The sequence below is a fragment of the Pseudopipra pipra genome, chromosome 13 (genome assembly GCF_036250125.1).
Source record: "Pseudopipra pipra isolate bDixPip1 chromosome 13, bDixPip1.hap1, whole genome shotgun sequence".
Classification (NCBI taxonomy): Eukaryota; Metazoa; Chordata; class Aves; order Passeriformes; family Pipridae; genus Pseudopipra; species Pseudopipra pipra.
Window position 1 is genome coordinate 11,300,464 of NC_087561.1, and position 68,499 is coordinate 11,368,962.

Here is a 68,499-nt window from a genome sequence, read left to right on the forward strand (position 1 = left end):
GCGTGTTGTCCGTCCGTCCCCACTCCAACGGCCGCGGGCGGGCGCTGCGCATGCGCAGACCCCGTTGGCGGGGGAGGGCCCGCCCGGGCTCGCGGAGAAGCGGCGGCGGCGCTGAGGCGGTTGCGCATGCGCAGAGCCGCCGCTCCCCATACACCACACCACACCCCCCCAGCTTCCGTTTCCCGGCTTGGCGGAGAAGCGGCGGGAGCGGAGCGGGAAACGGGGAGCGGAGCGGGAAACCGGGAGCGGGAAAGGCGCGCGCGTGCGCACACAGCAGGCCGATCGCAGCGCCCCGGCCGCGCTCCCGCCAATCGGGCGCCGCGCCGGCCCGCGCGCGCCGTGCGTGCGTGCGTCCGCCCGTGCGTGCCGTGCGTGCGTGCGTGCGCTCGGCGGCGGCGGCGGCGGCGCGTCCCGAGCCCCGAGCCCCGAGCCCCGAATGAAGGCGCCGGTCCCGGCGGGCGAGCGGCCCTGAGCGACCCCTCCGCGGGCACGGGCCGTGCCGAGCGGCGCCTCCGCCCGCGCCGCGCCCGCCGCACGGGTGAGTGACCGACCCACCGCCCGCCCGCCCGCCCCGCCGCCGCGCCGCGCGCCCGGGGCAGGCGCGGCGCCCCCGGCCCACCCGCAGCCCCCCGGCCCGCGGCCCTGCCCGCCCGCGGCCGCCGCTCCTCCCCGGGCCTCGGCCGGTCCCTGCGCCTCGCGGAGGGTCGCGGCGGTCGGTACTGCCTCCCCGGGGCTGCCCCCGGTGCCGCCCCCCTGCGCCACCGGTGCCGCTCGCTCCGCCCGCCCCGGCCCGGGCCCCCCCTCCCGGGGGGATCCGCCCCCCCGGGTCTCGCAGCCCCGTTTCCCGATGGTGGCATCGGGAGGGGGGTCGCCCTCCCCGCGCCCCCGGTGCTCCCCCGGCCGGGGGGTGGTCGGGCCCCGGTGGTGCCGGGTGGGCCCGCGGCGGGGTCGCCGGTGCTGCCCCGGGAGGTGCCGTCCTGTCCTGCCCCGTCCGTCCTCCGAGGAGTCGGCGGAGGTGCCGCTATCGGCCCATCTCCCGCTCCCCGTGGGAGGATGGAAACTTTCCTGGAGATCCCTCGCTGCTCCCTGCCAGATCTCCCTGACCGCGGGCTCTCTCTGTCATCTTTAGTCACCTGCTCTGCTCTCATAGTTTGGGCTTTCGAGGATTTTCCCTCGTTCCCCTGCTTTTACCCCCTCTTTGGTTTTTCTTTTTTTTTATTTTTTTAAGGAAGTCTCATGGATAAATTCCCATTCTTGCTTTTTATAGTGGCTGTAGGATGCTGTGCTAATGTAACTCTTGGATAAAGATTTTTGTGGGGCCTGTGGTTTGGGTTCTCAGCCACAGACCCCTACAGGATACCTCCCCTCTCCCTTGATTCAACCTGCCTTCTCCACAATAAACCCCTCAACAAGGAGTGATTGACCCTGGAAGTGCAAAGCACTTGGAAGTTTATGGAACAGTGACTCCAGCCAGTATCTTGAAAAAAATCAAGGCAAATATTTTCTGTAGCTTTTCCTGAGGAAACCACTTCAGTATCTTCAATGCCATTTTTTATGAAGCTTGTTTAGGTCTCATAGGTTTTCCTTATGTGTCTGAAATTTTCTTCACAGATAGAAATTCTAGTTTTTAGAAATAGTAATTTGGGAATCCTGCAGGTTACACAGCAAATCAAACTACAAGTGCAGTGTGCAGGTCACTGTCCTTTGTAGGAAATACAGGTGGGGCCTAAACTCCTGTAAACAGGCTCTTGAAACATTTTTGGGCAATAAATGGAAATTAGAGTCCAGGTTTCTTTCTGTTCCTCGGTGATGAACAAAGTCTGGAGCATTGAGGGCGTCCTGTGCCTGAGAGTCATTGAACTTGCACTTTTATGTTGGAAAATCTGTTTTCTGGAAGTCAGTAAAACAGCACAGAAGCCACAGGAGGGCTTAAAACCTGCTGCTTTAAAGATAAAATAAAGGTACTGCGAGGCGAAGCACCACACTGAACACTTCAGTGGGCATAGGAAATGTGAATGCAAATGAATCCAAATTTTTAAGTCCAGAATGGCTGAATGAATTTCTTCTTTTGTGGTTCTAGGGTAGATGTAACTTCTCTTTCTTTAAACCAAACCCATGGAAAACTGATCTATATGGAATAATCTGTGTTTTTGTAGCACGTGTGTTCCATTTTGGTGGAGACAGTGCAAAATCTCCCAGTCAGTGATTCCACAGGACATCACTCTCTGTGATCCAGTCTGTAGGACTTTCTCTGACAAAGCCAACAAGCAAGATTATGTCAACAGTAGATTTAATCACCTTTTTTTTTTTTTTTTAATTCTTACTCATTTGTTGGCCTTTTAAACGTGGAACACCGAAACACTGAGCTGTTTTTAAGTTGCATTTTTTTTCTCGTTCCAGTGAAATGTAGCTTGATACTTGGCAAACTGGATTAGTTGCTTCTGAGTGATTTAACCTGAGAGATGAACAGAATTGAGTGTTTGCATTCAGAATTTTGTGGCTGTAGCTGCGTAACTTGGTTCATCTTTCTTAGAATTCTTTTTTAAATGGGCAGGATGAGAAGTGAATTTTGACACAAAGAGATGTGATCCCAGGGTAGCGTTTTCTCACATTTATGAGAAAACAGGTATAATTTAGGGAGAGGTCTACAGGTATTTCTCATGCTCAGTTTTTTTTCTGCAGCCTTTAGAAATGTATAAATAGTGTAAATACTCAATGGTACAGAAAAAAATAAATGCAAAGAATGCAGGGTTGGAAAGAAAACTTTTAGATATCCTTGTAAAATGCTTTCAGAGTAATTTAATCTGATGGTGAAAAGAATGTGAATTTCCTTTTTGGCATACCCTGATGCTTCTTGGTGTGTTTGAGTTTTGAATGATTTTTCAAGTGTTAAATTATTTATAATTGAAAAGTATTTCCAAACGTGTATTTTTTTTTTTTTTAACATCAGCATCCATGCATCAGGTAAAGATTGGCATTATTTTTAACTTCACCATGAGCATTAAAAAAGTAAAACTATGCAGAAGTACTTGAAGAAGTCAGGTTGTGTCAGGTTCTAGTGCTGCTGCAGTGCCTGTTGGTGCACTGGGAGGTGTAGAGCAGCAGCCGTGAGAAGGTTCTTTATACTCCCTTTCTTGGAAAGTTACTATTCTTACAAATTAAGTATGATGAGAGCCACTTAATAAATTTTTGTGTGTTCTATAGATTATATTCATTTTCTAAAATACCGCTTGTTAAATTGAAGGGTAGCTTTCTTTAAGTAGTCATTCTTATTTCTGAAAGTCAGTAGACCCTGTGCACGTGTTCGAGGAAATTCCTCATCTTCCTTTTAAGAACTACTATCATTGCTGTCAATATTTTGATAATATAGTCTGAATATAAAAGGAAACAGGTAGACCCCAATGACTCTATTTGTGGATACCACACTATTTATACCAAAGCAGAACTTGTTGCATTTTACATGGTTTTCTTGGTATATTTCTAGTGCATCCCTGTGTGATTCATATTGAGCTATTGAATGTGAGCTGTAAACAAGAAGTCCTTTTGACATTATTTCCTACTTGTCTTTTGTAGGTCTTTTTCTGTTCCCAAGTATTATATAAGTTTAAAAAATTACACAAAGTTTTACTATTGTTTTTTATCTATGTATCTATCTACCTCTGTCCTTCAGGACCCATTTCTTCTTTCTCCTCAGAAGGGATTACAGAATGGTCTTGTTTTATTTTTTCTTCGGAAGAATATAGTATAGTAATTCTTTTGTGCTTAACACTTAAGGACTCTCTATTGCCACTGCAAAAGGGTGTGACTAGTTTATCCAGATTGGCACCTTTTTTGTGCAAATCAGCAAGATCTGAAATCTTTGCATTCTTCCCCCAGTGTGCGTCACTGGCCGGTGAAGGGCTCTGCAGTTGGAAACAGAAAGCAAATGAAGCTGTTGGGAAAGCAGAGGCAGTGGGGACAGGACAGGCACCTTTTGATGCAGGAGATCTGCAGTAAATATTGCGAGGCCAACAATTAAAACTCAGTGTGTGAAAATCTGTTGAAGCACAAGAGTGAGAACGTAGCAGGAGTGTCTGTCAGCAGTGGGACACGGCGGAAACTTAATGACGCTCCTCTGCTTTCAGTTAGAGGAGGAGTGAGTGATACCAGCATTATGAGCTTCTGACAGCACCGGGGAGCACCAGCTCTGCCCATGCAAATTCCAGAGACCAGTCCTGCATTTTCATGCAGATCTGTGCCATTGTAGCCCAGTCCAGATGTTTGTTCTTATGGCTGGATTTTATTTTTTTTTCCCGACAGAAATATCAAACCATACAGTGGCTTTTCTTACTTAGCTGAGTCTAATGAAGACAAAGGCTGAGGAGGATTTTATTGGAGTTGTGGCCAATTCTGATAGTAAGGCTCAAATCTCCAAAGTAAAAGTCTATTTGAAGAACACAATATTTTATTTCTTGGGAGATATAGAAGCACATGAACACAAACTTCCTAATACTGGGCCAAGAAACTTCTTAATACTGGGCCAAGCAGCTCATGCACTCGTTGGGTATTTTCACTTTTGAATGTGCAGTGTCTGCCTGATTTGGGCATTGGGACCTCAGGGTTGTATTTTAAAACATATTGTTGGTAGCACATGAAAAGTTTGTGATTCATTTTTGAGTTCAATTTTAAGTCACTTTTCTTAGCTGAGAACAGCAGCTCTCATGTGCTCACTGAAACCTGGTGTGGTACTGCCAAACTAACTGTGGGTCATGGAAAGGTTTCCATTGCAGCACCTTACTCATACAGGCTTCTAAAATTTTGTTCCTGATGCTGTTTGAGTGGCCACAACGTATCTCTGATTCTGAAAATGGTAACGTTTTATCGGCTCATCTCCACTCCTTACTCATCTGCCCTGAGACTCTGTGAGCCTTTACACCCAAAACCTGTTCTGAGGCTGTGCTGGACTTGGGGGTTTTTCTTTGCTTCTGTTTTTGAAGCAGTCCAGAGCATGAATTTCATTGCACGCAGAGAAATATATATTTTATATAGAGAGAAATATATTATATATATTTTCTACAAATTCCTTTCCTGTAATAAATAACTATAAAAATGAGTTGCAGTAGCTTTTTTCCATAATGTTTCCCTTGTTGTATTTTCGACTTATTTCTTCTCTTCCCTGTAAGTTTTGTATTGATATCCAAGGTTTTATATTAAAGCTCAAACTTTTTTTTTTTTTTGCCTAAAGAACTGTTTTTTTCTTGCTAATACAATTTCATAAAAATTTGGCAAAATACTACCTCTGAAAGTTGCATATTCATCTGGATATATTGATGTAGCATGAAGGGAAACAACAAATCACTTCCGAGCAATTTAGAAAACTAAGTTAGTTTGTTCACAAGCTGATCGCACTTCTTTTTCCTGTAGCATTGAGAGGATTGCAGTGGCATTGTAAGTGGCATTTAAAATCATGACAAGCTCAGTCGGACAGAAGAAAGTCTCCTCCAGACAAAGGAAGTGTGGGTTCTGTCGGTCGAATAAAGATAACGAATGTGGGCAGTTACTGATGTCGGAGAACCAGAAGGTGGCGGCACATCACAAGTGTATGGTGAGTGACCGGGAGAGGGATGGAGCCGGGGAAATCCGTGGAAAACCCAGCCGCATTGGGATTGGCACACACGGTTAACCACTGCAGTTTGAAATTTTTGTGGGTCTCATACCTATAAATGTTCTCTGTGACTTGCACCCTTAAAAATAGAAGTTCTGTCTTTGCCGTTTTAGCTCTTCTCGTCTGCACTGGTTTCCTCACACACTGATAATGAGAGTCTTGGTGGATTCTCTATTGAAGATATTCAGAAAGAAATAAAGAGAGGCACTAAACTGGTAAGTGTTTTTGGCCCTTGAAAATGGAAGGTAATATCTTCATACCTTCCTTAAAGTTTGCAATGAAGTTGTTAAGTGTATTAGGTCTGTGTGTTTATTTTTTAAAAGTGCTACCTTTGTGTGAGCTCTAAAACAGCTTACAGAAGATGTTGAAATGAAATTGGTCTCAGATTTACGAACAGACATGATTATCCTTACATTGAAATGAAATCTAAATGGCAGTTTACCAACCTTTCAAGTGTCTTTAGGAAAGGATAAAAAAGGACTTTGTTTATTTCGGTCAAGTTCTGCTCTCATGTAAACAGGTTGTTCTAAGAATTGTAGCTTAGTCATGTAATTATTAAAAAATACATATTTCATCCATTGCTTCTTTGATTTGAATTTTTTCCAGTGCATGGAACCTTATTTGCTGTAGTGAACTGAAGCATAGAGAAATAGCTGTTCACAAGTCATTCATGTTGTGATTAGGAATTTCCAAAGAATGTGGTAGTACAGATCATAAAGAAACTTCTTCATTCTTCAGTCTCTTAAAGGTTTTTCAAAGGTGGTTTCTTTTTCTGTCTGTGGTGGTTTCTGTCTGTTTTGCTTCTGAATCTCTTTATGTTCCTTCTCTGATGCAACAGCTGGATAGATCACTGGAGCTCGATAGCTGTATGAACCAGGCACTGTGTTCAGCTTTTTGCAGAAAACCTGGATCTAGTTAAATCTAGTACATTCACAGTCCTGAGATGTTTCCTATTTGGAGAAAACGTAAAGATAATTTTAGTTCCTAGGTACCTTATCTCTGTCTGTGGCTGTCAGAAAGCTGCAGCTCTGAATCACTCCCTGGAGGAGCTTGTCTTTATTGACATTGTGGAGGAAGCTCAAAGGTAAATATTTTTAGTAGCCCAAATGCCCCCTCTCAGGTCTACTTCTGATCTAACCTGGTCTTTTATGGGGGAACACATTTGGCAAAAATATCTTAGTGAACTGTGTTAAATAAGTATATTGATAGCTTGGACTGAATTTGTCTTCTGACAGAATTTCCATGGTCACCCTCCTTCAGGAGGTGCTGCTGGCCAGGTGTGGAAATGGAGACCTGTTCATCATCAGTGACAGTGACTGACACGTGGAGCCCTTCTGAGGGTGGTCTAGATCTGTCTGAGAAAGGGTTGTAGGTTCTATCCTTAATAAGGCAGTTATAATAACTTAGGAAGTGTGAATTTTTGGGGTTTACAAGGCACTAATATCTTCATTATTTATGGTACCTGTGCATAAGAGGATTTTTTTTTAAACAATGGACTTGTTTTGCAGCTTATTAAATTTCACACGTACCTGATACAACTTGGAAATTAATGACAGTGACCGTTTGAACAGCACAACTTGTACCAATGGAATAAATGCTTTATTACTGTCAGGAAACATAGACCAGTAAAGGACTATAAAAATTTCTGTTTTGTTCATACAGATACATCGTGGTATTCACAAAAAAAATATTTATTTTAGTCACTTCTGGCTTTCAAAAAACCGAGATACTGACTAAAACTGATTGGATGGATATAATTTCAGCCTAGGTTTTTATAAAGGACTTTGATCAGCAATTATTATGTGTTAAACCATAATGTATAACAGATTTATGCAATAAAAAACCCATACAAATTAGAGAACAACTAAGGAACAGTATATAACTGTACCATTTCAGAGCTTGCAGAGGAGTAAATGGAGATGATCCAAGGCTTTGACATTTTTACTGTTCAGTTGACTTTGTTAAAATTGAAAAGCAGGCTGGTGGTATATTTGGTAACTTTGGTGGTATTTTTTTGGGGCATATTTGAGACTAACGAGAAGAACTTGACTGAGCGAGTGCTGTGGACAGAAAATGTAACTGCAAAGATATATGTAGCAGGTATCTTACATTGCTCACTTAGGCTTTATTGGAATGAATTGTAACCTTCCGGGGGCATGTGCAACATGCAGGATACAAAGGAAAAGCTCCAGTTGTCTTGGGAGGTGAATTTAATGGAAACTTTGGACGTTTTGAGGCAATATTACCTCACTAAAAAATAATGCAGAGAAAAATACTGTGATGCTGTCAATGACTTCCTTACCTATCACAGTAGAAGAAGCATGAGCAATTGTACCAGGACCAGGATAGCTGGTGTATCCTAAGCAATGATGTGTTCTAATATGAGAAAAATTAATTATTTGGAAAGAAGAGTCAAGCATCAGACTCACTTTTAATCTTCTCTGCAATACAAATAGCAAAAATTAGGCTAATGAAAATAAATTCATTGTATTTGACAAATATTTTGCCAAATTCAGTGTTTTGGAAAGGGCTTAAGGAAATAACTATAGAAAAAAAGGGTAAAGTTAGCTGCTGATGCTGAGGTAAGTTTGCAGGTCATCAGTATTTCTGACTGCAGGATTCACTGCCAAATGGTGTCTTTTTTTTTTTTTCTCCTACCTTCGTAATGTAATTCAGAATTCAACAAGTACAGTTTATGATTTTAAATTTTCTGAAATGGTTGGTACAAACAGCTAATCCTTGGGAGGAGGATACTCAGGTGAATAGATGCGTCATGTTCATCAGGCACATTCCACAAAAACAGATTACTTATTTTCTTCATTGAATTGATAATCAGCATATGACGTATATTGTACTGCTGCATAATTGCAACAGATTTCTTGATTTTAAAATAAATTATGAGAAACACTTGAGAGCAGGAAGAGTAATGTTAAGTGGGTAAGTCCATTTGTTTTGTCACCAGGGGTGGTGATGGTATTATTTTTGAACTCCGAAGTACTAAACCAACAGTAACATGAATTGTGCTTCATTTTCTTTCCAGATGTGCTCTTTATGCCACTGTCCCGGAGCAACCATTGGCTGTGATGTGAAAACGTGTCACAAGACATATCACTACTACTGTGCTTTGCATGATAAGGCTCAGATAAGAGAGAAACCTTCACAAGGCATTTACATGTAACTATTATTTATTTGTTATGTCTGATTTTGTATTTGTAATTTTACAGTCTTTGTTTAAAAACAAACAAACAACAAAGCAAAACAACCCACTTTGGAATCTAAACAAAACTGTTGCAAAAATTTCTAATGATCGTGGCATTCAAAACAGTGATGTGCTAGAAAAGCATATTTTCACTGCAAGATTTGTATATCAGTGAGTTTTACAAGTGGGAGAAAAATGTACTGGCATTTAAATTTAAAAGATGAGTAAATAATCTGTGAATCGTGACTGACTTGACAGTTTTCAACTACTTTGTTTATAGGATTTTATGTCGAAAACACAAGAAAACTACGCATAACTCTGAAGGTAAAATTATTCAATATAAATTTTTCCCATTGTAGAAAGATATTTGGTTAAATTTAATTTTTCTGGAGAATATAAATGTTTTCAGTAAAAATTAGAACTACATTTTTTTGAGAAACAGTGAGTTTGGAAGCCCATCTGATTTCTGTATTTTCTCTAAAAACTAGTAGTTGAGGTTGGAGAAAAACCAAACCTGTAAATTTTAGGATGTTCAAAAGATATGATGGTCCATAAAAAGGAAGTTTGGGTAGAAGTTATTCATTCCTTTCTGGGAAGAAGCTGGCTTATATTTATAGTTAAATATTCACAATACTACCATCTGAAATATTTTATCAGGTAACAGCTGATTTTTGTTATTGCTAGTGTTCCTAAATATTTACTATTTTTTTAACTATTAAATAGAGTTTAACTCTTTAAATAAGAAGGACCCAATAGTAAATGAAAAGGCCTGTGATCAGTTCACTTACAGATGTATTTCGGAGTCATTTTGATAAAAAAGGTTGTATGGATGCATTCATAAAAGCTGTGGATCTTTGCAGAGAAGAGTAGTGAAATGCCACAAATGTAGATAAATGTGTGGTCTATTAAAATTCCAATCTAGTTGTGCTACTGTGTATTTATTAAGGTATTTTTCCTTTTTTCTGCTGTATGTGAGTTTGGGTAAGAGAACAGTTGGTGGTTTACTTCTTACATTGCTTTTGCTTGAAATGTCATCAGACTTAACTAATGAGGAGTACATGACTGTTTAGTGAACATGAAATTTTATGAATTACTTCAGTCTCTGTGCCAAATGTATTTTTAAGGTAATTTACTGCTTTTTATGCTATGGGTAGTAGATCTATTAATGGTAAGGTTTGGATGCTACTTCAGTGTTCAGAAAGATACTGAAAGCAGTAGAAAATCGCAAATTAAAATTAATTTCTTTTTTTTAGTCTACTTATATAATTATTATCATGTGCTTTGTATATAAACCTCTCTTGATTTTGTTATTACTAGGTTAAAACAAGAAAAATAATATATGTGTTTTATTAGTTCTCCAAAGAGATGGGACCATGTTATCTTGTAGTTTGTGACTTCGTTTCTTTGTTCTGGGGGTTGTTTTGTGTGTTAGCAGAAACAGGATATGAAAAACATATGAGTCCAAAGAGATTAATCTCTTTAACTGATATTTAAATGTAATCTTTTATACTTACTCTGTTTTTGATGTGTATTGAAAAATGCCTCCAATTCTGCATGGAGCCCAAAGCCAATGGATGAATTTTTCTGCTTGGAATTCCTTGCAGGATCTGAACTTGTGCTTTCCTTCAAGAATTTTCAGATACCATTATGTCCAGTTTTATCATGTCATTTTCTAACAGCAAAGGCTTTTAAATTTTATATGGATATTTTGTCTGGGATGACCTGGGAAAAATTACTAGAGGCATAGTGGCTTTTCTTTCTTAAATGTTGATGATGGCAGTTTATTAAAATGTTAAAATAAACTCATCCCAAGAGACTCGAATTGAAGGTAGGAGAGGAGGAATAAACAACATCACTCAGAAAAACTGAGGATGAAGAACCCAATAGTATCTTATTTAGCATTTAACTTTGCACATTTTTTTCTTTAAAATATTTAGTTCTGTTATGCTTTGCACTTTTAGAAATAAGTTTAGCTATACTTCACGTTTTTGTTTTGTTTTTTATTTAGTATTTGACTGAAATTCCAGCCAGTGCTCTTTCCCAAAGAATATGTTCTGGTTTTAGTCTATACATTTTATGATAAACTATACCCATAAAATAGTTATTATTTATGGTTATGGATTTGATAATGCCAGAAGCTGGGGCTTTTTTATGATAAACCTCCTTTAAATCAAAGAAAGTAGAAATACATATTGCATCTGCTGATACAATGCTAGAAGTTATTTCCATAGCAATGGTATTTTGGTACGTTGAAAACTAATTACCTTTAGCAGACAGAAAAATACAGAGTGGTTTTCAGAATTTCAGAAGGGACTTCAGGGATTTTGTTTCTTAATATTTAAATGCTGAAGTTTGCTCAGTGAAATGACAACTGGAAGGTGTTGGATGGTGAGATTAAGCTTTCTGTATGTATTTTGTTTGTTTCTTGATGAAAATGTGAATGTCAAGGAGGCATTTAAATGTGAAAGAATGGTGGTGTGTGAAACCAGAAAGAACTTGGCAGAGAAGAGTGACTAGAGTAGGCAGGGAAACTAGATTCTAATGTAATGGCTTTTTTTTTTAATCTTGTTTTAGTTTCGTTTTCGTTAATCTTTGCTCTTAGGACTGTTTTCATAACAGAACAGTTAAAGCTCTTCCGTGGTTCTGTCGCTCAGTGTAGGTGCACAGAGGCCCTGGAACTATCAGTCCTTTTTAATGGAAACTTACTGCTCCTGCTCTGGGGTGCAGTGTGGTTGGGGTTTTTTATTGTTATTATTTTGTTGGGGTTTCTTTTTCCTTGGTCAGTTTAGAGTGTCTCTGGGTTCTTATTCTTTGTTCTCTGTATCCAGATTGAATTGTTGCAGTCCAAGCATTTTTATTATGTCACTTATGTTAGTGGATGTTCTAAGAGTTTTTAGGAGTGTTTGGTTTGGTGCAGCCCAGAGCAGTTTATTTTCTGTAGGCAGCACTGCTGCATAGCAGGGAGATTTTTCTCTCACTTCCCCTCCCTTCCCTAGCAAATAGATGCTTTGGGTTCATACTTGTTTGAGATCTGCCTTGTGTACTAAAATCTAGTTTAAAAAGACTATCTGTTAACCATTTAATAACAGTTAAAGAAAATTCCTGGAGGCTGCATGGAAATGTAGTTGAAGGACCTATGTTGGAATTAAGTTACCCACTAAAACCTAAGAAAAAAGACCTCTTAGATGTTATTCATTGGTGTCATGAAATTCAAATGGGGTGAGGATTTATCAGACTTGGTATCTACTCATCAAGACAAAATTAATGAGTGATGGGAGTTAATTTTCCCTTAATCGAGAGGAGTTGCTGAATTACCTTCTGCTTTTGTTGAATATAAAAATGTGAAACGTGGCAGCAGAGTATTGTGCTCTTAAATTAAATTCATTGTCTTTTTCAGGAGATTGTTGGGTTTTTCTGATTTATCTGTATGGCCTGACCTTCAGGTGACATAACATAGGAAAATTGTATTTCTCTTACATTTCCTTTGTGTGTTTCAGAGTGATTCTTTTGTGCTGTGTTTCCATGAACTGGAAAAAGGACATTTAGATTTTTGCCTTGCTGTTTAGAAATCTAACAGTATAACTTTTCCTGAACTTGAGATAGTACCTTAATTCATAATTTTAGGCAAGCTATCTAAGTTTTTAGTACCTAATAGATTACACGGGTTGGTGCCAGTGCTTTCAAAAGATCACAGCTAACTATTAGTTGAATTGCTGTTCAGTTTGATACAATTGCATTTATTCTTTTTGAAGAATAGAGTATTGTTGAACGAAGGTTTTGGAACTGTTTGTTGGAATTTATTCCAATGTACTGGAAATAATTGTTGAAAAATGAAAGAACTGGTCTCTCTTATTTCCCTGCAGGTGGGGTTGCCCTGGCCCATGTGTTGAATTTAAAACAAATTCAGCTGATCAGGAATAGCTTGATATAAGCTAAGATAAGAATGTAATTTGATTCTTATGGTAAAACAAAGACTAACAAAGACAGCCATGTGACTTCTGCTCATAACATTTAAAGCAGATGCTTGAGAACTGTGGGGTCAGAAAATAAAATGTCCATAATTCCTGTTGTAGCTGTGCTCAAAGCCTCAGAGAATGATGTTTCCACAATGGAAATAAGGACATTCCCTGTCTCAGCATCCCTTTCATGTTATTCTAATGATCAAACATGGAATCTGTGCTTCTCATACTGCTCAGTAAGTTTGAGTCAGGGTAATATTTCTCTGTCAGACCTATTTAGAGGCATTGCAATCTGTAGTGAACTGAGCACTTTTTCAAAGCACTGTGTAAGCCAGAGTTTGGCAGGTAAAACATCTGAAACCTTTTGGCATTACAGTTTGGTAACATTCTGATTCATCTCTGGATTCTTAAAGCAGTGTTTGTTCCCTGTTGCATTTTCTGTAGCACTGGTCCCAGCATAAGCTTTCCTCACATTAATGCAGTCGGGTGTAACAGTTTCTGTAACGTTGCAGTTTGGAGTCATTTCATTTCTCCTGATGGATGGTGACATATCCTTCCCTGGCTCTGCTCATTGTCTGTCTTCTGGAGAATGCTCTGGATGTGGCATCAAATGTGTATTTGCTGTTCTCACAAAAACACTTGGTCCAGGCAGCAAATCAGTGGTGTCCCATGAGAGACTAACAGAGGTTTGTGCAGAAGCATCACAACTGTGTTTTCTTATGGAAAAACACACAGCTAAAGGAAAAGGAAAGGCATCATCATGTGGTGAATACTTTGTCCTGTCTGAGGAGCTGTCCTGTGGTGTTACAATTCTCCTTCCCAGGTGTTACACAAACAGAGACTTGGTCAGGTACTCACACTGAACAGGTTTATCATACCGGGGGTCAGAAGCTTTGTGATGGTGCAGAAAAGCCAAGTGTATAGTCTGTCTTCAGTCTTTGCCACCATTTGTTTGCTTGAAAAAGCATTTAGATTGTGTTGTTATGAAGGGCTATTTCATTCATTTTCTATGTCAAATGTACTTAAAGAAATAATCTCAAGTACCTCATATAACATAGATACTATTCAGTCAGAAATAATTTTGGACAAGAGTCATCAGTTCCTTGAAGTATTTGGTGCTTTTGGAAAACACCGGCAGAATGTAAGGGGTAATTTAATTTTTTTCCTCTTCACTCTTGCTTTAGTTTAGATACATTTTGTGTAACTTAGTCTTTTTCCATTGAAAAAGAAAATCCAAAAATTATATTCAGCATTTTTATTGTTAATTTCACATCACTTGCTGATAAAAACTTCTATTATTTCATGATCACTTTACTTGATTTTGTATTTGCTTGCAAGGGTTTTTATGCAAATCTCTGGTTCTTATTAATGGTTATAGATGCATTCACATTTTTGGTATTGATTACTGGGCCAATAAAGCTCTCTGGGTTTTTTTGACATTTCTTTTCAATTTAAAATAATTGTGTTGGCACATATAGTTCATTGGGTTTCAGCCATATTTTAAAGAAATCTGACTTTAACATGCTGAAGTAGTTTTTTCTTCATTATATTCCATTTCTCTTCTACAAATCTAATAAGATTGATTTTGTTCCTTGAATTTTTAGTTTCTCTTTTATCCCAAATGCACTGTAAAACTTTAACTACACATATGATTTCAGATTTACATAGCAGCATGTCTAACTAAGCCACTTCCACATTCTATGTTTTGGCTTCTTTTTATGTCCAGTCCGGCTTGCAAATTTTCCCAGTCAGTTTTGTTTATTATCTTCCTCATGTAAACTCGGCCCCCTTTGCTTCTGCCTTGCTTAGTCTGTTGTTAGGTAATGTAGGAGGTGATAGAGCAGTATTTATTGTACTCATCCTCTTTTTATTTGTTCTTTCACAACCTTTAAATCACTTAATTCTTTTATTACTTTTCTTTAACCCGGCTTTTGTAAAGGGGTGATTCCATGTGTATTTCAAGCTGATGCAATATAGATCAGTGATATCTCAAGCTCTTCTCTGCCAAGCCTTATTTTAAACAGCAAAACATCTCGATCCTTTTTCTTTCTAGTCATGATCAAAGGAGAATTTTTAGATTTCTCTCTGAAGCTGAATCTCCCTGTTAACAGTTTATGTAATACAGTGTTTTGCCAGGCTTCTTTCTTTGGTACTTTGTACTGCTCGTGGATTTCTAAAATGCAAACTGGGGGCTCGTTGCTGCTCATCTTTTTTCTCATCTTAATTTACAATATCATATTCTTAAGTGCCTTTTAAAATGTAGATTGTTTTCTCTTGTTTTCTACCCTTACCTCCCCTTCTCAGGCCATATTGTATATTAAGCTCATTTTTTCAGATCTAGCATTTAGGGACTTCAAAGGGAAGCTCATAGGAACCTCCTTTGAAGACTTTAGATAAAGCTATATTGAGAATATTGTGATGATTTTAAAAATCAATGCAGTAGTGGGATATGGGATGGGGGGCAGTTGAAGAATATCTAGGGAATCTCAGGGGATCCAGAGGATGGGTGATACCCGTGATAAAACAACGCCTGGTCAGGGAGGAGTTGAACAACTGTTTGTGTTTTCCTTAGTTCAAGCTGACATGAGAAGTTGGAAACACCCAACCATCAGATGCCAGGGACACAGGGTAAGCTGGCAGTGGGCTTGAGGGGAGGGGTAGGGCACCAACCACGTTGTATAACATAAAGACCATCCAAAGCAGGTGTGTTTGACATCTGGTTACAATCCCTTCCTGGTCTGTTGTGTGAGTGCATAGTGCTATAAAACCCGGAGAAACTGTAATGTTTTGAGGTTTCAGTCTTGTAGGATAGATGTGATAGAGCAGATCCTCCCATTTTGGTGGTGTTAATCTATAGGTCCATGTCACTTGTAGTAGGAGACACAGATCTGCAAGGAATTGTATTTTTAGTGAAGAGGTCGTGTAGCATCTGGATTTCAATGAAGTCTGAACTTTCTGGAAGTCCTAGTTTTGAGCACAGAAGGGGGTTCTCCTTTGAGGAAAGCTGTGCAATCTTGATGTTTTTTTATCTTACACTGAAACCATCTTTTAAAAATACAGCATTTTTACTTTTCAAATCTTAAATATACTAATAATTGTAGACTAAAAACATAGCACTTAAGAACTTATTCTATTTGGAGACTGTGACATTTCTTATAAAAAGGTGTGTTTTGGTTCTGTTTTTTCTGTGGTTTTTTTGTTCTGTTTTTGTAAGTGTGGCTGCTCAGGACATGCTTTAATGCTGTGTAGAAAATAAGGGTGACCTGAAAGGTTGAAAGCATTTTGGCTGACAGAATTGATAAGGAGCTTTGGAAAAATAAGGACTGTTGGTGCATGGACTGCACTTTGCTTTATCCGATACAGTAGGGAAATCCATGGATTTATTTTGGAAGGAATATTTTTAACTTCTTACTTATGTTATTTAAAGGGTGCTGAATTCAATAGTTGTATTTTTGTAAGATTTTTTTTTTCTAGAATAACCATCTATGATTTCTGTACGTGTAAAATAGCAACAGAGATTCACAAATTTAATAATTGCTGGAGAGTTCATATTATGAGGAACAAGATAAAAGAGAATTCTCTTTGAAAGAGGGTTTCAGGTTGCAATAAAATTTGCTATATGCAGTCTGAGAGGTTGATATCTAAATTGCATAATCTTGCTTGGGGAATTTAACAAGTGATTATAGATGAGAAATGTTAGTTAGGCAATTCTGAGAAGAAAATGTAAAATGTATTGTTTCATTAGAATAATCTATGTCATCATGCATTAAATTTTTTCAGAGTAAAATAAATGGTGGTTTTGACATCTAATTAGAAAAGAATCATCTATGTATACTAAACCATAGGGATGTCGTAGACAGACTGATATATTTTAGTAGCAACGTGGGCATATCTGTGTATAGGTGAATAATCTGTCAATCTAAACCAAAATAATTTGCAGTATAGCCTGTTCAGAATTATATATTTCAGTATAAATTTCAGTATAGCCTGTTGTGCTGCATTTGGATTCGTCTTCTTTCCTTCCTTAATAAGTGAGCTGAATCTGTAGCTTTCTCGGGGATTAGCAACAGATTCTAGATTAGTAGACAGAGCTGAACGGGATGTTCTTGTGTGCCAGGCTGGGGCCAGGCCTTCAGTTGTCTTCTGCTCCCAGCTGGTGGCTGTGGAATATGTTCAAGACTTTGACCTCAAACTCTTGTGTGGTTGCTTTGCTGTTACCATGAGATAGAAATGTGATCTGGTTTTTATGTGATAATAGATAAGAAAGACGAGTTCTGGCAAGGCAACATCTCAAAATAAGATGTCCTGTCTGGATACTAAAACCATATGGCAGTGTCCATAAAGTGGATGTTCCAAACCTTATGATTACTGTTTCCTTCTGTTTGGGAGCTCATACTGATATTTGTGGTTTGGATTTTGAGAAGAAAAGTCCTTCAGTGGAGTCCGTACGTGTTTCTCTATAAATAAATCTGCTAAAATATCTTTGCATTTGGAGCAGGGTGGGTGTTACATATTAAAAAAAAAAAAAAAAGAGGATGCTCCTGCAAGCAGGAAAGTGGTTAGTGACTGAATTGAGCTGGTTATTAGATATAGTTATCAGATATAACTTAACTAGATCGTATTGGAAGCAGTCTTAAGCTTCCAGAATTGATCTGTATTATCCATAGAGTCTTGAGTTCTCCAAAGGACAGTCTGCTGGAATGCTGTATTACAGCTCTGTAGCATTCACAGCTGAGCTGACATTTTCAAAGGAACTTGTCAGACCTCTTTGGTACATCTCTTTTAAAAACATACATTCTTATATTCTTAATGGTCTGTAAATTCTTAATCTGGGATGTTGTCAGTGTGGATGGTTTTCTGTAAACTGGCAGCTGCTTTTAGGTGCAGATGTAAAAATATACTGTAACAAAATGAAATTGTAGGTTTGTTTCATGAAGGCAAAATGTGTTTCCATTTTAGAACTTAATGTTATAGCCAAATGGGTGAATTTTTTTTTCTTGAGTCAGCAGGCATCAATTAATAAAGCAAGGACAGTGGTGTTTGGGTACACTGGCATAATATCAAGAGCGATTTACATTGGGGTATGGATCTTAATAAATTAAAAACTTATCTTGAGGGTGAAAACATTTTCTGGTTGCAGTCTCATTTAAACAGTCTTATTTTCAGTAGAGGTGAACATATATATCTGAGGACACATTTTGAGTCTGAAAGTAGAAACTGTAAGAAATGCTAAACCTTCATGTATTATGTTATAAAGATGCAAAACTGAGTTGTTACAAAGAAATAAATCATGTTTTCAGGATCTGCAGTTGCATGTTTGTAATGCAGAAAATACAGGTTATGTTTTTTCTTGCCTAATTTTGGTGGGTTGTGGGTTTTTTTGGTTTGGTTTGGGTTTTTTTGCCTTGATTTGTTTTGTGTAAAATTTTTAAGAATCCTATTTGATGATGTTTTCTGACTTCTAAAGCAGATTTAGAAGAAAGTATCAATGAACACGAGTTGGAGCCTTCACCTCCCAAAGGAAAAAGGAGGGGTCGTAAGGGAAAGCCAAGGAAAACAAATTTAAAAGGGCAATCAGAAGACACTAGATCTACGTCCTCACATGGCACAGATGAAATAGAAAGCAGTTCCTATGTAAGCAGTAAATATGCTAAACTTCTTAGAAGACAGAATTGCATATTTCTTCTCTGCAAATTTAATTTTTATTAAAATTTGCAATTGTCTGAGCCTCCAGCTGGTGGCCACAGGCTTTTGAAATTGCAGCCTTATTTGTAACCCAGCAGTATATTTTAGTAAAATGTTTTTCTTTCAGAGAGACAGGTCTCCCCACAGAAGCAGCCCCAGTGATACAAAACCTAAATGTGGATTCTGTCATGCAGGTGAAGAAGAAAATGAAGCTAGAGGAAAGCTTCATATATTTAATGCCAAAAAGGCTGCAGCACACTATAAGTGCATGGTGAGTAAGTGTTGTTGTTAACCAGTCTATTCTGTGAATTTTGTCTGAATTGCTATTTTAGATTTTAATACAGTACCCTCACATGTAATTATGCTCGAGTATTGTCTGTGTGCTGATGATCTCTTTAAGCACTGAAGTGTTGCAAAGTGAGCAATTCATTTATTTTCACTGCAGGCAATATGGATAAAAGTTGGCTTCATGCTAAGAGATGGAATTAGCTCAGGGAGACTCTTTAGCTTATTAAAAATGCTCCCTTAGCGTCTAAATGCATATAAGTTTTTAAAAAGGAAAACAAAAAACAGTTTTAACTAAAAGAACCCACTCCAAAAATAAAATAACTTTACTCCACAGGCATTCAGACACAATCTGGGAAGAAATTCATTAGTTTTCTGACCTGTGGATTCAGACTATGAGGCTCAAGTAGAGTGGGATATGGAGGTTCTAGAAAACCCTTGATCTTAGATGGTCATGTTTATGGAGCTGTCAGCCTGAATAGAACCTAATTTCAATGAACGTGAGCAGACAGTGCAATCTTTCTTATAACTTGTTGTATGAATGATGTAGGGCTTTGGGTAACAAACCTCAGTGGTTCCTGTTATACCTCAAAATGAATAAATAATACAGGCAATCTGTGGAGTATTAATTGTCTTCCTATCCCCAGGCTCACTAAACAGAGAGCTGGTGTGTGCCAGCAGCCTTGAGTCTTACAGGATTCTTTGCTGCTTTGTGTACCTGAACTTTAGTTTTAAGACAGTTTAGCTGAATATGCCAGGGTGATGATAGAAGGGGTGGTGCTTCTGTGCTCCATTGTCATCCCTCAGGGCTTTCTGATATTGACAGTTATGTTGTCATCAGTGTGTCATGAAGCTCAATTATAAATGTGTCACGGGGAAGGAAATGGAATATTCCTAGGAAGTTGAGTAGTGTAATTGGTAATGTTGCCCATTTATTACTTTGTGTTTTATCCTGTCATTATTGCTTGTCTACTTCTTTGTCTTTTAAAATACATTTCTCCAAGGCAAATTAAAGCAGTCAGGCGCAGATCGGAAGGAATCCTCATCACGCTAATTACTCAGCATGGGCTTTTTCCTACTTTGTTGGTAAAGCACATACTGTCTGAGATCATGGAACAGGATGTTACTCCAGCACAGAAAAAAATTTTCAGCCATGTTGGTGACCTGAAATTATTTTGACTTGCTTGTTTTACAGTTGTTCTCTTCTGGCACTGTCCAGCTGACAACAACTTCACGGGCAGAGTTTGGTGATTTTGATATCAAAACTGTACTTCAAGAAATCAAGAGAGGAAAAAGAATGGTATGTATCTGCAGAATGTGATGAACGTGTTAGTGATTCTGCTAAGGTGTGTGTAACTGTTCCACAAAAGGAAGGAGGCAGTCTTTTCCATCTTCTTATTTATAAAAATATATTTAAATATATTTTTACTTGTGGGATGAGCAACCAGATAGGAATCACCTTAAAATTAGTGGTGTTTGGGCATGTGGTATTTGGGGTTCTTTATTACAATGTACATAGTAATTATTATCATAGAATCATATGATTCATGTTAGCCTTACAGTAATTATAAGAGAGTAACGGCTTTGTACCCGTGTTAATGAAAACACGCCTTGTGAAGCTACAAATAAACTTAGAGAATATGCAGTTCTCGCAGTGAACATATTCTCTAACATACTGGAACCAAAACAGTGTTTCCAGTTGTTTGAGTGTTTTAATAGGAAAACTTATTAAGGTCTTACAGGTGGGGATGTTGGTAAAATGTCACATTGTATTTTATTAAAATTCAGGGTGTTTTTAAAGTGCTAAGAAATTTATGGGGTGTCAGGGAGAAAAACAGCAATGTTACTCCTTGAAAAAGATAATTTAAGACTCTTCATATATGAATATATTAACTTCAGTGGCAATAAAATGATCTTGGAAATGCAAAAACGTGCAATCATGTAGCAATTTTCAGTGCAATGAGCAGGTAAATCTTGCTGTTCATATTTTAATAGATTGGTATTTTATAGTTTCTGGTTTACAATGTCTTTGATTAACTTTTCATTGGAAGGATGATCTGCCAGAGGTATTACTCTGTTTCCAAATGGTAGCCATAAATATGAAGAACACTAAACTGAATACTAAGAGTCAAGGGACTGAGAGGCTGAACAGTGCTGTTCTCTTCTTTCCCCTGCACAGAAATGCACACTCTGCAGCCAGCCTGGTGCTACTATTGGGTGTGAAATCAAAGCCTGCATAAAAACATACCATTACCACTGTGGAGTAGAAGACAAAGCTAAATACATTGAGAATATGTCACGAGGAATTTATAAGTAAGGACCTGTGTAATTCTTGACTCAATGAGTAGGGTTGTAATATGAAAATTGACCTGTAGTATGTTTTCCTCCTTGATTAATCTGTAATTTGTATCAAGAAAATTTATGGCATGATTCCTCCATCTTGATATGTTTGTAGCTTACTTTTGGCCGTTTTTTGGACCCCCTAACTTCCCCTACTTTCTGAAGTGCTGAGTTGACTGCAGCTGAGTTGTCATGCTGTGCCCACGAGAGGGCATTCGTTGAGCAGTGCAGTGGCAGTTCTGGAGAACTAGGATTGATCACAGTTTTATTGGCTGGTCTTGAACCTTGTTTTTGTTCTCAGTTAACTGATGCTTGACTGAAAACCATGAATGACTTAAGACTTAGCAACTGACTTGTAGCACATCTCAAAACTAATTGAGAGGAAAGTCAGGTTTTGATGGATATTTTCAGTGAAAGTCCTCACTGTTTCTTTTATTGTGCCAGACTCTATTGTAAAAACCATAGTGGAAATGATGAAAGAGACGAAGAGGATGAAGAAAGAGAAAGCAAAAGCCGTGGCAAATCAGGCACTGACCATAATGACATTCCTCAGCAGCAGCTCAATGGAAACTAGGTATGGAAGTTACTCCTGACAGATCTGTTACCAAGACTAAAACGCAATATACATTTAATGTAGTTTATTGCAGTGAAGTATTTAAATCTAGTGTATGCAAAGAAGTACTTTTTATTGGCATACTGTAAAAGAATGGGGAGGATTTGTTGTTTTTTAAATCCAGCTGACTTTGTAACAGTGTAAGAAGGGAGGCCCTCATTTCTATTGCTAAATGTAGATGTATTGTCAGAGCTGCTAAATGCTTTTCTGTACGATTTTAAATTTACTATTGTTTTCATCATTTTTTAAACAGGTTCAAGGGACAGAGTTATAGAACTGGGAATGGCTAAGACATCATAACTACTAATTCTTTTAAATTGTTTTCTAAAATCAGAAAAGGGTTAGTAACTTTTTACTACCCGACTCTGTTAGAAATTTCATTGAACTGCCTGAAACGTTCATGTGTGTGAGCCTTCAGTAAGTGGCAGAGTTTTACATGTCAATATTATGTAGTTTGTAGTCTGCAGTGTCTGGAAAAAAAATGAAACACTATATAAATGATATGTAACATGTACAGTGTCAAAAGTTAAGGCAGACATTGAAATGAAGTAAGATCTATATTTCTGGACTGAATAAAAACCTTAAGATTTGGAGTGTGTAAGTTGTTTAGTGGATTCACGCAATGAGGGAAGGTCTTAGCTAGTTTAATTAACAACACGGACAAGTTCGTGGTGGCAACGAGCTGGTACTTTGTGATTTTGCATTTTCTTCCTGCACAAGTTACGGAGGCCGTACCTGGGAAAGCCGCGCTCTGTTTTTGCTTGCGAAGCACAGTAGGAAAGGACTCGGTGTACACGAGGCATGCTTGAACATTTCAGGTTGTTCCTGTTGGGATTGCTCATTCTGCCCGGCGTTGTTCGCGGGAGATTTACTTGAGCAGCTGTTGGTTCTGAGCTGTGAGCTTTAGAACTCATGCCAAAGGGCTGTAGTTCGTTCTTTCCCCAACGACCCACCTCTTTCTGTGTCCTGATTTACAAAGAACACTTCACCAAGTGTGATTAAAACCTTACAAATGTTTGGACTTTGCAGCCCAATCTCTACCATTTCAGAGAGTTACAACTCTTAACTCACTATGGAATTTAGCCACCATATCTGACGTCCATACCTCAGGTGTTCTCTGTTGTGTGGAACACTTCATGTTTTGTCAAGAATATGCATAAAGGTCCCATATTCTGTAAGAAGATTGAGGAAACAACCTTTTTGGCTAGATTGGTATTTATTTTTTAATCTTATGACCACTATATGAGAAACTTTGCGTATCATCCTTATTGTTTTAGTCATTATTTTTCCTTTCTCTGTCAAGTCAACAATCACATCATGGAATTCTACTTGCTAGAATTTGATGTTCCTTTAGGGAATGATCAGATCTAGGCTATACCAAACCTAACAGAACAGTCCTCTGACTGCTTTCAAAACACCTTGTCATTTCTAATGGGTACTGGCTTCTTCAATTGGTCTGGTAAAGCACATCCTCAGACTTAAATAAAACCAAAAAGCTGAATCTAGTCCACATGTTTGTCTGTTACTACCGCATCACCTTATTGTTTGTTTAGGGTTTTGACTTGTTTCACTCTGAACTCCCAACAAAACTTCTGGATTTGAAGGAAGGAAACAAGCAAAAGACACTGATTTGACTATAAACTGCTACAGTTCTTCTGTGATTGGTATTGCAAAAACAGTTTATTTGTAACATGAGTTTCTGTAGCATTTTTTACTTGTATTTTTAAAAGATTTAACGTGTGTCATTTGTCTTCTTATGCATTCCCTTAATGTCTTGAGGGACTCAATTACTGTATATTGGAATTTCTAACATTTTACCTGTTAGAATTCAATCAATTATGTTTGCTTTCCTGGAGAATAATGCCATTTGGAAAGAAATATTGCTGTGTACAGAAAATATTCAGTTACTGCTCTAAACATGATGCCATTGATCATTTTTATTTTGTATTTGTAACTTTCAAAATTAAAAGCGTGACTTGAATTGCAATGACAGATCGATTATTGAAATTGTCTATCAAAGTGTTTTGTTTCTCCTGGAATATGAACATTTTTCAGCCACTCAGAACAGTTTTAGAATGCAAAATAGCATCCTTCAATATTTAAATTACTTCAATTTGTGCCTCGGACATGGCCCTTCCATGGAAAAAAGGCACTTTGTTTGCAGCTACTGTATTTAACTAAGTTTGCATGGGGTAGATCTGCCAGCATACTGACTGTACTTGAGACTGAGCTCTAATTCATTGTGTGTCAGTGGCTTAGTATAATATTCAGTCCAATAACTCACCTGTTATGAAATAAATGACCCCATTCCATGCCTGGAAGAACCAGAACAGCACTTTACCTTCGGGTAGCAGAAAAGCGAGTGGCTGGTTTCCCTGTTACCTCTGTGTGCTGAGGTGGCCTGACTGAACTGTCATCAATTCAGAATTCATGGAAACAAAGTCAAAAGCAAAAACCTTTTCTTACAAGCCTCAATTTTGTCATAACTGACTTCAACTCATGTATGCTGGGTAAAAGTGCCTTACAATGTAAAAATTGTATTTATATGTTCCCAAGTAGCATCACCTGCTGGGGAGTAATTCTGTCGTGGTGTTAATATTTAGAAGAAATGTACCTCAGCAGTGTATTTACTGTACATCTCTTACGTCCTTAATTGTAGTTTTAAAAAGCATGACAATGTATGATAGTATACAACATTTACATCATTTTTTAAAAAGACAAAATACTGCCATTACTGTCTTTTTATGTGTATTTTAGCTTGGAATTTCAGACAGTCTGTCTGAATTTTTGGGGGTTTGGTTTTTTTTTTTTTTTGGTAAAGCAATGTAATCTTTGCAAGCATATATTGAAGATTATTCTGGAGCATCTACTGCCTTCCCAGAAATGTTAGAAGTAATGAAAGTGCTCTATAGGTGAACTAGGTATGTTTAAATTAGCTAGTTAAATTAATACAGTTAATTAATTACTGAGAATTTTTTTAATAGGCACCTTCTGCTTTCATCTCACAATCAGAGAACTCGTGAATTCAACAAAACTTGTCTTACGAAACTGGTTTCACTTTATTTAATTTTTTTTATTATTGTTATTATTATTTTTTGCCTTTGGGCATTTCTTTTGCTCACAAGAGGAGTGTGTGCTGTTTAAGATGCCTGGAACCCTCTGAGAAGGGAGGTTTCTCCCCAGCTCCCTGTATCTCTACATTAGGAGATCTCCCCAACTCACTGTGTCTCTGTTAACAGATCTGTGGTTGTGCTATTCCAGGAAAGGACTGTACCAAGGAAGGACAGGCCTCACAAGGATATTGTCCAAGTAACTTAAGGATACAGCTGGTGTAATGCCAGAGTCCCAAGGCACCCCAACCCCTGTAGCAGTGGGCTGTGCTGTCACTCCAGGGAAGGGCGAGAGGCTGGTTCGGTGTCAGTGAAATCGATCAGGTGATCAAAACATCTGCTCCTTCAGCAGCTGTTGATCCACAGGAGGTTCAGTGATAAGGTTCTAGTAGGAGTCACACCTACACTCCACAAAGTCTGATCTTGAGGCAGAAAGAGCTGTGCTGATCTACAGTGAATTGAATCTGCCAGATCTGGCCCTAAAGTATAATAGAAGAGAGTTTGCCTCTTTTTGCTGCCTTATAGGAAAAATAACTTCATGCTAAACCAGAGTGAAAAATGAAGAGGTGATAATCTATTTGAAATATCAGACTTATCTGTCAGGTGATAATCAGTGCATTCCAGAAATATTAATATGCTGAATCAGATTGACAAGAAAATTATTCCTCATTAGATGAAATTAATCTGAAGAGAACTGAAAGTACATGATAGCAATTAGTAGCTCTTCTTCCATGTCACCAGAATCAGATTCCACTGTATTAATGATGGAGGTGAAAAAACAGAACACAGCCCTTGATTTATATACTTGGTGAAGCAGTTCCTATACATGCATATGTATGCACAGCCATTAGTCAGCAGTGACATCTCAGCCCTTAATGAATCCTGGAGAGCTATTACTTGTCAGAAAGCACTCAGGTTAGGCCAACGTTTGCAGATTTTGCTGTAGCATACATTTACAGTAGGTGTAAAGACAAGGAATGTATGGAAGAGGGTAAATGCATTCCTATCTACAATGTTATGTATATTTTGTTCCTGTTATATTGGCTTTACTTCCAAAGTTGTAGTTTGCAGTATTAGTTTCTTTTTATTGGTATCCTTGCATATATATATTCAATAAATGAGTTATGAATTTCATATTTGCATATCTGTCCTTTTTCCGAAAGTACAATTTTTTAAAACTGTCACTTTAATGCATAAATGCAGCGTTTCCTGTTGAAGTTACAGGCCCAGGAAGATGTTACCAGGAGAGAGGTGAGAAGGCATCATGTTTGCAGTATGGAACTTAGAGGTAACTGCTGTTTGTGTTCCTGACTCTGTGCCCTGGGGAAGCTGCTTTGGATTTACCACTGCTTAATAATGCAAAGTGACTGACTCACTGAAGGTTCCTTTTCTCACCTTTCAAGAACTCTTTTCTTTTTTCTTTTTTTTTTCCTTTTTTTTTTCTTTTTCAAGAGTGACCTAAGGCACCAAGGGAATGCAGGGTATGTCATATGTCCTGGTTTCAGCTGGGATAGAGTTAATTTTCTTGTAGTAACTGGCACAGTGCTGTGGTTTGGATTCAGTATAAGAATACAGTCGATAACGCTGATGGTTTAGTTGTTGCTAAGTAGTGTTTAGACTAAGTCAAGGACTTTTCAGCTGGAGGATACAAGAAGCTTGGAGGGCAAGGAGCCAGGACAGCTGACCCAAAGGGATATTCCATACTATATGGCATATGCTCAGTGCATAAACTGGGGGGAGAGGTGGCTGGGGCACTGCTCGGGAACGGGCTGGGCATCCATCAGCGAGTGGTGAGAGTTGCATTGTGCATCACTTGTTTTGTGTATTGTAATTATTTTATCATTATAATCACCATCATTATTATTTTCTTCTTTTTCTGCCCCATCGAACTGTCCTTATCTCAACCCATGAGTTTGCTCACTTTAACTCTTACAGTTCTCTCCTCCATCCCACCAGGAAAAGGAGTGAGTGAGCAGCTGTGTGGGGTTGAGCTGCTGGCTGGGGTTCGACAGTGTAAATAGTCACACTGCAGACAAACAGCTGCATCCAGATGCACTTTAGAACCACAGACATGTAGCATAAGAGATTAACAAAACAAAGGATCACTTGGAAATTGCTGAATTTTTCCAAGTATGTAACTGCCTTGAGTAGACAGCAATACCTTTCAGTGATTTTAAAGTATCAAGAAATGAGCTGGGAAAACCCCAAAGGAGGAAGGGCAAAAACATTCAGTCGGCTGAGATCATTGAAGGAATATTGTGAAGGAGCCTTCTGGTTTGATGGAGTAGCTGGTCACTGAAATCTTGAAGCAATGGAGGGGGGACCCACAGGCACAAGAGCAAAAGACTTTCATTGTCCTTGCATTGTGTGACATCAAGGCAGAGCAGTGAATGCTTTGAGGGCTCTCATGTCCTCACTTAGACAAGCTCAGCTTACTCTGCTGTGTGTAAGGGGTTGCAGCACAAGCACAACAACTGTAGTTGTCCCTGTGCCTAAATGAATCACCCCATATTACTAAATTACTTCCAAACATTAGAGCCAGAGGGGGTTGCTATAACCTCTGACGGTTCAGCTTGTCCCTGCTTCCTCCCCACCTGCTCAGAACTCAGGGTCAGTAGTTTAAACCAGAAAATTAATAGAAAAGGGAAACTATTGGTGAGCTTCCAAAAGAAAGATCAAATCTTGTCAGTCTACTGCAAGGTAACAAGCTGCTTGAGCAGAGGAGAAGCAGTGGGCACAGCTTTATTTTAAGTGACTCTCTGTAAGAAAGCAGGGAAATGTGTACCAATTTAAAAGTGAGGTCATAAAGCCCATTTGGAAAACCCCACTCAGTAATTATTAGTAATTCACAGAGTGCAAGGATATATTGAGTGAGATTCTCTGCAGTCTCGCTCTGATAGGAGATTATTTGGTATTTTCATTAACAATTTAGAGATGGCCTATGGTGATTAAATTTTAGAGAGCACCAGACTTGAGCTAAGTACTGACTGAGCAGAGGACAAATACAATTCAAAGTGTACTTGACAAATTCAAGAGTTAGCATGTGATTCAGTAAATCCAGCTAAAATGGATTTGACAAATGCATATTTGTACATTTCAGCAGAAGCCACGATCACCTGAACAAATACAGGTGGGACAGGACAGGCTGCTACGGTAGCAGTTGTACAGAGGGGTTCTCCTGGGGTTACAGACACTCACCAGCTGAACATGATTCAACAGCATCCTGTTCCTGAAAAAAACCCAAATGTTGTTGTGGAATGTATGAACAGGAACGTAGTCTGTAAGATACACAGCATGGTCCTGCTTCCTTATGTGGTAGGAGAAAGAAGGCCTTTCTTGGAACATGGTATCCAACTGTATCTATTGGGCTTTGTGGAAAATGCGGAGCAGCTGAAGATAACCAGAGAAGAACAATGAGAGGGGTGACAGGCTTGTTTCAAGATAATGGTAGAGGCATTTTCAAACCAGTTAGAGATAATTGCAAGGGAGGAAATAAACATTTTCTCCCTCTGATACAGGTAGAACGAGAGAAATAGATTCTATTGCAGCAGAGAGACATTGAGCTGAGACATCATTGGGCATGATATGGGGCTAGTGCAGATGAGGGTTGGAGGTGCAGAGGGTAAGGCCAACTGCAGGTGCCTCCCAGCTCGTATCTCATACCCTGCCCTCTTACACTCTCACACAAAGGCCTGTGAGGGAGTCGCAACTGCTCTGGAGCAAACACTGCGCTGGCAAAGCTGTGCTGCCTCGAGGCTCACAGCCATGTGTTTCTTTTTCATCCCTTCTTTTAAAATAGCATTTATGGTAATAACATGTGGGCACACTGGCACGTTCTTGTGGAGTGGCCCATGTCTGCATAGTTAGTACGGACTTTCCGACACCGCCCAGCATAAGGCACTCTCCACTCTTCCATTTCAAATTTTGGGAGGACTTCAGCATTCCAGCTTTTCAAGAGAATGTGTCCCACACCTTAAATGTACATTTTTGTTGTGTAAGAATAAGCGAAGTGACAGCAGTACTTTATAGAGACAGTTCCTTGATGCTTCTTAATTGTGTGTGTATGTGCGCTGGGCTGATAGAGAGTTTGGAGTGCCTGATCTCTTACCCAATTACTGTGGCAGGAATCTTAAACCTTTATCTGAATTTTTGCCAGAGATGATATCTTACTCTGTTTAAACCGAGTTCTCTGCTTTTATTTTTCCTAAAACAACATTCCAGCTGAGAAGAGAGCAACCAGGGCTAGTGCTGCCCAGCTTTTCATTCCCTGGGTAGACGTGCAGGTTGCTTGGCACACGTGCAAGACCCAATTTCACACTGCTGGCCTAAAGAAATTCCATATTCCTGTGCAAAGACTCCCATCAGGCTCCTGCCTGCCAGTGGAGAGCATTTCAGAGGCTTGGGGCAGAGGGAGGAAGAAACTCCCTCCCGAACCATAGACTAAAAATAGGCTGATGCTGTGCAAACAGCTTTGCCGTGAACTTCCCTCTGGCAGGCAGCCAGTGCAGCTGCCCGAGTGTTTTAAGCCCAGATACCTCTCCAAAACAAAGAGTCACTGAAGTTAAGCACAGTTAGCAACGCTTTTAATCTTATTACTCCCTGCTGCGTTGTCTCAATTTCAGCTTCTTCCAGAGTGCAGGTAGCTTATTTGGGATCTAAGGTCAAATTTTTTCACCTAAGCCATGGTTGAGACTGGCACTAGCAATCCCTGAAGTCTGCAAAGTTCAAAGCAGGGAGGAGGCCTTTAATCTAAAACTGAAATGCTCAGGTGATGCGTCCAAAAAGTGCTTTCCTGCAGAGTAAGAACTGCAGTAGCTGGGCTGTAGAAGGTTTTAAAACTCTCCAAATGGCTGTTAACTAAACGATCTTAAATCCTGGTGTGGCGATATGGAAATTGAAAAGTCAGTTTCTTAAATGAGACTACTTTAAAAAAAGAATAAACACAAGACAGAAGAGTCTGGGCAGTTGGATTGAATGACAGAGGTGATTCATTCAGGCCTTGAAGCCTGTGAGTTATTTGGGTTTGCCATAGTTTCCAGTGTTTTTACCTACTTATTAGTGCCCTATTTCACCCTAAAATAAATTACCACATTCTTTTATACGCTTTGACTATGAAGACTGATATTTCAGTGTAAGTATCAAGCTTCCTCCTTCTTTGTTTCAATAGTTGTTGATTGTTTAGACATAACAAGATTCACATTTTCCCTTATCATGATTTTATGGGAAGTGTGTTTTCCAAAACTAATTAAATCTCTGGGTAATTTTCAGCTATTTCACAGGAATCACTGAGAATGCAGTAATTTTGCATAGCTGCTTTTTTCCCCTTTTTCATTTTTGTATTGTCAAATATTCAGTTTTTATTTGAATCTTCTGTATCCAATTGTCTGGTTTGTGTGGGAATTAAACAGAAGATCAGTGTCATTGTGCTTTACATTCTCTTTAAACTCTCATCAATAGCAGGACCACACTAGTCTGTAAGTTTGTAATTTAAGATGCACTTGGCGGGGGTTCAAAGAGACAGGAGCTCTAGTCTGTCTCACTTCCCCTTGGAAAGCCTTTCTGATGCTGCCAAACAATATTTACACCAGCAGGGAACTGAGTTTTGGAAAACTTTTCCAGGCTCTGAAGAAACCAAGCAACCTGAGACTTTGATAAACCTTAGTAAATTTAAAAACTCCTGATGCTATCAGTGTGTAAAACCTGTGTTAGCCCATCAGATATCACAGATTTACAATTTGAGGAGTGGATTTCAGGTAAAAGATAAAATTAAGAGCAGAGGTTTGGCAAAAAAAGTGTTATTTGAAGCAAAATTCTCCTGTTGTCATCTCTGTTGAGCACTTCATGGTATCTTACATTTCTGCAGTTACAGCTACAGGTACTCTGTTCCACAAACAACTGAACATACTGTTTGCTAAGTCGGGTCAGTGCCTGCCGACAGATAGGTTTAAAAAGCATCAAGCTTATTTCTTCTTTTGGGACCTTCAGCTTTCTAGCTGTCTGGAGAGAGGGTTCAGGTGAGGTCATGTTTTCTCTGTCCCAGAAGAAAGGTTTTCTCCCCTTGCTATGGGGTCTGGCAGTCGTTTTGAGAGCAGTTCTCCCCCTTCCCATCCCTTTTTGTGGGACTTTTTGAGGACAGATTTCTGAAGGGGATTTCCACTTGGTCAAGCATGATTCTGGGTGGGTAACAGGCAGTAAAGAGGAATTCTAGCTCCCTGCTGCCTGGTTTCTTAGCGTGGGACCCTAAAAATTATTTTATTTCCCCTTTTAAATATGAACTGAGTTCTAAAAGCAATCTTCAACTGAACTCTGTCCTTGCCAGGCATCTCATCCAGTCGTGCAGCCTTAACCCAAATCCAGATTCAGATCTAGTGTTACTCCTATAACAGCATTTCATATTTGAGGATCTGAATGACAATCTTGCCAATCTCGTATCACACAACTCGACTTCTTTGCAAAGGACAGGGGAGTCCTGAAGTGCAGCTCCCTCCTGCCCTGGTTTGTGTGTGTGTATGTGTCTCATCTCTGCTTCCCTTGTAATCTGTCTAGAGAAGATTTCTGAGATACTTGAATGGCTGCCAGGGTCTGCATGGGAGGCAGGGCCTTGGCATGTGAGCTCTGACACCTGATGCTTAGTCTGCATTGAGGCAGTGCCAGCTGGATCCGCTGCCTTCTCTATCAGGAGTTATCTGATCGGCCTGCTGGCTGTGGGATCCTGCTGGTCTTCCTCATTCTTCTCCCTGTTGCTAAAACAGCCTTGCCACCACCTCCTGCCTTCTCTTGAGTTTCTGTCCTCACACCTTCTGGCCCCTTTGTCTGTGCTGGTGTCAACGGGCTCAGATTATTGGTTTTTTTTAACAATCCTTGTGTCTGGGTCACCCGTGTGTATCTGTACAGACACCTCTTCTGAGACATGTGACAAAGAGAGTCTTTTATATATTTTTAGTAATGCTCCTGGGGTTTCCAGACAGCTCCTGCACTCGGGTGCCTGGTGGAAGCAGATTAACCTGTTCATTCCTCAGAAAGCAACTGAGAAAGGGGGGGAATGCCACATCCCCCTTCCCTAATGGAAAGACCTGTGAGCACCAACCATCTGCATTTGGAGTTGTCCAACCTTCCAGTGCAGATATCCTGAGCTGAAGTCCTGCTGCAGCATTCCCTTGGTTTCTTACTAGCAGCTTCCATCTAAGCAGTGACAGAAAAAATTGAGGCTGTGTTAACTAAGTTTTTAGCTAAAATAGCTGCTTGACTTTAGCAAGAGAACTTCCCATGCACAACCCATCTCCCAGAGGTCCTTTCACACCTGTGTAGCCCTGGGAGTTTGCTACATGTGGATGTTGTGATGTGGTAATGTCTGCTACTGTTCTCCCAGAGGCTGTTTAATTTTGAGTAGGCCAATAGGGTAGCTGCCATCAGTCACATTCATTTTGGTGGGGTTTGCACTGAAATGTGTTACACAGAAGCTGTTGGATCACCCAGGTATCTTGTTGATGTGAGTACTGCTGAATGAGGGGAGCAGAAGAGGTTTCCTTGTTACTGGCATGGAGAAAATGTACCTCTCACTATTCCTTGCTGCCCAGGGAAGGGAGGAATCTGCTGTAACTGCCTTGGCCCTGCTTTTTGTTCTGCTTTGCTGTTTCAAGGGCTTGCTGGGGGCCTCAGGTGACTCCTTGGGGGTGAGAAGGGCCATGCGTGCAGTCAATGGAGGTGTGGGAGGAGTGAAAGGAGGTCAGACTGGGCTTTACTGTGTCCTCATGCAGGGTTTGCAGGACCATGTGACAGCGTCTGATAACACTGGTGTTCCCCTCGTGTGGCAGCAGGGATGGTGCACACATGGCAGAGGGTTGGTGCAGCAGCTCTGGAGGCAGCTCTGCAGCAGGAACTGAGCTGTGGTCTTGTTGAAAGAACCCTCTTTTCTTACCAACTCAATCAGTGACTCCATCAGGCCACATTGTTCAGTGAGTCAAGTGGAGCTTGAAAAACTGCTATTTAAAAAAAAAAAAAAAAAAAAAAAAGAAAAATACCTTAATACCTTTCTGGTAGTTATGTTGCTCAGGCTTCAACCTTTGTGTCAGGACAGGTTCAAACAAACACAATGTCCTTTGGGTGGGTCTCTGGATTTCAGATGTGCCTTCTTCTCAGTCCAAGCCACTTCCCACAGCTCTCCTGTGCCCAGGGAACAAGGTCCCTGCTGAGCAGGAAGAGGAGCAAGCGCAGACCTCAGAGCTGTTGGGGGGAAGGTGGGCACCTCACATGCTCAGTCACAGCCATGAGGCTTGGGCTACTCAAAATCATGGGCACAGGACTGTGCTTCAGGGTTGGCAGCACTGAGCCTATGCCGTGCTCTGCCTCAGTGACGGGATCTGCCTTTGCTTGTTTTCTGCCATTTTAAGATAATCCTTGTTTAAATTCCTGCAGGCCCTTAGGCGAGCTGGCCCTTAGCAGCCGGCTGGCACCGGGTGAATCCCGCCGGGCAGGACCCCGTGTGTCTGTGGTGCGGAGTGCCAAGCGCCGGCCTCGCCGCGGTGTTGTGACAGACGCCGTCGCGTGTCTGGTCCTGCTGAGCCGGCACCACTGGGATAATTCTGAACAACGGATGTTTGCAAACCAAAGCTGATAAATGCCATAAATACCAGCCCCAAAGTGCAGCAATCCAGGCTGGTGGTTCTCAGGATGGTTGAGATTCTGTGATAAGCAACCACCGGAGTGTTTTGTAGTAACTGTGTAATTCTTGTGCCACTGACCGTTCCTTGCGCTACTGAGTAAAGAGCAAAATGTCTGTAATTCCCCCAACCCCTGTCCTGGAGTATGAAAACCTTTTTAGTGAAAAAGGAAGTTATCTACAGCTACAGAGAAGTACATTGGTTCAGAGGTTTTGCTCATTTTACTTTTGGTAAGTAAATTGTCATTTATTAGCCAAGCAGGGAGAGAAATCTTGGTAAACTCTCATCATCCAGGAAATCCCAGTCTTGAAACAAATGCATAGATAGGCACCACTTTCCAAAATCCATGGAGACTGTCACCACTGAGAATCACACTGATGACACATTTCTACAAGAGTCAACAAGACGGAGAACAGGAATAACATTATTTTAATAGGTATTTTGCAACAAACAACATCTATTCCCTATTTCTTAGGAAGGGTGTGTCTCTTTTTAAATGATGTTTTTGTACATCTGGCTTCCTCTCCCATTTGAAACATTTGGCTAGAAAAATAATTATAGGCTATTATAATTACTAGTCAGAGTGGAGAGATCTCTCTGTAGCCATGCAGTAGATGGGATGCTTGTGTGCTAAATTCACATTTTGGAGAATGCTCTCTATATAATCTAATGAGATATTCCTTCTTGGTTTTCTTCTTGACTAAAAATGGTGGTGCTCATCTCAGGACTGGGTTAATGTGCCTGGAATTCTCCATTTTTTCCTGTTCTGTCTCCACAGACAAATTTTCTGGTCACAAGGGAGTTATGCTGGTCTCAGTAGTTAATCTGCTGAAGATTTTTTGTGCTCTTTGCTTTTTTAGAAGACTTGTTTTGTGAAACAAAACCAGCAGATAAATTCTGCTAATTCCCTCTGAGTCACCCAGCAACAATGGCAAAGCTGGTAGGGAAGAATGGGGGGAAGAGGGGGATTGGTGAATGGGCACTGACCTGAAGAGCTGACCCAGAGGACACTATTTCAGGTGCTTCCAAAGAATGACTGCTCAGTTATTACCCCCAGGTACCCCACCACTGGGGGGAACATGTGGTTGCCAGGAAAGGTTTCTAAAAGTCTGTAAACAAAGTTATTTACAACTGGTGCTCACAGAGGCCATGGTTCACTGGGCCTGAGCACTGAGATACGCCTGGCTGGCAACAGAGAACAAAATAATTATGAAATCAAGAATCTACTCAGACACAAAACACATTTATTAAATTATTTTGCCTTGTAAGAAGCTATGCATACCAGAGAAATCAGAACACTGGCTTTCCCACCTTATGTATCATCTAGCCAGAAAATGTGCAGCTCCCAGATACCTCTGAGCCCCCTCACCCTGCACTGCAAACCTCAGTGGCCCTGTACCAGCAAGAACAAAACTGGTCATCTACTAAATCTGGTGCTGATCTCAGCTAACCAACTTCCTGTAATATCAGCAAATATTTCTGCTTTTGTAAATCTGTTTTTCCCTCCATAACGGGGTGCCAGCAAGACCAGGAATGCTTTGGATCCGGGAATGTGCTATTTGGCAGGAGGAACAAAGAAATTGCTCACTCAGAAGGGCAAAACAGGACTAATGGTTTTGTCTGCTGGGGAGAAACTGCACAGAAGGCAAGCCAACAACTCCTCCCTGCCATCAGAAAGATGCTGTTGGATGCTACTTTTAATAGCAGAAATTGATATTGGTCATTAATGAGAAATGTCTTTAGTAACTAAAATAAAATTGGACCCTGAAACACTTCTGTGGTTGCAGAGTCTCTTGATAGATACTGCCCGCTGCCCACTAATGTCAGGCTCTCCCTGGACTTGACAGGGCAGCTGCTGTTCTTCCTGGCCTTCTGGAAATGATCCAGCTATGATGTGTTCCTGATATCCCTGAGCTGCAGGGCGTTTCATTCTGCTGCTCCAGGCAATTTGATAAAAGCTCCTTCCTCCCACTCCAGAGTTAACCCTCCCAGACTGTAGCTGAACACCTTGCTGCAACAATGCAGCATTCAGTAGGGATCATGCCCATTTGCTTAGTTAAAATGTGCTCAAATTGTTTGTTTCATACAAAGGAGCAATTAAATTGATTGCATTGTGTTTTCTGAGCCGACAGCAATAATGGTAGGTGTGTATTGGGGTGATTGCTACAGCTCTTTATAAATAAAGTTATTTTTAAGAATTATTATCCTTTTCTTGACACAAAGATTTTATGCAGCATAAAATAAAACTTGGTTTCCATCCATTAGAGAAAGAAGGGGAAAGTCTTCAGCTGATACATAGTATAAGAAACCATGAATTTCCATTTGCACTGTTGCATTGTCCTTACTCCAGACCTACAGGAAAAGTCAGTGCTTTTTTTTTTTTCTTTCTCCCATTTGAGACCACTGGAGTTATCCAGGCCTTTCCATGCTTTCCTATTATTTTACCTCAGGATCAGATTTTTCATTCAGACAATTACAGATATGGACAGCATCTACAGGCACAGTTCAGCTTTATCTTACAGCAAAAGGAAAATTATCTTCTATCCACCCCATGCAGGGAGGTCCCACTGTGTGTGGGAAAGTGGTACCTGTCACTACTGTCTTTGCCTGGTCAAAAGGCACAGCTCTCACCAACTGAGGCTCACTTTTAAGTCAGTTCCCTGCTCTGTCAGATGTGGAGTGGCCTCTGCAAAGGGTTCCCCACACCATGTCAGAGCCATGTGCTGTGAGCACACTAACCCTGCAAAGAGAAGCAGAGGAGAAAAATCCCACAATATATGACTTATGTATATTTGACCCTGGCAAATGATCAGCTGCTGGAGGCCTGGAGCATGACGGTTATCACAACTGTCCTGACACAACACTGCCGGCTTGTTTGAGTGCCCTGCCCTGCCCAGGGCCCTGACAGCTGGCACTGCTCCAACACCCCAGAACCTACCAGTGCCACGGTCTGTTGGGTATTTAGAGGTACTTTCCTCATGCCCTCAGCTGCCTTTGCTGGGGGGCTGGATTTCTTCTGCTTGGGGAGAATGAGACCCTACCAAATCCTGTGATTGACAGGAAGACACGGAGGAATGCAAACATTCCCATTTCTTTCCTCCTTCAAGGTGCATAAAGCTGCAGTGGAGGACGGGCCTTCCCTGGTGATGGAGAGGAGCCTGGGCACCACTTGGCAGAAGAGGAGTGTTCCTGCTGGGCATGGGGAGTCTGTCTGTGGAGCCCCTTCATGAACATGAACACCCAAGGGATGCACATCCCTGTCCTTGGTTCTGGAATGACAGCAGTTACCAGCCCTGTTCCCATGGGCATGGGAGTCACAGAATCACAGACTCAGTTAGATTGGAAAAGACCTCTGAGATGATCAAGTCCAACCTATGACCAAACCCCACCACATCAACTAGACCAGGGCTCCAAGTGGTCTTTCCTTAACCAGGGATGGTGACTCCACCACCTCCCTGGGCAGCCCATTCCAGTGTCTAATCACCCTTTCTGTGAAGAAATTCTTCCTGATGTCCAACCAAAACCTCCCCTGGCACAGGTTAAGAGTGTGTCCCCTTGTCCTATTGCTGGTTGCCTGGGAGAAGAGCCCGACCCCCATCTGGCTACAACCTCCTGTCAGGGAGTTGTAGGGTCCCCACTGAGCCTCCTCCTCTCCAGGCTGAACACCCCCAGCTCCTTCGGCTGCTCCTCATCACACTTGTGCTCCAGCCCCTTCACCAGCTCCGTTGCCATTCTCTGGACCCGCTCCAGCACCTCAATGTCCTTCCCGAATTAAGAGGCCCAGAACTGGACACTGCCACCCTCCCATGGTGTCCTGAGGGGACGGGGAACACCCCGACATCGCGGTGTGTGGAGAGGAGGGCCAACTCTGAAGACCCCGGAGAGGGGATGTGGGACGGCGTGGGGGACACCCGCACCCCGCTGGGAAGGGCACAGCCCCGCCGAGGGCCCCGTTCCGGCGAGGGACTCCCCCTGTCCCGCTCTTCCCCGGGGGCAGCGGGGCGGCCGCACGGCCACGCTGAGGGCGGCGGCTGCACCGCGGCCATGTTGAGGGCGGGGAGCGCGGAGGGCGCGGAGGCGGCGCCGGGGCCGCTGCGGGCGCGGTGCCTCCCGCTCCCCCTGCCCGCCGCCACCGCTCCGAGCCGCCTCTGCCGCCGCTGCTCCGAGCCGCCCGCAGCCGCCGCCGGCGGGGCCGCGCTCCATGGCGACCCCCAGCCCCTGCATCGTGGTGAGTGCGGCGGGACGGGCGATGCCGGGCGATGCCGGGGCCGCTGTGCCCCGCCGGCCGACGAGGGGGGTCCCGCCTGCCGCCCGGAATGCGGAGATCTGTGAGGGACCGCGGGGGGTGCCGCGTCGTGTGGTGTGTCGTGTCCCGTGCTGTCGTGTCGTGTGTCGTCTGTCGCGTCCCTCAGCGCCGCCGCTCCCCGGAGTCACCTTGAGGGCAGCCCCGGCCTCCCTGCCAGCGCCGGGCCCGGGGCTGCCCGTCCCTGCCCTCGCTGCCCCGGGCCGGGCGCGTCCCTTCCCCGCGGGGGCCGCGGGTCCCTCGGGGTGGGATCCCGGGGACCCGGAGCCCGGGGGCGGCGGGCACAGCCGGCGCTGGCGCCTCTGGAGCGAAGGTGGATGAACTTCCCCCAGGGCTGCACAACTTCCTATTCCTGTTGCTGTTCGCGGCGTGCGGGAGGCTCCGGTCGGGAGGACCCCACGTGTGTGTGAGCCGGGGCTGCTGCCGGAGGAGCAGCATCCGGGGGATGTTCTTTATATTTTTTTGCGTTATCGCCGCATCTGCTAAGGCGCTTACGTGCTCGTTTTTATTAATCTTTTTAAAGCCGGTGCCGGTGCTGATGAAGTGCGTGCGGTGTCTGGTGGCCGGGAGCTGTGCCGGCCGCGAGGTTGCGACTGTAAATCCCTGCAGTCCATAAAAAACCCCTGATAAAACCTGTAGGAAAGGGCCCATTCCCTGTCAGATGCAGAAAGGAAGGTTTAGTAGACACGCTCGATACAACGTTGGTTCTGAACCACAGGAAAATACCATGAGTTTCGGGAGGGACCTGCTTTATTTCTTAAAATAGCAGCCTGCTGTGGTCTGCAGGGACCCAGAGCAGGGACTCCATGCCCGAGCCGTATGTGTGTGTGCAGCTCACACAGGGTCAGTTTTGGATGGGAGTTTGAAATGCTAATGAAATTCCCCAGGTAAAATACTCATTAGGGGTTACACAACAAAACCCCCATGTAAACAGTTGGCTGATCACTGGCCAGGTAAGTGCTTGCACGGGCACTGAAATAAGATTGAGTCCTGCAGAAGTAGCTGTACCAAAATGGATACTTAAAATGCCCGCCCTGGTGAACTGTCAGTGACAAGCTTCTGTTTTCCCTCTGCAATTCTTTTTCACGTCCTGGTGTTCAGCTGCATAACCAGAGAGTGAAGGAATTAAAAAAACACATTGTCATTTTCAAGCTGCATCAGGGTTAAGGTTCAGGGAAGGCTCTGCCTGATGTGACAATGTGCCTTGAGCCTCAGCAGTGTTTGGTATCATTATATACATTTACTAATCCCTTGTCCTAATTAACATGCACTTCCCAGTGTTGCAGGCTATTTCATACAGGGAGTTTGTCCATGTGGAACAGGTTGCTGAAGGCTTTAATTTCAGATTCTGAAAGATCTTGAACCTCCCCGTTTTGGAGATGGTGGTCAGAGAAGACTTGCTTCTCAGCATCATAACTTGCCGTGCTCACGTAGCTGTCTTGTCTTGTCCTGAACACTGGCTCATGTGTTTTGTTGTGATCGGGTGTTTTGGAGATTTGGAAGGTGTCCATGTCAGAACCTCTGCTTGCTTAATTGCAAATGCAGGGTTTGCATTACATCAGGAAAATCAAAGAGGTTAAAAAGCTCCTTGGTAATTTTTTTAATGGAATACAGAGTTTCATTCAGGTGCGGTACCTTCACTTTCCCGCTCTCCAGTGCAGGAGAATGTTGTGGGACTTGGGCATTGCGTAACAACTCGTGGTATTTCAAGTAACCCTTGTGAGCTGTTAGATTACACTTTGTTTGTGTTCGGTGTGAGTGATGTTTTCAGAGAGGCTGATGAGTGTTGTGGGTTTGATAGTTTTTACTGAATAATGCAAAGTCTCACCACGGACTTTATATAAGGCTCTTTAGAAATCTCACCTTATTTCCTTTTCAGATTGGTGATGATGAACAAGGCTACGACCTGGATTTGTTCTGCATACCTAAGCATTATGCAGATGATTTGGAAAAAGTCTATATTCCTCATGGGCTCATCATGGACAGGTTTGTTTGACTTCAGACAGTACACTGATTCCATGACGCAGGAATAAACAATCTTCCAGTGATAATTTTGCTGCCTAGTGACTGTCTAAATAGATTACATTTAATTAGAGACTAGAACGTGCAAGTGCTAATTAACTCTCTTTTTTTGGCTTCTGAGAGTTTGTACATTTTCAGTCATGCTATTGTTTGAAAATTGGTCATAATTCTCAAGCAAAATGTTGTGGTAGGTAGCAACCTATGACTTTCTTTCCAGTGTTCCTCTGATGTTTTACCTTCTTAAAATGTAATTAGAAGACGTTTTGTTGTACCAGTTGAGTCTGAAAACAATTATAGTCTCCTGAATTTCCATAAGATATTAATAAAAGTAAATTATTAATCTTGTCGTCTTAAACTTCCTCATGTTCATGTGGTAGGTAAATAACATCCTACTTTCTCCTACCTTCTGGGAGAGACGTTATCCTCCACAAATATAAATCTATTGCTTCTGTGGTTGCTGAAATCTGTAATGTGCTGTGAAGTTTTATCTTGTGTGATCAGAAATTAGTGCATAAGCCTATGAGGCATTTTTGTTTTGTGTTTGATAGTTGCTAATTCCCTTTAAGAGAATGAACAACAAATTTGGTGAATTTAAGCCATTTATGAGTGGCGCTGGGGGGATCTTCTAGGAGATCTTTTGACTAGGAATGCATATAGATTTTGCATGGTCCTGTTTGACTAGATACAATGAACATCCCTTTAAAAAAGTTTATTTTTAATTATTGTAAAAACTTTGCACTGGAAGTCCATATAGAGCAAAAAATTGGACAAAATACTTGTCATTAAGGAACTGACATAAAGTTTATAATGGTTGGCTTTCTCTGAGAAACCTGCTGTCAGCTGGCACACAATAAATGCAGACCATGCTTTCTAAAATAAATTGCAAGATAAATTTAGAGACAATGATTGCAGAAAAACAGTGCAGTGTTCTCTTGCTCTGCATTGTTAGTATTGTATTCTGCATTCAGGACAAGTTTCTGGCATTCTGACTTGGCAAATAAACTCTTTAGTTTAAAATTTGAAACTTTTCTTGCTCCTCAGTAAGGGGTGCTGCCTTTTGGGTTGTGTTATGTTGCTCTTTGCATGGAAGCTGAACCTGTCTTTGGAAGGAGAAACACACCTTTGTGTCTCATATCTGACAGCCAAACAGTTTCAAGGGGTTAAAATTTGCTTTGACTGAGTGTGATGTATGAAAACAAGGTCCTTTGGCAGCACTATTGTTGGATTAACCTTGAACAGCAAAACTTAGTTGACCAGTAGTGTAAAAGTGACTGAAGTGGTAGACAAATATTTTTGAGCGAACATATGCAGCAAACAAGTTCAATGCCCGTGTTTGCTGCTGTTCACGGTACAAAATGCTGCTGCTATGGTAAACAAATGAAATGTTTTGACAGCTCACTCTTCCTTGTTTTGTTTAGGACGGAGAGACTGGCACGAGAAATTATGAAGGGCATGGGAGGACACCACATTGTGGCACTCTGTGTACTGAAGGGTGGCTATAAATTTTTTGCTGATTTATTAGACTACATCAAAGCCCTGAACAGAAACAGTGACAAATCAATCCCCATGACTGTGGACTTCATTAGGTTGAAGAGTTACTGTGTAAGTATCTGTGCAGTGCTGTGCAATTTTTATCTGTTTGACTAGAAATTAACAGAGGTGAATTAATATTGTTACTTCCAGAATGTGCTAATATTAAACAAATAATCAAGGGAACTAAGAGTCATAGGCTAATTTACTCTTTCTCTACCTTATTATATAATGCGTTTTCTTTTAGACCTTGGTATCTCCTCAGCCCAGTAAAATCCTTATGGAGAGTAGAGAGTCCTTTACTTGTTCATGTCCTTTAGTTGTTCAACAATTTCCTTTCAGCCCTCTACCCCATCTCTAAAGCTGTGGCTCAAGATTAATACAGAGGATTCTCCTGCAGCTATGATTACAAAAATTTAATTCTAGGAATTATGTGGACCAGACCTCATCGTTGAACAGGATGATTTGAAAGCTGCAAAAACTGTTATACCCAAGTTCCCTATCCCATCTTTTGTTTGGCTCAACCAAACAATGAGTCAAAGTAGTTGTATTTGGCCTTGAAGAAATACTAGATACATAAATTTAGAATTATGATTAGTGGCCCCTGAGTGTTGTACCACCTTTTCAAGACTAGGCATCTAGGGTTGCCTTGGGTTTACATTTTTTGGGAGAATCTTTTAGTTCTGAACACAACTTTATAGAGAAAGTGAACATTCTGTAAAATGAGGTAACTTGAAAGTTTTATAGAAGGAAGCACAAGGTTATGTTGTGCAGGTCGGAGGAAGAAGCAGATGTATGTCAGCACTGTATGATTCCTGACTTTCTGACAGCCAAGTCTCATGTTTTTGGGATTTCAGAAATTTATGATGTGTTCCCTAAGACCACCTGTAACGTGGAATTAATGACATTTTTCGGTTTTAGTTTAGAGTGTTTCAATACATTGTTTCACAGTTAGTTCTGTATCAGCAACTTGGCATTGAAGTCAGCACTGTGAGTTACTTGTTGCAGTTGTAGAGGAGTGCAGAAAGCATTAGAAAATGCAGATAACTGACCTGGAAACTTGTCCTTTGTTTCATTAAACTGTGGAGCCCAGAGATGGAGTTATTGTGATCTATTAATGTGTCACAGCAAAGCCCAGAACTGTGTGGGGCTTTGGTCCAGTCTGTGCAGACAAGCAGCCCCAGCTGCCCGAGGCACACACACCACAGCCTGTCCAGGGGTTACCTGGAGACCACAGTCATGTTTGCAGAACATAATTTAGTTATGTACTTGAACAAGAAGGCAAGGCCGGGCAGAAGGGTTTGTGCCAGCCTTTGGTTGTATCTCACAAGGCACTTTGTGCCTGTGCACTGTATTAAAGTCAGTATTAAAGTCACTGTATTAAAGTCAGTTAGAGAGCCTCTTTCCTTCCATTCCTCCCAAAAGAGGAGGCTCCTGCCACCAGTCTGCTTAACTATGAAGCCCCCACATATATTCTGCCTGTAAAAAACGCAGAGAACTCTATTACAGGATAATAGGTTAAAGAACAGGAAATGATGGCTCACACCTTTCTTTTTGTAACCCTGGGACAGGCAGTTGTATGTATCTTCTGCTTTCCCCAAGGAACACTTCCAATAGCTTACTTAGCTTGTTTAAACAAACAATGTAAAGACTACACCCTTTCACACTCTCTGCTTTCTAACTTGGAAAAAAAATATTGGAGAAATGGTTTGAAACACCTGAAAAAAAGCCTCTGTTAAAAAGCAAGGCTGCCTTTTTACTGGTGTTTCAGGCATGTTTCAGTTTATTTCTTTACTACAGCTGCTTTTGTTTACTACCCCCCAGAACTACAGTGCCTTGTTATTAATAGAGGAGTGAGCAACCAAGTAAGTTTTATGGAAATTAAAAGCCTCTTTTTGTAGTAAAAACGTGTAGATGAAGAGAGAAGCAGAGAAAGCCAGACGGAAAGTTGTCTAAGTAGAATGTTTTCCTTGAGGTGTTGGCTTCAGGGTTTTTGGTTTTGTCAGCCAACTCTATAAAAGAATGTTTTCTTAGTCTAGATGAGTTAGGAGCTCCTGTTACCTGATGCCTCCACTGCAGTATTTACAAGCACTTCATTTCTGTAGACTCTCTTAGGTGGTTATTAATATCCAATCTTAGGTCCTTTAGAGTGGATAAGAATGTCCTAACATGGACATGTATGTAGCAGCTTGACTGAGTCTTCCATCAGAAATAGTGTTGTAATGCTAAATCTTCTCTGTAGTTTTGACCTGTGCTTTACTAGATGGACAGATTTGTGTTTAGTGATGTGAAAGCCATCACAAGCTGTAATGGACAGTTGGAAGTGGAGCTTTTGACTCTTTTGTCACTGTCTCTGGATATGATTACTAGATCATCCTGCCTGCCTCTACAGACCAGATAAAAGATGTTAAAAATATCCTGATCGTATAAATAAAGCAGCTGAACTTTTGTAATGGTTCCGTAATTGATGTAATTCAGGTTCTATTCTTGTTTCAAATCGATCCTTTAATATTTACAAGCATATGGGGGTTGTGTTGCAATGGGTTTTTGTGTTGCAATGCAAAGTTCATACTGTTCTGCACCCAAAAATAATTTTCTAAGAATACTGACATGATCAAGCTGTGATTAAACTTTGCTCGTAACTCCAGTTTTCTGAGTCCTTACAGATGAATTTTAATGATCTGGCAAGCTGTTAAGAAATGGAAAGATAGTGTTTGTGAACAGATCCAGCTCTCAGTATTCTTGACAAACAGTTCATTCTGTTTGTGTTACAGGAAGAATGGCTTTTCACCAGTCTACTGCATTTAAACATGGAAATGAGCAAATGTTGCTTATATAGTCATGAAGGGCAGCCAAAAGACAGTGGATGTGTTGTGCTGTCACTTGGAAAAATAGGGATTTTCAGTGGAGTACATGGTAAACTCTGGTTAGACTGGTCACAGCAGTATTCTGAAAGGTCTCTGCCAACCAAGCCTTATAGCAGATGCTGTAAGGAACTTAAAATGCCTTTTTAAAAGGTGATCTTGGAGTCACTTGAGTCAGGAGTTATGATCTTGTAAAGCATTATTGTTTTCCAGCAGTGACAACAGGGAGGCAGTGAAAACAGATCTAAACAGTAAAACTCTTATGTGTTAAACCACGAAGCATTAAAGTCTTACCAGTACTGAACTGGGAAATAAGGCTCCTGAAGATAACTAAAACATTGCTTAATTATTAAACAAAGTTCTTGCCAGTGGAAATCTGGTTACAACCACTGTCAGAAACCTTTAACTGTTTTTTCACCCTTTCATTGCTCAGGAACTCAGCACCTGCATAGGCATTTAATATGACCCATGAGACACTGTCAAGGTTTAAAGTCAGTTGAGTGACTTTAATAAACTGCAAAGATTTGTGAAGCACTTCTAGCAGCTGTTTTTATCTTTCCTCTGTAACAGTTCATTTACGTTTTTTTCACAGTTTAGTTTTGCTGAAGCAAAATGCTCTGTTGTAGTGATGGTGTACTTGTGTTGCTGTTCCATTGCTATAAGAAGTAATTTGATCTGTTACCAATATTTGCTGTAAACTAGGCAAGCATAAGCTTTTCTGGCTATTTTTGTAGCTTATAGTTCTCAATAGTAATCTGGGCCTTGTTTGCTGGCTATTCTTCTTATGATTGCTTATTCTTATTCAGAGTAAGGCTTTCTAAGGCATTAAAGTTTAAAATGTAAATTACCAGCTATATGGCAGCATGCAGCTTGGAAAACAAACTGCTTTTTGTCCTCTTTCCATATCTGTAGGGAATGCATAGCAAATCCTAGCTTTTTAGATACATATGTGTATATAATGGTCACAGATGAGAGATGGTGCCTGCACTGATGCAAATCTCTTGTCAAACAGTCTTTAATCTGAAATACCATCTTTGAAGTTGATCACTTGTAATTTCTTAGTTAATAGAGAGATGCTGTTTTTGAAAGCATTAACATTCACTGGTTATGTGCTTTGCAATTTTGACATTTGCTGCAAGAAAAAAATTAGTTTGACATTTACTGCAAGGAAATAATTAGTTTTATTCTGGTAATGGTAATGTTCACCCTTCTCTTTCTTAGAATGATCAGTCAACTGGAGATATCAAAGTGATTGGGGGAGATGACCTCTCAACCTTGACTGGAAAGGTATGACTCTTTGTATGTTTAAAAGCAAGTAAACAAACAAACCACTAAAGAACCCACATACCTGCATGATTTTAAGGCTGCTCTTTTAGTGTGTGAAGATTATAGGTTTAAAAAATGGAAATGTTTCCTTTAAATATTCACCACTGGGTACTCAGAGTGTGGATAAGCCCCATCAAAGCCATCAGTTTAGTCTGAACTTAAAAAATCCTCTGTTGGCTGTCTTTGGTATCAGCAAAGTCTTAGATTTGTTTTTCTGCAATGCCTGAGAAGAATCTTGTGTAGGCTGTTGTCTACAAACTACCTTTGAAAGAGACTGGTGTTATTTATTTGCCATATTGGTGTTCCAGTGAAGTAGTAGTAGTTCCTGTGACAGGCAGTGACAAGAGAAGGAAATGGGAGAATGTAAATTGGGAATCTGCTTTTCTCCAGTGATTCAATGGAGACCAGGGGTTAAAGCATCACTGCCTCCTGCTCTGTCAGAACACAGCACTTTCCCCTTCTCTTTACACATGTGATCTTTAAGACATGTATGTCTCAGTTCAGTGTAAAGGATGGAGGTATGACAGAACTGTACGTGCCTGTGTAGTAGGACACTCTTTGCTTCAGAAGAATATGAATTGTGTAGACTCTGTTTTGATCTCTTTTGCATATATCTGGAATTTTCAAAGTCTGAATAATGTAAAGACCACTTTGTACTCAGTGGGAGCTGTTGAAGAGAATCTCAGGTAATTGTTATTAAAGCATCACAAATGTTAACTACAAAGAATTTGCTGCTACAAATTGTGTAAACATATGTATATAAACATACATAAATGGTGGTACAAATATTTAACTGCATTGAAAATTAACAAGTTATAGAGATTAATAAGAAATTGTATGTTGTCTAGATATTAATGGATTTTTCCTTTTTTTTTTTTCTTCCTACCAGAATGTTTTGATTGTAGAAGTAAGTATTATGTTTCACTTTGCAGTTCTAATGTGTCACTGGTTAAACAGTTCTATTAGAAGTTGTTTTCTAAGCCAGAAAACCTACAGTTTCTGGCTTCAGGTCTTCCAGCTTCTGATTTCAGGCCTGAATTTTGCAAGTGGTCTCTGACTTTGAACTAAGCCGTGTTTTGAATTCTCAAATTGCGTTCAACTGCTATATTTAACAAGGAAAATAACCATCTAAAGCTGTTTGCATTTGCTTTCAGTTTTCTGGGATTTTGTCAATTCTAAAATGTCTTTTGTTCCCCCCTTTTTTTCTTTTAAAAAGTAGCCTGAACAAACCAATATGAAATTTATTATTGTTCTGGGTTTATCATAGCAAGCTATGAAACTAAACTGCAGAGGTAGAAAGAGGTTCCTGGTATGAGTATCCTAAAATATGCGAAAAACAGATCTCAGCCAGTGTCTCTGTGTGTCATTTATTTAGCAAGTAGTGACATTGAGAACACTGATTCTTAATGAGCATTTTGTAGTTGCTAAATTCCCATTCCTCTGTCTTGTCATGGTTCCAGGTACAGTATAGCCCAGTTTGATTGCCTAGCAGGTATTGTTGTTTAATTCTTGCTTTCATACCTCTTTCTTGATGAACAGAATTGCTCATGTTCAGCCAATATCACTTTCCTTGAGTACAATTGACAATTTCAGGGTAGGGAAGCAGCAGCAGTAGACAGGAAAAGTGGATGTGCAATCTAATAGTGTGTTAAGTCTCCAAATAATGGAAATGGCATGTTTGTAAGGAAAGAAACAGCTATGGCAACTGATTCAGCAGCCAAAGGGAAGGATGTTTCTTCTCGTCAAATGTGGCTTTTATGTATTATTTTCCTAATTTGAGAAGGTTATATTATTCCACAGGAAGCACATTCAGTTCCAAAACTCCTACCAAAATAGTATGATACAGCAGTCACTGTGTGACCAGTGGTGTCCTTTGAAGTACATTTTGCTTCAGATAGGCAGATATGTTTAATTAGGTATCTGCTCCATTTCAGATGAATGTAAGCCCCAGATTAGGTTAGTTTATCATTTGTTCAGTGAATCATCTATCCAGTGACTCGTCTTATGCACTGTCAAATATGAACCCTTTTATCAATCACCATTTTAACTGTCAAACAATAAAAATGCACATTTATTGTGGGTTTAATGTCTTGTGCACCAGAGCACAAGGCTTTTCTCTACTGCATCCCTTTAATGTCAAAAAAAATCTGTACAAAATAGAACTTCACCTCCAATAAACAGCTAATCATACAGCACAAAATCAGTAATAAGTTCTGGTTTTCCCTTGGATTTTGGAAGTAGCTACTTCTGTTTATTTACCAGCTTTGATTTTTATCTATATGCATGTATGTCTTTAAGTTCTCTTGAGTTTATAACCATGATTAAAAGCATTAAGTGGTAATGGTATTGCTGATGAATGCTCTGTTGAATTTGTTGTTTGATTTTTGTTTTAATTGGGAGTCATGGGGAAATAAGCTGAAATCAGGATATTGCTGCTTCTGTGCTGTCTGCCTCCTTCACTTCAAATAGACTTTATTTCAGGCCAGGGTAAGGACTGTCCCCCTAAAGATCCTATGATTGTTTCAGTCCAAATGACAAATCCACTTCTGATGCCTCAGTTATAAGACATATATTATTTTTTTCTGCTTATATGTGCAGTAGATGGGATTAAAATGGTGCGCGATTAAAATTTTAGTGTGTTTTAGACTTCAGAACTGCACCCAGATATTCCCAGTGCAATTTTTCCAGCTATTTCTTGAATCTGTAATGTGCATTACATTCCTCCAATTGCAATAATGGGTTGTTCTGCCTGTTTTCCCTTCTTGCTTTTCTTTCTGTTGAATACATCTGTCTGTAACTGAGCTCAGCAGCAAGACTAATCTTACTTGTATCATACTCAAATTAAACTTCGTCTCATGGCTGCAAGGACCACAAGCCATAAAATCTCCAGAAGGAGCCAAGAAGGTCATTGCAGTAACTGCTGGTTCAGCAACTGCTTTCAAAGCCACAGTTATCCACAGCAATTAAGAACTCCTGTTATTAATAACTCCCGTGTGTTATTAATTAATAACTCCTGTGTGTGATCACGTTACTCAGTGTGGTTGCGTAAGCACAGCAGGGGTTACGTGTCACCTATATTTGGCTACAAGCATTTTTATGGGCATTTTTACAAACAGTAGTTTGCCATATTTTCATGCTCCTGTGAACGAGCAATTTCTGTGGTAGAAACTTGAAAATGCTACTCTGATGTGTTTAATATTCTGTCTGACATGAGTTTTTTATTTTCAGGATATAATTGATACTGGTAAAACAATGAAAACGTTGCTGTCTCTACTTAAGCAGTACAATCCAAAGATGGTGAAAGTAGCCAGGTAAATTCTTAATGATTATTTGTGCTGTTTTTCACCTTAAGAAGGATACACAGTGTAAAAAAAAAAACCAAACCAACAAACAAAACCAAATGTAGAATACATTTCCATGGAAGAGAGAAACAGGAGGAAACATTCCTGCAGCAGTCATATATGATGCAATCTGTTGAAGTTTAGTACTAAATTAAACTCCAAAACCACTTTTGCTTGTTATGAGAATATGCATTTGTTAGGGATGCTGGAAACACTGTTCTTCTCAGTCTTACTGCTGGAAGAATTTCAGTACTTCGGAAGGGGATAGCTTGTGCATGCCTGGGACATCTCTTGCCTGATCACATTATGGTAAGGTTTGTGGTGTTTTACCACTGAAGTCCAAGTTTAGAAGTAGCTAGAAGAATTTCAGCCTTTTGAGCTTAAGAGAAATACCCTCTCAAGTTGATAGAGGCATTTTCAACACAAATTTAGTTAGTAAATGTAGACTTTTACTGGAGAGGACGATAAAAATAATTAGTGGTTGTCACTTACCTGTACGTAACATCTCTCCAAAGATGTTTGTTTCTGCTGGCACTATCTGCAACTTCACTATGTTTGTGCAGTGAAGACCTTTTTTTAGTTTGCCTTCTTTATTGTGGAATTAAATTAGTTTGCACACTAATATTAATGTTTGTGCAGAGGGCATAGTGCAGCTGAGCTTTGGAGGTCATTCTGTGAGAGTCAGCCAGCCATATGCTCTTCTGGGCTTTTCTATTTAGTTACACCTTTATTCGGTTAGTTTTCAAAACATTTCATAATTAAATAACTTGCAGCCAACAAGAAATATTGAGGATAACATTATATTATTAACCAATATCAACATTCCTCCTACTTCTTTTTCAATTGCATCTGTTGTGCTGCTGTGCTGTGGTTGCGTATTTTCCAATAAAAGCACAATGATTGCTGGGGATTGGAGATAAAGCAGGGCTGGGTGTGATATCTAATCACTTGTGTTGCCATAACAATGTCAAAGCAGTTGTTAGATGTGTGAGAACAGCTCTTCTTGCTGATAATCCGGGGGTGACCTGCTGAAGGTGAGGCTGTTGAGGATTTCTCCCTGGCCAGATTATAAATATCTGTCACTGAAAAGTGTCACAACACAACAGTGTAAATCATAAATATAATACAAATGAGCAAAGACCAGTTTCCTGTTGTTTAAACCTGTTGCAGTAATTTGGGTCTACCAAAGACCTGAGGAGGTAAACATGATCATTCTACATAGTCTTAGTTCTTAGTTACTTCACTTACCTCTCCTCTATTTCTTTTCCTCTTTGTTAGGTTTTTTTTTGTTTGTTTTTTGGTGGTGGTGGTTGTTGGGTTTTTTTTAAATTTTTTTATTTTCTTTTTCTCAGAGAATTAAGGAGTTGTAGCAGGGAGATGTGAATTAATGCTAATATGATTTGGGGGTTTTGTCTGATCAATTCTTACACCAATTCTCGAAAGTTAAGCTTCCCAATTGGAAGTTCCAGCAACCGTCTGAAATCGAGACTGGAACTCTGGCAAATGAAGCCCCACCTTCAGGGGTGACCCAGGAGGGAAGGAGGTCTGTGCTCAATGCAGAGTTATGCTGATCTCTGCATTTACATTCAGCCATCAACCACCCTTTCTTTTGCTCCCAAAGTCTCTGTATCCCAGACAGACAAGTGTCAGGCCTGTGGGATTGTCTTCTAAGGTAGAAATGCTCAACTGAATAAGGAGGGAATCCAACTATGCTACAGTGCCCCCTGCTCTGTATCTCCCTGCTCTTTATAACCTCTGACTATTAATTCTGAAAAGTGGAGCAGGTTTGTATCCCCTGATCATCAGAACCCCATTACATTTTCTTTATGGGGATAATTAGTGCTTCCAGTGAAAAACAGTTTGGGGCAAGTTGCGCGAGTGCACCTGAAGTTCCTAACACACAGAGAAAACCCCATTAAATCACTTTTCACTATGGAAATGCATCCAGATCAGTATCTCCAAGCCTTTTCCTTGCAGACCCGCTAGTTGTCCTTTAGGCTGTAAATCATTCATGATTCTAGGAAGCTGTGATTTTGTCATTATGATCATCCGTGCCTGCAAATAAAATAATAGTTTAATATATGTGTGGTTATCCTGTCAGTTATGCACATTTAGGTCTACTTCAGCTTGTCTGTCATCAAAACAGTATAATATATTTGTACCTGGTGCTTTTCCATGTTTCAGTTTTACATTGGTTTTATTTGACAGTTTGTTGGTAAAAAGAACTCCTCGAAGTGTTGGATATCGACCAGACTGTAAGTGACTTTTTGACAACTGTTATTCATTTTTATAAGCATGTCAGTGTATTGACAAAGTGCAAGAATGTTTCAAATAAGTTTTCACTAATGATTCTTGATAGATTTTGCTTTTATTTAGGGAATTTAAATATTTGGAATGTATTTTGATGGAGTTCATCAGGATTTGTATCATTTTACTATATCGAAAACCAAACTTCGATATTTTTGGTCTAGATTACACGCTTTTCACGTGCAAATTCTCCCAGCTTGCATGTAGTCAAATGCTTTGGTCAGCAGAATCTGTTGGATTTGGTCAGCAGAATCTGCTGGATTCACCTTTTGACACATTTGGGAGTGATTTGGGTGCCTAAATGTAGCCACTTCATGCTGTGTAAGACAACCACACGGGGTAGCAGGTCTGATAAAAGTTAAGGCTGGTTATGTCTGGGCATCTGAATTACTCCCTTTTTGTATTTTCCTGTCTGTCCCAAGACCATTAAGGAAGGAATAGTATCCACAGCAGACAAATGGTAAGAGTGTGACAGCTCCTCCTGCTTTGGGAAGGGGTTGTGTGCTTTAAGCCTGTTCCAAAGGCTAAATTCCTGTTAATCTAGGCCATGGACTTTCACTATAGAAGTGGAGTGAATTTAGCAGCAGAATCACATCCTCTTCCTCCTCCTTTCCGAGGTTGTATATTATTTTAAAACTGAAGTTTTTTCGATACCTTAAAGCTTCATTGAGGTGTTCCCTTCAGTCAAGGAAGCCCCTCATTCCTGAGATCTCATTATAGGCTTAGCTGGGCTAATGGTGCCTTTGGAGCATCTTGCAGCAGATGACTTGTTTTGCCATCTGTCCATAGAAACAACCTGTCCAGAGCAGGACACATGAGCTCTGAAGGAAGAGACAGCAATGGTTGGGCCTCCATTTTATCCCTGTATTGTGAGGCCAAATAAATGCTAAATGTCACCTTAATTTAGGAAAGACTCAGGAGTCTTTCATTTTGGCATGTGGGGAGAAAGCCATTTGGAAGTTTTATATTGTATATAATTTAATTTTGGTAATTTTATAGTGTGTGTGGGCAGGTTGGACTGAGACTGCCTGACCACTGATGAACTGTCCTGCTAGAGCTGTTCAGACAATCTATGGAAGAGCTGATGTTCTCTTTTTAGGCAGCTTCTCTGGGAGATAAAAATCACAACCAAAACCAAAAAAACCCAAACCAACCCACATTCCTGAGACCTGCAAATGACCCTTCCTGCAGCCCTGCCTGGGGTGCAGGTCCAGCTCCCAGAGGTGCTGCCTTTTGAATTGTGCTGTGAGGGGGACTTGTGCTGTGCTCACCAGTTCACTCCTGCTGCACTGGCATGTCAAACGTGTAGGAAGTGCCAGGAAGTATTGGCACTTTTTGTATGTATTTACAAAGTTAGAGGAAATTTTAAAGGAATTTTATACTCATAATATTCTGTCTATAGATTTAAGAGTTTCCATTCATTTCTTACATACTAGTAGCCTGCAGCTGTGTGGGGACAAATAAATACAGCTATTTAATTTCCTTTAGTTTGCTAAATCAACAAAGTAAGTTAAAATTCTAAAATAGGTGGAATATGACTCTGAGGGTACTTGAGTGGAAGAAATAAAATGAGTTACAATGCTGACATATCTATAAAATTCCAGATTGTCTCTGTAAAAGGCTCTAGTGAGCTCTAGGAAGTTCCTTTCTAACACACTGGTGACTTATGGTCTTTTTCAGTTGTTGGATTTGAAGTGCCAGACAAGTTTGTTGTGGGATACGCCCTAGATTACAATGAATACTTTAGAGATTTGAACGTAAGTAATTTTTCCCGTATGTTTTTGTCCATTTAAAACTAGGGAGGAGGAAGGAAGGGAAATCTCCTCACATCACTCTCCCTCCTCTGTAAATCATGCCTCATGTTCCAGTCTGTTCCATTGGTGACTCAACAATGGGAGCAAGTCCTGGAGCAGCAGGACAGTGTTTGGAGCCCTTATGAAACTGAAATTTATTTTGCTGCATGCACGATGGGGGCTGCACATCTGCCAGCTTGGAAATAATGTGAAGTTCATGTGAAGTTTCTTGTCTTACCAGACGTCTACAACAAATAAGTGCATTTGCTTAGTTATGTAAGAGGTAAAGAAAGAGAGACCTGAGAAGAAGTTAAGAAGGGCTCACTTTTTGTTGTAAGTCATTAATTCTTTATCTGGGTCTCGCCAGACCCAGAAGACATTGGGTGGGACAATTAGAGGGAGGAGAAAGAAGGCAATGTTGAGATTTTTGGACCAAAAAAGGGCTTAAGTTTTTCTGCATAAACAGTATCACAAAATCCTTTTGTACGGAAATGTGTACAGCACACTTGTATTGTTTTCGGGAGCTCGCTATCGATGTCAAATGTTGGTCTCTTATGTTACTTTTCTAACAGGAGCTTTTTATTTTGTTTTGTTCTAGCATATCTGTGTGATCAGCGAGACAGGGAAGCAGAAGTACAAAGCATGAAAGCAGAGTTCAAGTGCTGTGACAACAGAGCTTTGAAATGTTTTGTTTACTGAGTCCTATCTTTCACAGGCTTCAGCTCTGGCACACCAGCTACACTTGTAGAATGCCCCAACCCCATTGCTATATGCTTACTATAATTTATTGCATGTACAATATAAGAGCTCGTCTTGTTCATTTATATTTTAGAAATGTAAACAACTAGTGCAGTTCTGCACTCCTTATTTTGATTTGCACTATGACTCTACCGACTATCGCTGCCCCTGGTTGGGTTGTGCTGTTTGTGAGCTCCAGAGTCTAACTCTTGCAGTGGTAAATTGCTTAAACCTCATCAACCCAGAACTGAAATAGTTCAAGTACTGTAAATGTAAAACATTTTATGATAGGGAAGTCTATTAGTAATATTTTTAAAATCTGTAATTTAAGTTTTATATTTTAATGCACAGATGTGATTGTGATTAATGGATAGTTGCACCTTTGGGTGTTATAAAGCATGAGGAACAGCCAGTTACAGTATCTGTAATCTCCAAGGAGCTCATTCAAATCTCCGGGAGTTGCCTTATTGCTGTAAAGGAAGTCTGCGTGGAAAAAATGTCTTTTTCCTTTTTTTCTTTTTTTTTAAAAGATGGAATGACAAAACAGAATGTTTAAAATCTAGTTTTAGTTGAGTTGCCTATTTCTGTTAGATTTTTTTTCTTTAAAAATATCCATCGGTCTGTGGAATTGCCTTTTAAATTTAAACAATTTTAATATATTTGTGGAAAAAAAAAGTATTGTAATGTTTACTTTACAAGATCTACAAAGCAAAATTCTTTAAATAAAGGCTGTCTCTTTAAAATAAGCCCCACACATCTATCCCACTCATTCTGTATATTAAAGTGCTCTTGAAATTTCCTTCTCAGTAATATTGCCCATAAGTGTTTGTGACAGTGGAGGCAGACTCAACATTTGTTACCTTTGTAGAGCTTCTGGTTAACATAATCCTGTCTATGATAGAGATGATAAAGTGCTGAGGGAAGATATTGAAACAGTTGCATATTTTCTAACCAAACCAGATTTCAGAGAATATGGTTTAAGCACTGATCTTTGTTCTGTCTTGGCAAAAATGAAGAGTGGAGGTTCCATCTTCATTAAACATATCCATGTGGGAAAAAAAAAGCCAAACCACAACCATTTTTTAAGTAATCATTTTGGTTTGTTTCACCAACACTTCTGTTTGTGTGGAGTTCGGTTCTGGCCACGGCAGCCCAGCTCACACCTGTATTTGTGCCGTGCTTTTTGGGTCTCGTTCTTCTGCACGTGGATTCTCCCAGCATATCCTCGGATTTAACGCTGCTCAGTGCTTACACACAACGGAGTTTTTGAAAGATTCTGTTTTGAGAGATTTTTCTGTGGTTTCAAAGTTTGAGTCTTTCCCAAGTGCTTCACACTGTTGCCCATCCATGGCCTGCTCAGGTACAGCTGCAGTAGTTAATAGCAGACCTAAAATATGAATTCACACACTGTCATCCACATCAAATGACCACACTGTATGAGAGATCTATTTGTAAATCAGAATTCTCATTACAAGTGTTAGAACGCTGGTCATGATTATACTGTACTTTTGCAATGTTCTGGGTAATGTTCCAAGGAGCTTTTATCTCAATGCACTACAAAGTCTGATTGTATTCCTCAACGTTTGTGTATCTGCCTTTTCAAGAGCCTGTGGCTTGTTGCAAAAATGTGCAATGCATCTCCAAGAAGAGGAAACACAAATGCAACGCGAGAAAATATAAACCCACTTGAAAATTATTGTATCTACTCAAGTTTTCATTAGTTCTGGCTGAACTTAAGGTCTAATCTTAAAAAACAGTGTTTTCTTCAACCTTAGTAATTCCCACTTCACAATGTGTTTTAAAATAACTTCCTGGCATCTAGAGAGTATACTAGGTGGCTTAAAAGTATGTATTTACACATGAAAACAAGGAGTATTGATGATGTTCAATATTCAGTTAGTTGCTCCTGAAATGTTTTCCTATCATGGTTAAGATGGTTATTTACATGCTGTGATTTGGGAAAGGGAGGAGGGTTTGAATTAGTCATAACAAGGGGTTTATCTTTCGAACCATAGCTGGAGTGGGGAAATTCCTGGTCTGTTGGGGGTAAGGGATGGAACTGCATGGACTGTGTGGTCACAGAAGAGGTTTGGGAAGATACTCTTGAGCCACACTGACCCTGGGGGCAATGCTGCAGGAGCCCAGGTCTGCCCTCTAACAAACCTCACCTGTGTCTGATGGAAAAGGGCAATATTAAAAAAAAAAATAAATCTTACATTTCAACTTTTGGGGAACAGGCACTGTTTCACTTCCTTCACACAGGTGTTTGTCAGATGTTGTTCTCTATGAAAATTATTCAGAGAAAAAGTTACCCACTCCACCCTTCTAGAACAGTCCTAACTAATGTAGCCTTTCACAGCACCTGTGTGTGTGCTACAGGGAGATAAATCCTCAGGTGAAAAGAGTTGAAAACATAATTGTTACTTTTATTCAGTCATTTTGGTTAAAAGACCAGGGGTTTAGTAACACCTTTGCAAGTTAAATGTCAGCTTTATACAACCCAGACATATAATGTTAAAGCATTAGGAAAGCACAGAGGAATATCTTGTATTTGAACATTTATGTGGCATTTGAAATTCATTATAGTTCCACATTTTATGAATCACAAATGTATGCTGAAAAAATAATTCTGACTATTTATAGGCTTTGCCATACCATCTCTGCCTGTGACATCTGGCATTTCTGTACATTTTGGTAACTCTCGCCTGCCACAGACAGATGTGATGAAAAGTCTTTCTGTGAACTGAGCCGGCAGTTCACTTGGTTTTGGGGGTTTTTTTGGCAGTTCTGGTTTTGAAAATTGAGGCAAATAAGCATCTTTGAGTTGCCTTGTAATTGTATATCCTGACTGATTAAATGTTGGTGGTGTTTCATTGTCTGTTATGCTCTGCAAATCCTGTCAAGCGTGCACTAATCCAGCAGTGAGGAGCTGACACTGCTTACGGGGAGCTGGTTACAACTCATTAAAGGACTGTCTGCTGTGCCTGACTGCCTTTAGTTCCCCTGCAGGTTGCACCTTGCAAGATCAGATCTTGGCTGCAAGCACCTTTATAAGACATCACAGTGGTCTGGTTTTTTTGTTCTTTCTCTTTCTTTCTTCTTTTTTTTTTTTTTTTTTTTTTTTGGTATTGTTTAATGACTTTAAATGAATTTAATTTCCCAAGCTGATGTAGTTTGATGGGGAAATCGCTTCCCAGCTCTGTAGAGATGCCAGTACCCAGTGAGCTCATGTCACTGCAGGCACTAAGGTAAAGAGGGTAGAAAAGCACAAACTGAACATGATCTAAGAGCTGGCCGTGAGGGTTTTCATCCCTAGGGGAGCTGAGGAAGGGATCAGGATAGCAACTGCCAGGGGATAAAAGGGTGGTGCAAAGGTGTTTGTTGGGGATACATTTGAATGGCTGCAAACACCCTTCAGGCTCTGCTCCAGGCTGTGCTGCTCCACTAAAACAACTGGTGAATTGAAACTTCGTCTTGGAAGGTGGAAATCTCTATGGAACCAGGTAGGAGAGACAGGCTTGTGATGGTGAGTAAATCAAGTTGCAGGTGGATGAACCTGTTCCAGTAAGAGGCTGGTGTTTATCTAACAGGTGTTTATTAGTGCCATCTTTGTTTTTCCCCCACTACAACCAGAAAGGGAACAAACTCTCATGTGTCTTCTGCATATCTCCAAGTTGCCTGTGGCAAATTGCGGTGCTGGCATTAGGGGTGTGTGGGGGGGTCCCAGACAGTCTGTGCCCTGCTACAGGTAGTGATTCCTCACCCTGGCCCTTCACAAAAACAGTCAGGAAGATACCCCAGTAGAGACTGTCTGCATGTATAAATAAGGAGCCAGCTACTAAATAAGGAACCAGCTATTTCCAACTCCAGTCCCTGTTAGGTGGCTTCTTGGAGCTGGGTAGCTCATCCATGCCTACTTTAGGGTCCTGAGATCTCAGGAGCACCAGCAGGAATGCCACTGGTTTGCTTTTGGAAGAGGCCTAGACAAAAACTTAACTCTCCCACAATATTTTGCTATTTATGGCAGCAAAATCACCCTATTTAGTTCACCTGTTCCAACCCTGCCACTGGAAACCCCTTGTCTCCCCATTGGTTCTGCGTGGGAGAGTGTGTGGATGGTGGGGTGGGGCTGGATTTGCTCCTCGAGCCCGCGATGTGCCACTGTGAGCTCGGCAGTGCAGCCTGAGGGGCAGGGCTGGCTTGAGCACGGGGCTTGGCTTGGCTGTCCTGCAGTTCGGAGAGTGAGTAAATCCCTCTCCCTGGGAACAGACTGTCTGGTTATCGATGAAACACATTGCCTTTCCTGTGCTTTCCCCTGGACAACCTGGGGGTCCGGGAAGTGCCAGAGCAGTGATGCCGATGCTGATGCTTCACTTGCCTGTTTTCCATCTGAGGAACTGGGACGTGACTAAGCCAGCCCTCAGGCAGGGAGGAGGGGTGTATGTGTATGTGTGAGTTTCTAAATGTTCGTTGCAGTTCCTTTATCAGGTCTTTGCTCCTCAATTTCTCTTCGTGACAATTTTTTCTCTTGCATTCACAAAACAGAAAGTACCCTGTAGCAATCAGAAAATACAAAAAGTATGGGGTAGAAATATCCTTTGTGGTGTAAGCTCCTTACACTTGCAATTAGAAAACCACCCTGTGCTTTCTAGTACAGCATAACCACAACTACCCCTTGGCTGAGCTGCATTTTCCACACACCCCAGTCCCTTCACAGCCATCAGACCTTACCTGGCAGATGTGCACACTCAAATAATTTCTTTTCAGTATGAGGGGAAGGCTGTATTCTCTCACAGACCATATGGCATGAGAACTCACTCTGGACAGTTTATAAATGAATATATGCTCTACTTGAGTCATAGTTTGAGTAATCTTCAATATCCTGTTACAGCACACAAGGATGAGTTTACGTGAGAAATTGCTTAGAGCAATGTCTTACACTTTGCTTCAGAAATGAAAACACTTGAATTTGTATTTTTCTTCCATTTGGTGAGTTTGTTGCCAGGAACCACGTGTCATCAGGGCACCAGTGCTATTGTTTGCACTGGTCATCACTGTCACTTTAGCAAACCCTCAGTGGCTTCTACTTTGCCAAGTGGGTGATACCTGTCATGTCTAATTTAACCTGAGAAGGTTTTTTCCTTCGTGCAGCTCCCCACTGAGGGCAGCTGCACAGCTGGGTACCCAGCTAGAGTCACCTGACTTAGTCAGAATTACCCTTGATAAGAGAGAGCAAGACATATAAAAAGTCTGCAGTGCAAAGGGCAAGACCTGAAGTCATTAACACCAGGCACGGGGAGTTGCTGTTGTGCAAGGCACTGCACAAACACCTACCAAAGTCAGTCCTGGCTCCTAACACTGGATGTGAGCTGAGGAAAAGCAGATGAGGTGGGTGGGCAAGAAATGCAAGGAAAGCAAGATAATGCTGGATACCACAATGAGCTGCCAACCCTTGCCAAAAATTCTTTCTGCATCAAAGGAGGTGAGCAGGAAAATGTAGAAGGTAGATAAGGTGGCTTTTTGCATTGCTTTTTTAGTGTTTACAGGAATCTGCAACACCTCATTTGGCTCCCACACCACCACCTCTCTAATGGATATACCTGGTACTGTGAGCAGAGTAACATAACCTCAGCCTCAGTATGTGGGAGAGTTTCGGTCCAGGGGAAATAATAATAAAAAAAAATATTGGCGTAGAAACGTGCGAATTAGAGGCTTGTCTAACGCCTGTCTTCTAAGCCCAGCAGCCACTCAGTGGTGTGATGATGTGCTGCACGTATTTACCTACCACGGGGAACCGCTGCCTTCCAGCTTTATAAAATCACACCGAAAACTACTGAGGAAGCTCAAAGACTTTTCTTCCACAGTGGTCACACGCATTCCTCATGCAGCAGACTTCACATTTAGACAAAAAAAAAAAAAATACATCTTGCTTTATCTATACAAACGGAAAAGTCTGCCCAAGCTGCTTTGCATGTGCCGCTGCCCCTCTGCGTGGCTGCCCCGGCAAGGCATTGCCTGCGGGGGGGGCTGATCAGCCCAGGGATGCTCTGCAAAGATGTTTGTTGCTTTTTTCCAAGTGGTTTGTGCTCAAATGCAGTAAGGAAGTCAACCTGCGCTCACGTCGGAGGTAAACTTCTACGTTTCAGGCAAAAAAACAGATGGGAGCTTCCCCAGCTTCTCAGAGAGAAAAGCGAAGCTGGATGTCTGCCTCCTCCCCGCGCTCTCCCTATTAATAATTGGCAATATCCTGAAATATGTGTGGCAGAGACACACCGTGTCCTGGGAGCCGGCGCTGCCCATCAGACAGACACAGAGCCCCGTCCCGCGCCCTCCGCCCTCGCTCCCGACATCCCCGTGCCCCGGTTACGGAACATCCATCCCCGACCGGGGACCGCTCCCACAGCCTGTGCTGCTGACCCACTGAAAAGCCACCTCCCTGGGCGCACTCTTCTGTCTCCCCTGGGATCTTACTGGCTTCTTTTAGCCTCTAAATTTTATTTGTGCCCGCTGCTCCGAAAACTCCAGTTACCATCGTTTTGATTCTGGCAGGAGACTGTAGCCTGAGAGCAGTTTTAGCAGGCATCTTTTATTTGTGAACAAGGTGGAAATCTCTTTTTCTAGCTCAGTAAAATCAAACTGACCACAACAGAAAGGGCTAAAAAGAAGAATTAAATCTGATTTTTAACTCTTACACTTCACCTGTAAACGTTAACAACAGAAACCTTCCTAAAAAAAAAAAATCTGATGCAAAATTAATAAAGTATAGAAGTACACAAATAATCACTTTATTTACCAATTTCCCTGTTAATCAAGTAACTCATTAATTTTCCTGAGGGAAGGCAGTAATGTTATATGGCAATTAAGGGCTTGACTTGTAGAAAGTGGGAATGAACCATTTTACAGACACAAGTGGAAAAATACCAATGTCTAGCTCAAAATGCATTGGTTGTGTGTCCAAACATTATGACTTTGACCCCTTTGTGGGCAGAGGCTTTTAAAAGCTGCTCCTACCCACACACACCCACCCCTCTTGCACCTCCCTGTGCCAGAAAGTTTGCTGGCAGTGCCTTTTACCAATCCTTTGCCAGTACTGACACTCACTGTGCAGAGCAGAAGCTGTGATTTAAGCTGTAAACCAGCAAGGAGTTTCCCCCACCACCCCCTGCCCAAGAATTATTGACCACAACTTAGTAATGCCCTAAAATAACTGAAAAAATGTTCCAGAATTCACAACCACCAGTGCTCAACAGGAGGCTGCTGGACTGGGGCTATTAACAAGGCACCTTCATTGGCAGGACAGACAAGCTCATTCCCACCACAAAGGATGAACCTTGACCAGGAAGAGATCATCCCAGTCCTTCCCAGGAGCATCCCTGCCTCCCCAGTGGTCCCTCTATCTATTCCACCAGGGTTGGGAAGCCTCAAGTAGTGCTAAGGAAAACCCTTTCATCTTGGGGCTCATCTGGCTCTGGAGTCACTGCTGCAGTGGGTCTGTGGACAAATCCCCATCAGCTGCTCCAGCCCCCTCCAAACTCTTCCTCCCCTGGCCCCAGGTCCCGCCCCAGTCAGGCTGGGTACCCCAACACTGCCTGGGGCAGCTTCAGGGGTTCAGAGAATGATCCCTCCCAGAGCACAGCTTCTTCAGGAGCACCCCAGGCACAACTAGAGGGTCCCTCCTCCTTCTGCTCTGGTCCTCACCAGCCCTTGCACCCCCCCAACTCTCTCCCACACACCCCCCCTTCCCAGCTGCTGGAGGCAGGGTGCAGCCAGGGGCCAGCAGTGGCCCTTGTCCCCCCTGCCACTGAGGACTTCCCCCCCTCCCACTCCCTCCTCCCACACGCCAGGGAAGGGCTTGTTGCCATCTCCATGTCCGTGGCAGTGCCCTCTGCTCCATCCACCCTGGGCATGGGCACTGAGTACCCCCAGCAGTGTTGGGGTGCAGCCCCCCCATTAACGACACCAAGCCCTCGTTGGTTGCTGCCTCCGCAGTGGTTTATTGGTGTGGGAGACAAGAGCCCCCCAGCAGTGTGGGGGCACCGTGGGGGTGCCAAGGAGGTACTCCCAGGGCCAGAGCCCCGGCTCCTGCAGCAGGGACCAATTTCCAGCCTCACTAAAGCAGCAATGCAATACTGGAGAGCAACAGGCAATCCCAAACTCCAGTATTTACGTGCTGCTAGAGCACTGCTGACAGCTCTCCACGGCCTCCAGACCCCCCTTTTCTGCCCCAAACACAGGGCAAGGGTACCTTGGCCAATCCTTTGCCAGCAAAAGGATCAAAGAGCCATAGGTGAGGGGTATATAGTACATATGAAGCTCAAGCCAACACAGGTCATGCCCATGTTGGAGAACAAAAAGGAGCTGAGTCCTTCCTGCCGGCAGGGCCAGCCCTGCTGAGACACACACACAGACTCAGAGGGAATGTATCTGCAGCTGCAAAGGATGTGCACAGACACCAGCACCAAGAGAACGTGTCTACACACATCTGTCCAACTGAACTAAAGGGATACATGGGAATGTTTTAGCTTCCACATCTATGATAACCAGAAGCTCACTTTCTTGTCTTATCCTTGAGGTAATGAGGCAGCCCAGAATGGTCTGTATCTCCTTGTCCCTACAAACCATGATGTGCTGCTACATCTCCTCAAAGCCCACTGAATGTTGACATTCCAAATGGTATTTTGAAAATATATATATATATATATAATTTTTTTTTAAACCATGATAAAAGGAACTGAAGAACACTCTACAATGAAGACATTTAACATGCATGCATTACCACCACAGGACAGGGTTTTTTTTCTTCAGGGGTGCTATCAGACAGTCTGTAACTATAAGAGAACAAGCAGTTACACAGTGCAAACAAACCAGTTTCAGAAACAAAATCGGAAATAAAATTAACTATTCCACTCAGACCCAAAGAATATGTAGTATCTCGGTCCCAACAAATATACACTTCCAGATCCTGCAGATCTCTCCTGGTTTTTCTACTGCAGAGAGCCTGCAGACCTTCCCAGCCCTTCCAAATGGTCTGTGGGGAAATGTAACCTTGAACTTTCCTCCTAGGGGCTGCTGAACACCAAGGCTTTTCCAGATGTCTCAACATTAATATTTCAGATAAATAAATCCAGATTCCAACAGTTCAAACCTGTTAAGTTTTCCTTAAAATACTTCTATTCAGCTCAGTCTGACTTGTGAGAAATCTAAAAAAAACCCCTTTCTTTTTAAAAAGACTAGATTATGCTTACTTTTCTATTTGAATGGACAAAGCTTATGTGACCAGAAATTAAAGATCTCTGGAACTTCACTGCCTTCCCTGCCCTGCACCAGAGCAGAAAGTACCAGTGTAGGGCAGACAGAGGCTGCAGCCCTGCAGCTGCCAGCAGCACTTACACACCGGCCTGCGAGGGCTGCACAGGAGCAGTGCAGACAGACTGACATTCTTTGTGTTTCCTTTCAACCTTTTTTTTTTTTGTCCCAGTTATGTGACAACTTCCTTCAATTCATTTTCTTAAAAAGCAGCATCAATGAACAATGTCAGAAATGACGCTGCTGGTTCGAATTCTTGTGCCATCCCCTCGTGCCCGAGGAGCCGCCGGGTTCCAGCCCGGCCTCCTCCGAGTCCCTGCCTCCTCAGCAAACTTAAAAACAGGAATTTCAAAAGCTCTTGTAACCTGTGCCAAATGATTGCAAATTTTAAATCAAATATTTGCCAACAAAAAAAGCAGTATTTTCACCCCTTCAGTGTCCTCAACATTGACACCACCAGGGCCAACTCCCTAATGAGCAACTGCTACTTACTGCAAAGCCAACACGTATCCAGTGTTAAACCCGTACGAGCTAAATCAAAACCACCCTCCACATAATTTTACCATTAATTATTTCTGTAACAATGTTTTACTTGACTGTACCTGTGCAGTCTTATTTCTTTCATCTCTTCAAGTGACTCCAAAAGAAAAAAGCAACAGCAAACACACTTAGCTCTAAAATCCATTTTGATAGTGTTTGAGGTTCATGTTTTAATTAATGTTTTTATATATATATAAACCAAACTTTTGCCTAGTTCAACAAAGAGGGCAACAGCTGACTTCAGCAAGGACTTTCCAAAGTAAGGGCTCAGTACACCTCCGCCAGCCTCTAGCACAGAGGGAAAAATCATTCACACTGAGTATTGGGCAAGTGGAAATTTGGGATAGGCAGTGAAATACGTATCTGAGAAAATATGCGTGTTTATGACATGACAGCGTCATTATCTTAAGCAACAGAAAGTTCTGTGTTTGGATCATCCCATCTCACGCTTCAAACTCAGTTTGTGCTATGGAATCTCAACTTTCAATCAGAAATGGGCAGCTGAACAGGATGATTCGAGCTTATCTCAACCTCTCCAAGGCATTACCTGCAGTGCTCAAAAAGGGATATGGATTTCAGAGGACGCTGTGCTTCCCCAGAGGGATGCAGATGCCGCAGGTATTTCGGAGCAGGTGGGACACACGAACTTACCTTCCCAACTCACCTCTGAACGCAGGCACATCAGCTCCTCCTGCACTGACTCCATGGACACAATCAGGCAATTGCTGTTTCAGTGGGAACTACAAAGCAACACACAGAAGGGTTTACGAGGCGCTGGCAGAGGCACCGCCACGCTGCAGGAGGGGGGACTGGGGCTGTGGGGCAGGTCCCCTCCCCAGGGACACACAGACCACAAAGGCTCAGATGGGCACAAATATTTTTAAAATCAGGGGAAAAATTAAAAATAATCAAGTTTTCAGCTCCAGAGAGGGCAGACAATGAAGCAGAACTTAAAGAGTGATTGCGCCCCTCTTCTCCCCATTCCTGCAGCCAGGGCTACCAGCACCACTGGCACCACTGGGTGACTCCAGGCAGTGGTACCCAAGGCACGCTGCTAACCCTGAATCATAACCCTCTGTATCAAGGAGGGATGAGCCACACAAAAACAGCGGCAGCTCTGGGGTGGGTGGAAAAGCACTGGGCACAACCATGGCTGGCAGCAAGCCCACCTCCCCTCCCTGAAGGGTTAAAACAGCAGCAGCAAGAACTAACTATTGGTCCTGGCAGACGAGAAGCAAAGGAAAACCAGGCCTAGGACAAGCAGGTAAGATGCACAGAGGCTGTCTGGGTGTTGCGGCTTTTGTGGTGGCACTATTGGGTGCTCAGCTCCTTGCTGTCACAGGGAGGCAGCACCCAGGAACACCCCCAACCCTGGAGCAGCATCCCACCGTGGCCAGGAATGGGGGTGTCCCACTCTACTGGTAGCCCCAAACATGAGAACTGCCCCAAAAGCTCCACCTCATGGCAAAAGCTTCGCAACAGCCCTTGTGCTGCCACGAGCTCCACACCCGCAGTGTGTACACCAGCTATTTCCAGAAATAGAAACTTCTACCTGTCATCTCCATGAGCCAGCTGCCTACAGAGGTTTAATTAAATCCCCCAAATAACTGGGGAATTTGAACATGCAGAAATCCATTAATGCAGTCCACAAAACAATGCAACTTCTGCTTGCCAAAGTATATTGGGCAATTAAGTAAAAAACACCCGCCCCCCCGCCTCGCTCCAGTCACAAACACACGCACAAAACCAAAACAAATTCCCCCTGAAATACAGGATTCCCTTAAAATACAACCTCATCCCTCCTCACTGACACTGTAACCAGAAAAAAAAAGAGAAGGAAAAAAAAATGTGAGAAGGAGCACCCTGGGAAAGGAAAGGAAATAAATACAGGAGCCCATGACAGGACAGATTTGCATACAGAGCCTTTACTGACCCACACACTGCAGGGCTAGGTGAGCTCAAAGACAAGTAAATATTCAGCATTTCCTTTCTATAAAAAAACAGGAACAAAAACCCCAACTCTGCTATCGAACAGTTTTCCAGGAGACATGCACAAACAAATCCTGAAGTCATTGTTCTCATTTGAAACAATTAAATAAGGCATTTACTATTTTACAGAAAAGGCTAAAATAAATCATCTCGTTAGAGCTGAAGGTCCCAGACACTCATTAGCGAGACAAAACTACGGTGGCAAAATGAAAATAAGGGCGTGAGTAACACCACCAAAACACTTCATATCTGCCTGGCTCTGAAAAAAAACCCACCACCTTCGTTCCTGCCTCCCTTTGAACGGCGAAATTTAAACAGAAGTCACGTCCTAATATTTACAGATGTGGCCAATAGCAGGGATCAGACCCGATGCTTGATCGACAACCACCACATGCTTCCAGCCACTCCATTCCCGACAGGACTAGCCCCGACAGGCTGCCGAAGGCTGCGGGAAGAGAAGTGGCTGTGAAAGAGCACGAGCAGCCAGACGTGGGAACCGCACACGGCCAAGTTACTTTCATTTGTGCGGCACCTCCAGCGCATCTCCCCGGCGCTCACATCGCACCGAAATCGCCCTCACACGTGTCCTACCCAGCTAAGACTCCCTCCCGGCGGCACAAAATAAATGCAGAAAATACGTTTTTTTCCCTCCCCGTTCGCCACGGTCGAAGCTGTGCGGGAGCGAATAACTTCTCGCGCGCTCGATTAAAAAATAATTCTTCTCCTCACTAATTTAACCATAAAAAAAAAAAAGGCCGGAGAAGCAGCAAGTGGTTCATGCAAAACCCAGCACGGCGCACCTCCCGCGCGCTAAACCACACACGCTCTTAGGTGGGGCCGAACACCCAAAACCAAACTGCAGCTACAAAGGGCGAATTCAAACAACGCAAAAAATTAATTCGTTAACTTCACCCCATGTGAAACTCGACCCCGATACTGTTACCAGCAGGATCAGCTGTATTCACCAGGGCGAGGGTGTTGTTCTGGCGAGGAGCTACTGGTGCTCGCGAGGGCCTGCGGGACAAGACTTCAACTTACAGTACTTCAGAAAACCAGTAAAATCCACAGCAAAATTCCAGGATCCACAGTTTTTTCTCAACACTGCTGAGGAGAAGACAAGTATGATGCTTCTTGTTACTTCCATTTTTTTGCATTGTCATCTCATCCAGTTTTAAACAACAAGGGACAGATCTGGAAGCCCGATTCCTATAAAGTTTATTTGTTAAGCACAGGAAAAAAAAACCTCAAACAAAAAACTTATTTTTTTTTTTTTGGTCAGATGGAACAGTAATTCAAAACATAACAAGAGCACTTTGATTTTATTTTTTTTAGATTTGGGTCAGTTTGCCTGAAGCATTACTTAAAGCTTCTCTCTTACATTTCATAAATGTTTACGGCATTAGCAGCAAAATTTTACTGTTATTTCCCACTAAAGTGGATTAACTAAATACAGACTTTCACAGTTGCCGGTGAGTTCTTTGGATTTCTTCAGAGCAGAAGATGATGAAACTTGGCAGATGGTCCCTCACCTACACGTAACACACACACAACATACAAGCAGAATTTCTTTTTTTTGGGGGGGTGGGACACCAATTAATGTTTTAACCTTGGAAAATTAGCTCTCCAAACGCAAAAAAATTGTCTTTATGTACCTGATGCATAGTTGGGAAAAATACTGTATTTAGGATCAATTCGAGAGGGAAAAGCCCCAGTGCTGCACACGTTGCTCCATCACTGCAGCTCCCGGAGAGCTGCGAGGCTGCCCGGGGAAGCCGGACCTTGCCAGGATATTCAAATTTCCTGTACAAAGCGAGTAACCAGCGAGGGGAAAAGGAAAAAAAAATATAGCAAAAGCTGGCTGCCAATCTTTTTTTTTAATATTTTAAATTATTTCGGCGAATTATTCTTTTTGGTTATACCAGTATCTTTTTGTTAATGTATAAAACTTTTCCCTACGCGCGGGGGCGGTGGGGGCGGGCGGGGCCGGCAGCCCCGTGGGTCGCCGCGTTTGCTTTAAAAAAAAGAGGGAAACGGGCAAAAAAAAAAAAAAAAAGACTCAACCCCGAGCCACACCTGCGGGGGGCGGGCGCGGCTCCCCGCGGCGCAGAGAAAAAGATTAAAAAAAAAATTATTCATTAGAAAAAAAAAAAAAAAAAGAGGAGGAGGAAAAGGCCCCCGGGGGGTGGCGTGGGGCGGGGGGGCCGTCGGGGCACCCACGTGGGGACCGGCCCCGCTCCCGCACTAACGGTCCGGGGGCTCGGGGGGGGCCCCGCCCGCCGCCCCCCGGCCCCCCCGGCCGCTCCCCTGTCACCGCCCGCCGCGTCACGGCCCCCCCGGCCCCCCGGGGCCGCCTTTGTGCGGAGCGGGGCGGCTCCCCCGGGGGGGGGGCGCTGTTGGTACCGCCGCGCTCCCCGCACCCCCCGCCCGAAAAAAGTTTTTTTTTTATAGTTTTTTTTGTTGTTTTTTTTTTTTTAAACTTCTTCCCCCCCACCCCCAAAAAAAAAAAAAGTGTCGCCCGGCCCCGTGCCCACCCGTCCCGCGCGGGGAGCGGCGCGACCCCGCCCACGGGGGAGCGGCGGGAGGGGGTCGCGCCGTGTCCGTCCTCCCCCCCCAATCCCATCCCGTCCCGTCCCGCCGCCCCCCGCCCCGCCGTGCCCTCCCCGTGGGGCCGAGCCGGGCCGGGCCGTCCCGCCCGCGGCGGGCACAGGGAACGGGGGGCGGCGGTCGCCCCCCGCGGCGCCCCGGCCCCGCCGCCCCGGCCGCCCTCCCTCCTCACCTCCGAGTCCACTCGAAAATGGCGCCGAAACCGAAAAAACTTCGCAAATTTCATTGTAGGCGGCTGCAAGGGCTGCTGGGAGCGGGGGCGGCCGCAGCACCGCCCGGCGGGGCGGGCCGGGCCGGGCTGGGCGCGGCGCGGGGCGGGGCGGGCGATGCTCCGGCGGTAC

The 68,499-nt window shown here is 42.0% G+C and overlaps 2 protein-coding genes and 1 long non-coding RNA gene across 6 annotated transcripts; 2 read left to right on the forward strand and 1 right to left on the reverse strand.

Moving 5' to 3' along the window:
* Nucleotides 1–326: 326 nt before the first annotated feature.
* Nucleotides 327–23,415, forward strand: PHF6 (PHD finger protein 6). Of its 3 annotated transcripts, none has more exons than XM_064670021.1 (11): nt 327–538; nt 5,404–5,584; nt 5,758–5,859; nt 8,685–8,818; nt 9,124–9,167; nt 18,273–18,436; nt 18,615–18,758; nt 19,968–20,072; nt 20,952–21,085; nt 21,557–21,686; nt 21,979–22,318. In XM_064670021.1, the coding sequence occupies exons 2-10, from the start codon at nt 5,447–5,449 to the stop codon at nt 21,684–21,686; spliced, it is 1,095 nt and encodes a 364-aa protein (XP_064526091.1). In that variant the 5' UTR covers nt 327–538; nt 5,404–5,446; the 3' UTR covers nt 21,979–22,318. The 3 variants fall into 3 exon arrangements, with proteins under 3 accessions (XP_064526091.1, XP_064526089.1, XP_064526088.1); XM_064670019.1 differs by lacking the exon at nt 21,979–22,318 and adding an exon at nt 23,279–23,415 and having other exon boundaries at nt 381–538; nt 18,270–18,436; XM_064670018.1 differs by having other exon boundaries at nt 381–538; nt 18,270–18,436.
* Nucleotides 23,416–37,565: 14,150 nt separating this feature from the next.
* On the forward strand, nt 37,566–55,415 carry HPRT1 (hypoxanthine phosphoribosyltransferase 1). Its single transcript, XM_064670022.1, has 9 exons — nt 37,566–37,723; nt 39,678–39,784; nt 41,239–41,422; nt 45,436–45,501; nt 46,430–46,447; nt 48,769–48,851; nt 51,090–51,136; nt 52,869–52,945; nt 53,580–55,415. The coding sequence occupies exons 1-9, from the start codon at nt 37,697–37,699 to the stop codon at nt 53,625–53,627; spliced, it is 657 nt and encodes a 218-aa protein (XP_064526092.1). The 5' UTR covers nt 37,566–37,696; the 3' UTR covers nt 53,628–55,415.
* A 6,274-nt stretch (nt 55,416–61,689) lies between these two features.
* LOC135421477 (uncharacterized) lies at nt 61,690–68,457 on the reverse strand. Of its 2 annotated transcripts, XR_010434025.1 has the most exons (4): nt 68,331–68,456; nt 67,207–67,354; nt 66,498–66,655; nt 61,690–64,305 (listed from the first exon to the last, which is right to left on the reverse strand). It is a non-coding gene; the product is annotated as an uncharacterized LOC135421477 (long non-coding RNA). The 2 variants fall into 2 exon arrangements; XR_010434024.1 differs by having other exon boundaries at nt 66,498–67,354; nt 68,331–68,457.
* Nucleotides 68,458–68,499: the final 42 nt, after the last annotated feature.

Excerpts from the sequence above, each read along its gene's own strand:
- PHF6 (XM_064670019.1), top strand. The coding sequence starts at position 5,447 with ATGACAAGCTCAGTCGGACAGAAGAAAGTCTCCTCCAGACAAAGGAAG. Across the intron at positions 9,168-18,269 it reads AACTACGCATAACTCTGAAG|CAGATTTAGAAGAAAGTATC; the intron begins GTAAAATTATTC and ends TGACTTCTAAAG. Across the intron at positions 18,437-18,614 it reads AAATAGAAAGCAGTTCCTAT|AGAGACAGGTCTCCCCACAG; the intron begins GTAAGCAGTAAA and ends TTTTTCTTTCAG.
- HPRT1 (XM_064670022.1), top strand. The coding sequence starts at position 37,697 with ATGGCGACCCCCAGCCCCTGCATCGTG. Across the intron at positions 48,852-51,089 it reads AAGATGGTGAAAGTAGCCAG|TTTGTTGGTAAAAAGAACTC; the intron begins GTAAATTCTTAA and ends TTTATTTGACAG. Across the intron at positions 52,946-53,579 it reads AATACTTTAGAGATTTGAAC|CATATCTGTGTGATCAGCGA; the intron begins GTAAGTAATTTT and ends GTTTTGTTCTAG.